This window comes from Nicotiana tabacum, chromosome 12 (assembly GCF_000715075.1).
Source record: "Nicotiana tabacum cultivar K326 chromosome 12, ASM71507v2, whole genome shotgun sequence".
Taxonomy (NCBI): Eukaryota; Viridiplantae; Streptophyta; class Magnoliopsida; order Solanales; family Solanaceae; genus Nicotiana; species Nicotiana tabacum.
The window spans coordinates 14,319,009-14,391,097 of NC_134091.1; the positions used below are offsets into that span (position 1 = coordinate 14,319,009).

A 72,089-nucleotide genomic window follows, 5' to 3' on the forward strand; every position below is an offset into this window, starting at 1 on the left:
ACGGTCCCGTCGGTAAAATATTTCGTGTCGTGACAAAACTGTACATAAAAGAATAAATTTGGTCATTAGACATGTCTTGTTACTTGCTTAGAGTTAATTGATGAACTTAGAGAATAAAAAAAATAAAATTTTAGATTTTTATATTTATATTATAATTAATAATATGTGTATTGTGTAATATAATATATATTTCGGTATGGAATCGGTATTTCAGTATTTCATTTTAAAATACCAAATATCATACCTAATACCAATTTTTTTTAAAACTTAAACCAAATACCATACTGAATACCAAAATATCGAATACCAAAATTTTCAATTTTCAGTTTCGGTACGGTAATTCGGTATTTACCAAAAGGGATTTAAAAAAAATACTATACCGAATACCAAAATAAAGAATACCAAATATTAAATTTTTTTATTTCGGTACGATAATTCGGTATTTACCAAATTATGCATAGCCCTACTTATAACAACAACAACATCATCATCATCAACAACAACAACAACAACAACATTAACAACAAACAACAATAAGCCTAGTGTAATCCTACAAGCGGGGTCCGGGGAGGGTAATATGTACGCAGACCTTATCCCTATCTTGTGAGGTAGAAATGCTATGTTCGATAGACTCTCGACTCAGTAAAAGCTTTTCATAGTCTTCTAGAAAGAAAAGAAGAAGAAGATAGTTTTATCCTTTTGGTGTTTTATCCATGTGTGGCTTATACGTGGATTATGATTAGATAATACCCCAACTGGTGTGTAAAATAATACATAGTTTAGTTATCTTACATTTGAATTAGTTATCTTACATTTGAAATTACAACCAAGCAATACATTAACTCAATACAAACTCTTATACCATGATTAATTGCTTATACAACATACCAAACGATCCCTATATGTGACACCATAAATGTCACATTTTGATAGTAACTCCATCTATCAAATCGCTTCTAGGCCCAACAAAAAGAAGCCCCTCGATTCTACATCTATCAGTTGGGCCCAACATATTTTTGCCTAATCCAAATCAAATTTAAGAGAAGAGAGGATAGAAGCTCGGCCCACGCATAAAGATGGAATGCTAATTAAACGGGGGAATCTTACAAAAATGTTTCAAATAAGTTATAACTTATCAACGTCTAGCCATTAATCATAAACTTACCAAAATTAGCCAAGCACATAAAAATGGGAGTTTTATGGCGCTACCCACAAAAACCAAATTAATTACTCTTGACTATCCTTTAACTTTTCTAACCATTAAACTAATTACCCTTCCTATTTATTGCAGCTTTTGTGTATACTTACCTCCTTTATTAGGGTTGTAGATTAGGAGGTAGTTGGGTCTTTGCTTATTTCGTACCATTATTAGACCAGTATGTTAGAATTTTTGTCTAAGATAGCTAGTGGCAATGTGGTATCTTACTATTTCACTTTTCAGTGCAGGACCTATTTACTAGCTATCGCTTTTGCTTTGCATCTCTTCTTTTGGGTGATACTAATATTGTCTTCTTTTGTCTTTTTGTTTTCTTGACCGAGGGTCTTTCGGAAACAGCCTCTCTACACCTTCGGGGTAGGGGTAAGGTCTGCGTACATACTACCCTCCCCATACCCCATTAGTGGGATTTTACTGGGTTGTTGTTGTTGTTACCTCCTTTTCTCGTTTATTCTCTATGTTTTACTTTTTTTTTTCTCCTTTTCCTTTTATTTATTTTTATTCAAATATATTATATTTTTTATTTCATAATCTGATTTCATACTCAATTTTGGCTCTTTTTTTTCTTTTTCTTTTTCTTTTTTCTTTCCCTTTGTTCACTTTCTTTATTTTTAATTTCTTTTCTAATTTCACTTAACTTCTTTATTCTTTTATTTTTTTCTACATAATCAAATTTTATCCACTCACTTTTGATCCTTTTCTTTATTCTTATTTTTTATACGATAATAAAAGATAATTGATATAGTAAATACTCGTTCACCTTTTTTAATATAACAGATATAATTTTTATCTTTTTTCTCACTTTTTCTTCTCTAAATTTGTTATTAGAACAACTTATACATTATATCTGTTTTCTCCTTTTTTCATTATTTTCTAATTTTCTAGTTTAATTTTATTATTATTATTATTATTATTTTCAAATCGTTTTTTCTTTATTTCCTATTTTTTTTTTCATAATCTAATTTTGCACACCTTTTTTGCTTCTTTATTTATTTTTAAATATTTTTCTCTCTTTCTTTTTTCATTATATTAAAAAATAAGTGATATAGTATAATATTTTATTTATTTATATTTTTCATATATTAATTATTAGAAAATAACTTATTATAGCATATAATATATCAAAAAGGAAATATTAGTAGCTGTTGAAGTATATTGTTGTAGTATACTATGATATCCATATGGTATATATTATATACTGACATGGTACATAGAGGATTGGTTCAATTCTTTAACAAAAAAAATAAAACTCATTAGTCTTCTATGATACCTTTATAGTATATATTATATGCTAATACAGTATCATAGAGGTGTGGTTCATTCCTTATAGAAACACACTCAATCCTCTATGGTACTCACATGGTATAATATCATATACTAACTGGGAATCATAGAGGTCTGGTTCATCTCTTTTAGAAAAATACTCAATCCTCTATGATACCAACGTGGTATATATCATATACTGATAAAGTATTATAGATAACTGATTTACATATTAGTGTCTAATATTATTGTAAAATATATTGCACAATAGTATATAAATATAACAAATAGGCATATTACTACCTTATGTATATTTCTACATCTACTTCTAATAAAATGAATAACATCTCCATGGAATTCCATCAAATACCTCTTTTAAGAAAATATTTTTTAAAAAACATGAAAACTTGTTAAAATATTTAAAAAGGATCGAGTTAAAAATTTAAAAATGACCAAATTATAACATTATATTGTATACTATAATAATATATTATTGCAGTAAAATATATACTATTGAATTATATATAATATACCAAAATAGCATACAATATATCAAAATTATATCTTATATTATTTATTTAACATTACACTATTACATTAAAATAGTATATTATTATGGTATATTGTATAGTATTTCAGCAAAACAACAACAACAGCAACAACAAAAGTAAGCACATTGAAATCTCACAAGTGAGGTTTGGGGAGGGTAAAATGTACGCAAACCTTACCTCTACCTAATGAAGGCAGAGAGGTTATTTCAGCATACTGTTGTAATATATTCCATATTATTATAATATACCGTTACAATATATTGTATACTATAACAGTATATTGTTGCAGTATAGCTATATACTCCTATAGTATATTGTATACCATAACAGTATACTGTTAGGTAACTGTGTTCTTCTTCGATTACTACAATATACCGTTGTAGTATATTATATACTATAACAGTTTGCAGTATATACTCCTACAGTATATTGTATACCATAGCAGTATACTATAAGGTAATTGTGTTTTTCGATTTTCAACTGAAAAATTCGATCTCAGTCACCTCAAATCAACTCCAAATACGATCAAATTTCAGTATGAACTTCCAGAAGGTACTATAAGTAATATTTAATAACACCCACTCTGAATCAAACAAGAAATATTCAAAATAAAATTTTTAAATTTAAGAGCTTCAAGCCAAATAATGGTGGATTTTTAAATACACATAAAAATTTAGATCCGAGAAGTTTACTCAAAGGTACGATATGTAATATTTTATAGTACCCACATCGAATCAAACAATAAATCTTCAAAATAAAATTTTAAATTAGGAGCTTCAAGCCTAATAATTGTGGGTCTTCATACACACACAAAAATTATAAAGAGAGGAGGTAGAGCAATAGCTTGGGTTGACCCTATTAATGAAGATCGATCTGGCAAAGGAGAAGTAGATCCGTTCAAGTCCACTACTAAGTAACCTAGCAAAAATGAAGCTGGATGTTTTAACATTATGTATTTCAAATGCGAAGGCAAATAACTAATGGGTGGGCCAGGTAAATAGTCTGAGCCGCATAAGTAGGAAAAGTAAATAGTTTAGGCTAGGGTATTAAAAAGTAAATAGTTTAGGCTCAATGGATATAAAGTGAGATTTCCCCTATAAAAATTAAAAACTCAAATAAATAAGATTTTTTCTCTCCAAAAATCACACGCAGTAAATCTCTCTCTCTCTCTCTCTTTATATATATATATATATATATATATATATATATATATATATATATATATATATAAGATTCTAAAAATTTAAGCAAAAAAGGACCTTTTTCTATGGGTATGGTTGAAATTCATTGAAAACATATAGATGACTCGATATATAAATTTTGAGGAAGATTGGATGTGATTGTTTGGTATTAAAATTTGTAGTTAAAATCGAGTTCAAAAAATTCTTCTGCGATACATGTATTAAATATGTATCACGCATGTATCACACACATATGTATACATGGATATACATGTGATACACATTTGATACAAATATGATACATATATGATACACAATGTGATAAACATCTATTTTTTTCATGTTTTATTTTCTACTTCGAATTTTCAATTCAAACCACCTTAAAAACACTACCAAATCATCCCAAAACTGAGATTTAAACTTCTTAAGATGTACCCAATATATTCTAATAATACCTACTCAAAAGAAAGTAAAAATTTGACCTTTTTCCCCTACAAATAGCTAGTTGGCTAATATTACTAATATTTTATGAATTGATCAATTTTTATAATAAGCTACCTATAAATGGACATAGCTGGTAGTTCTCATTAAATAGATACAAATGTTGGTATCGGCCCATCACCCATGTATCTACTATATTTGGCCCGGGTGAAAAGAAGAGAGGTTATTCCGAGAAGAAAAGAAGAGGAGGGGTACAGGAAAGAAGATAGAAGTAAAATGATCGAAGTAAAAGTAGGAAAAATAGATCAATTTCCATGTTGGTAAGGAAATAAAATAAGAGATGAAGCAAAAGTGATGTAGGTGCAAAAACTGAATCTTTTTCCCTAAATCATTCTCTTTAAGAGATGAAAGGTTAAAATACTTTTTTGCTTGCTTAACTCAAATGGAGAAAGGTAAAAAAAATTACCTTATACTTTTATGAATATGTGATTTGTTATGTATACTTATTTTCAAATTTTAACTTCACCACGATACTTCAAATTTTAAATCAGGCAAATTTTAACTTCACCATGATACTTATTTGTTTAAGTAAGCCACTTGATATATGTTTGTTAACTAATTTAAATCAGGCAAGCGAAACAAGCTTACATAAAGTAAATATTGATTGGAAACGACACAAAATAAAATAAGAGAAAAGTTGGCTGTTACTCTAGCTTGGAACTTGTATTAGGATAAATTTTCAGAAATCATTATTGTTTAGTGGTTATTAATTTTCTATAAATATCATATACATAATTACTTCATATAATTATTATTTAGTTGTTACGATAGTGTATTCACATGTATTCGCAGCAAAAAGTACCTAAAATCAGAGCAGTCCAGTTGTACGCGTATGTATTCACATGTATTCGCGCCATGTATTCATGAATACAGTAACAACAATCCCTTAAAAATAGGTATGTCCAGTTATCTAAGAGAGACGAAAAATATAAAAAGCGTATTTCATGCCTCAATGGTAGTATATGTACCAAAAATACTTATTTTACTATAAAATATAAAAAATATTTATAAAAAATAATATTTTAAAATAATTTTTAATTTATAATAAATATGGTATATACATTTGTTACCGAAGTTAAAATTTACGTGTATTAATCCCAACATGTTAGCAGGAAACACAGCAAAGAAACGAAATAAATGGGCCCTCTCTGATTAATTGATAGGTACATTGCATTTGCCCACCAAATGAAATTAAGGTGGATGACCCAAGAAGACAAAGGAAAGTCAAAAGTAAAGTTTGACTCTTAAGAATTTTTTGGTTTATTCAAATGAGTCCCAAATGTTTTCGTTATAAAATGTTGAAAACTATTGATTTATGACGTTTTTATGTTGGATTATCTACAGTAACTTACTGGTTGATGTGTGTGCTTCCGTCACTCGTTCCTTCATTATTAAGCACTCTGTACTTCTCATAACAAAAGTAATACTCCACTCTGCATTTTTTAGCCCCCCTCCCCCGAAATTTTTTTGGATTAGTTCATTATTTCGTAATCCGACAATAGAGTTGTCTTCGTGTGACCTATAAGTTGCCTTCAGAGCAGTATACTTGAATATTAATTTAACCATCCGACAGTGAATATTTGGGGATTAGTTCATTATTTCATCCATCCGACAGTGAATCTTCGGTAGTTCATTATTTCCATAATCGCTTCGTCTAAAAGTTACTTCCTTGAAGCAACAATACAGTTGTGTTCGTGTGACTTATAACTTACGGGTTCAAGCACTGAAAATAACTATTATACTTATATTAGGGTAGATTGACTATATCAGACTCCTCGACCCTTCTTCGGACCTTGCATAAACACAAAATATCTTATACACGAGACTGTTTTATATTTAGGGAAATCAATAACATTATTTGTGTTAAATTCTCTAAGATGAAGAAGCTGGTACCACGTGCGTGGAGTCGATTAAGAGTTGACTATATATGGTTGGTAAGGTAGAGATATTCAATTTTTCGAAATCTGTTTGAATATGTCAAAACATATTGTAGCTCCTTGAATATTAATTTACGTCTGTTTGCCTTAATCTTCGAATTGAAAGTATTTAAAATTTTTATTCCATTTAACAAGTGAACCTCACATACCAAACCTAGAATAGACTATATCAAAGCAACAACATCATCATTAAGGCTTGTAGCAAATGGCACCAATAAAGCTTGTAGTACAATCATAAATACTTATTTATTATTATTATTAATTAAAAATATCGAGTTCGAGTCTTGGTATAACATTACAATTATCATTAATTTTTTAATAGTAGAAGCTACTCAAAATAAGTGTATTATTCAATCAAAGGAATTCAGATTTAATCAGCTCCTAATTGGCTAATTTTGTCTTTTAATTCTGAAAGTTCCAAAAGTTGTGGCATAAATATAGAGGCGAACATTATTACATTTTAGCAAAAAAAGGCACATGAGCTGCAAACCACACATCCCCCCCAATCCCCCCCCCCCCCAAACCCCCACCAACCTAACTGCAGAATGATGGTTACTCAAAGTCAAAAAGATTACAATTAAGAAATTACCCCATTCTTCAACGTATTTGCCGATCTGCCATTATTGATTTATCTGTATTTTAAGCTTCCTAGCCGCTTTGAGGTAGTAAGTGCAAATCATTTGAAATGGCTTGAATAATATTACCAATTCTCTTTTGTTCGATTATTACTTCATATACTAAGCTCACAATTCTCTTTCGCACCATTTCCTATTCAATCATTCTATTTACCCTTAAAATTGGATAACAATTAAACTTATAATGAGGTTCTAAGGATATATGATTTTACTTAATACAAATAGATAAATATGAAGATTAATGACATAAATGAAAAAAGCGAACCAGTGTTGAAACGGAATTCGACCCTCGAGCTAGGAGGCCCTCGAATTGATTGATACCAAAACAGTTTAAAAAAAACAAGTTGATGGACAAGAGAGTATAAGCTAAAGAGAGAGAGTTATATTGGCTTTTTTGTACGAGAACAATGTGTCTTACAAATGGTTAATACTCTCTTTTATATAGTAGTGGAGTTCTACTTATGGTATAATTCTAATTACAAAAGTAAACCTCATGATTAGCTAATTAACCATTTCTGATTTGATATGTTTCGAGATTTACGCCATGATCCTCGACCAGTCACGAATATCTCGCCTTTATGTTATTGTGCTATCTTCGATCTTGCTCGATGTTTGTCTCGTTTGGCTTCGATCGCTACTAGCCTCGATCTCAACAGGTACCTCGGTTCTGAACTTGGTACCTAGTCCTCGTGATTTAGTCTGTTCTGTTACGAGGTCGTTCTTCGATGCAATCTCTCAGTCTCAGTCAAATAGTAAAATCGAGCGGACCCGATTTTAACCGTATACAGATAGTCCCCTAATTGTTTTTGAGTGTAATGATAAGAAACGAATTGAACCTTCGATTTTTTTACCTCGACCTGTCACGACATCATTCTCGTAATGTAAGCAACGGAAGCGACTGAAACGTCCCATCTGTACAGTTACCAAGGCATTAAATGTGAGTCAGTCGATCGTCGGCCACCGCCAATTTTGAACCGTTGTTGTGAAATCTATAAATAGCTCCTTTATTCACCATTTCAAACTTTTACTTTCAAATTTCCAATCTCCAATGGCTTTTTACATCTTTTAAATTCTTCATCTGCAAATCTACGATTTTTACTGCTAACCTCTTCTTAGAATACCAAATCTTATCATCTCCATCTATTTTTAACTTCAAATTCAAATGGCCAAAACGTCAAAAACTGTTCCTCAAAAAGAAAAAGCTTCTTCATCGCGGCCGGCCGGTGACAAAACACTGGTGGAGTCGTTCCCTGAAGAGTGAGGCGAGGGGGGAGGGGGGGTGCGTTCTCACTTCCGACTTTAAAACTGATAAAGCCTCATCGATTCCTGGTCGATGCGAGCCAATATCAAGGTATATATGCTCGATAACCGAGGGATACATTAAGCTGGTAAAGAAAGACTGCAACTAGGAGGGCAAAGAAGTGGTGATCTCGACCCCCGAAGAGGACATCACCACCCATGTGGAAGGGTTTCTAAGTGTTTACACTTACCCTTTCACGCTGGGCCCCCTCGACCCCGTTGTTGTTGATTTTTGCCGTCAATACCAAATAACCCTAGGCTAAGTTCATCCTTCCTTTTGGCGAATTATTATTCTGCTCCGATTCGTCATGAGCAAAGTCGAGGGGATGCCTTTCACGCTCGACCACCTCATCAGGTTGTACAGCCCCCGCCTCTATCGAGGCGGGTTAATAAAACTCCAGCACTGGGCTACCAAAGTGTTGTTCTCGAGTATAAACGAGGACAAGGACCGAGGTTAGATAGGTCGGTTTGTTTGAGTGAGGACTTCTGACTCCCGACCAAGAAGATGTCATTTCCCGAGAAATGAAATATGAAGCGTAAGTACAATCCCACTGTTAGCCCCTACTTATTGTTTTGCTCTTTTGCTTCTTCTCATCAACATCCTTTTCCGCGATGTAGCGGTCGCTTGGATGCCTGGTGCAATTCCTAACCTCAAGAACTGGGTTCGGGACCTGGCCTCGACCTCTACGTATGCCGAGAGCTCATGGCACGATTTATCAAAGGGCCGATGGGAGGCCCAATCTCATGGTAAGTCCCTTTTCCACGTATTTGATGATTTTGTTCTTACTTAAATTTCTTTTCATACAAGCCTTGGCAAAGATGTTGTCATGAGGCCCTTATCTGGTGAGGAAGAGACTTCATTCCGGCACCGAAACCGGTGAAGGACAAAAAGAGGAAAGAGATCTCAACCTCTAAGGATCCAGAACCTAAGAAGAAGGCGACTCATAAACCAAGGAAAAACATCATCCTCCTAACCGAAGACTATGTTCAGCGTCTAAGGGATAAAGACGAAGAAGAGGAAGAAGACGATTCTGGGATGGTGGCCCGAGTGGGAATGAGCACCGAGGCCCCAAAATCCACTAAATCGGTGAAGACTGCAGAGACTGCATCTCGAGATGAGGGGGTCTCAGTAAGAGACTTGGGCGAAGTCCCCGAGTCATTGAGGATTGAAGATGCCTCCCACCATAATGAGCCAATGGTAGGTACGACTGTAGGGGATGGTTTCGAGGCCCCTCAAGATGGAGAGAACGCCCCAAGTGATCTACTTGGGGCAATAGAAATTGGAGGCTCCACGATGTTCCCCTCGTTTTTCGAGGAGATGATTCAAGAGGCTCAGGCCTTGAAGACCCTCTCCATCGAAGGAGACCACGGAAGGGAGGATTCCTTTCGTGATTATTTTACTAGGGTCAAAGATGCTATTGGCCTGAGCGACTTGGAGGTCTCGAGGAATGACTCGGGCGAGGCATCAAGCCTTTTTAACGAAGCACAACAAGATCTGAATCGGGTAAGCCTTAACTCCCCTTGTTGGTATTACCCTTGTGTTTGTTTTTCTCTTCTTGTCTAACTTCTTTTCTTCATTCTGCGTAGGCCTTGGCGCTTCATCGAGAAGTATTTTCTCGGTCTCGAGCTGAGATGAGACGGTATGAGGATGACCTCTGAGGGCTCACGGAGGAGAAAAATTCCCTTAAACTTCTCTGTGGGAAAAAAGAAGAGGAGACCAAGGACCTCCGAGTCGAGTTGGCTAAGGCTCACCAAGATCAGACTGACCTGATCGAGCAGGTAATGAAAATCTTAAAAGCTCATGGGCTCGATTCGGGAACTGTGGCTAATATTTCAATCTCACAGCTGCAGTAGAAGGTCGAGAGGATCGAGCAGCTCAGCGAGAAGGTCAATATGATGAAGGTGGAGACCTTGGGGTGGAAAGAAGGCATGGACCGCTTCGCTGCAGAAAATAGACTGCTTTATCCCAATTATCATCAGCCGAAAGTCAGCTTCGAGGCATGAGGCAAAAAAACTCACTTCAGGAAAATAAAATAGAGGAGCTCAAGGATCGGTTGGCTTTCAAACTTGCAAAAGCCAAGTCGGAAGCCGAAAAAGCAAAGGTCGAGGCAGAGGCGATCGTGGCCGTCTATTGGGCCGATGTTAAAGCCGCTCAAGTCCAAGCGAGAGAGGCAGTCGAGACCGCTCAAACTCGAACATATTGGATTACTGAACTCACCAAATGCCAAACTCATAGGGAAACCCTCGAGGAGATCCACACTCGAGGTTTCGATTGTACCGATGAGATAATAAAGGCTAGAGAGCATGAAGCCGACGCTGGAGCGCTGGCCTCCTCCTATGATGATGATGACACCGAGAGCAAGAGTGGGTCCGAGAGCGGGGGGGGGACCTCGATGGAGAAGAAGCTGCCCCCGTAGAAATTTAGGAATCTTAGGATTTGTTACTTTTAATTTTTTGTGTAGGATCTTGATCGGACCTTGTAAATATTCTCATATATATAAAGATCTCTTTCCGACTTGTCTTTATTTTATTTTCTGCCTTGTGAAAATTTTGATTCATTCATGCCTTATGAAAGTTTTGTTCATAAGTTCGAGGCTTAGGCAATTTGATCGAAGCCGGACTAATGTAGTTTTTATAGTCGAGTGAGTACTTGCTCAAACTCGGAGTAGGGTGACCCTTATGTTTTAACCGAGTGAGGATGATTTCTCGAACTCAAAAATAAAATTGCCCTTTAGGCTCTTGAATTAGGCCGATACAACCATAGTAAAAGGAATGGCTTTCTCCCCCTTTTCGGCTTGAAAATTTTATAGTTTGATCATATAAAATCTGTTGTGCCTTAGCATGAAATAAAGAATTTGTTCGAGATTTCGAATGATTTTGTACCCATTAGGGTTTTCGAGGGTTGATATTATCGAGACCCTTAGTAATTCAGCTGAGGGTAGCATTTTTAACCATTTTATGAATATATTCAAAGGCCTCTATTATAACGGAAATCGGACATCTCCGAACCGTGTTAATTTGGTCGTAGCCTTAATCTTGGGGTTCGCCTTTAGGGCTTGTTCCCGTGTTATACTTCAAACTTGTTCGAAATATTAGTCCCCGAGTGAGGTGGTCGTGGCCGTGGCCTATAAGATCGAGGTTTTTTAAGGTCTTATGATCTCTAGGTTTTAGTAATTCGATCATGTCGATTTTTTGGATGGAAGTCCCCGAGTGCGGGGTCAATTGTTTGAAGTTTAGTTGTGACCGACCCTTAAGTCAATTTCCATATCACATCACAAGTATGACATTGTAAAGTAAAAATTTCTTTAAGGCATGAAATATCTGGAAAGGAAAAATACTTTTTTCAATATATTAACATGCGTACATATTTTCCATTAGGGCTCGAGTAATCTACATGGGCATGGTTCGTTCAACCATTTGGCCCTTACAAAATTTGCCTATCGAGACCATGTCAGCACGAAGTATTTTCCTATCCGAGTGTTATGCCCCCCAGTATTCGAGGTTGATTGTAAATGAGCCTCAGATACTGTTGAATTACTCTAAGTTAGCACGAACAATGGTTGCCTCGTTAAAAACCTCGCCGGAAAAACTCATTTGGGACAAAAAAGGGTCTAAGGAAAAAAGAGTGCAACACGTGCTTTCAGATCTAAGAATTTTGTGTTTGAAGAAATCCTTCGATGTCTTCGATTAAATACCTGCAAATGGTTAGTATGAAATATAAATGAAAATGGAGAAGGTCATACCTTAGAAGTAATATCGTTTGAGGAGTGATATATTCCAATTGTTTGGTAACTATTCGTCGTTCATCGTGTCAAGTTTGTAGGATCCCTTTCCGATGATATCGAGGACCTGATACGGTCCCTCCCAGTTCGGGCCCAGTTTTCCTTCGTTTGGGTCTCGAGTATTGAGGGTGACCTTCCTCATAATCAAGTCCCAGATTTTAAAGTGTCGAAGATTGGCTCTTCGATTGTAGTACCTTTCGATCCGTTGTTTCTGTGCGACCATCCAAACGAAGGCGGCTTCCCGTCTTTCATCTAGTAATTCGAGGCTTGTATTCATAGCCTCATGGTTTGACTCTTCTGTTGCATATCGAAACCTGACGCTATGTTCCTTGACTTCAACGGGATCAGAGCTTCGACGCCATATACTAAAGAGAACGGTGTTGCCCCCATACTGGATTTTGACGTTGTTCGATACGTCCAAAGGACTTCAGGCAATATTTCTCTCCATTTTCCCTTAGCGTTGTTCAATCTTTTCTTTAGATTTTAAGTGATGGTCTTGTTTATCGATTCGGCATGTCCGTTCCCACTAGGATGATATGGCATTGACATGATCCTTTTATTTTGTGATCTTCGAGAAACTTTTTCACTTTGGTGCCGATGATTTACTTTCCATTGTCGCATACGATCTCGGCAGGCATCCCGAATCGACATATAATATGGTCCCAGATGAAATCTATGACTTCTTTCTCTCTAATTTTCTCGAGAGCTTGTGTTTCAACTCACTTAGAGAAATAGTTAGTCATAATCAAAATAAATTTAGCTTTACCTGGGTCCGTTGGTAGAGGGCCGACGATATCCATTCCCCGTTTCATGAATGTCCATTGGGATAAGACTGAGTGTAGTTTCTCTCCGGGTTGGTGAATCATCGGCGCATACCTTTGACATTTGTCGCACTTTCGAATAAACTCTTTTGTATCATTTTCCATATCGACCCAATAGTATCCTGCTCCGATAACTTTGTGAACCAATGATTCGGCACCTGAATGATTTCCACAGGTGCCATCGTGGATTTCTTGTAGGACGTAGTCGGTATCTCCTGGTCCTAAACATATTTCCAATGGTCCACCGAACATCCTTATATGCAGTGTTCCGTCTTCGACCAATGTGAATCGTGTGGCCTTCGTATGTAGAGTCCTCGATTCACTAGGATCCGATGGAAGCTTCCCATTCTTTAGGTATTCAATATATTTGTTCCTCCAATCACAAGTCAGACTTGTGGAGTTGATTTCGATGTGGCCTTCTTCGATTACTGACCTTGAGAGTTGTACGACAGTCCCCGAGCTAATCTCGCCATCTTTGACTGATGACCCCAAATTTGTGAGGGCATCGGCCTCACTGTTTTGTTCTCGAGGCACATGTTGTAGAGTCCATTCTTTAAACCGATGTAGAGTCACCTGTAGTTTGTCCAAGTATCTTTGCATTCGATCTTCTCGAACCTCGAAGGTTCTGTTGACTTGATTTACCACAAGCAAGGAGTCACATTTGACCTTGATGACTTCTGCTCCCAAACCTTTAGCTAGCTCGAGACCTGCAATCATGGCCTCGTACTCGGTTTCATTATTAGTTAACTCGGCAGTTTTGATAGCTTGTCTAATTGTATTACCCGTGGGTGGCTTCAAAACGATGCCTAACCCGAACCCCTTCACGTTCGAAGCACCGTTTATGAAGAGGATCCACACCCCCAATGATGTACCCGGCTTTATTAATAGTTTCTTTTCGACCTCGGGTACGAGGGCTGGCGTAAAGTCGGCCACGATGTCCAGTAAGATTTGAGATGATGGTCGTTCGGGGTCGATACTCGATATCGTACCCACTGATCTCGACGGCCCATTTGGCCAATCGGCCCGAAAGTTCGGGCTTATGCAAAATATTGGGAAGAGGATAAGTAGTCACCACGTAGATCAGATGACACTAAAAATATGGTTTTAATTTCCTAGAGGTGCTTATTAGGGAAAGCGCTAATTTTTTAAGTGTGGGTACCAAGTCTCGGTCTCACCTAAAGTTCGACTAACATAGTAAACAGGAAATTGTGTTCATTTCTCTTCTCGAACTAGGACCCCACTTATCGCGATTTCTACGACTGCTAAGTATAAGTAGAGTTGCTCGTCCGCTTTCGGGGTATGAAGCAGTGGCGAGTTCGAGAGGTACCACTTTAATTCTTCCAATGCTTGTTGGCATTCCGGGGTCCATGCAAAACTGTTCTTCTTTTTGAGCAGTGAGAAGAACCTGTGACTTCTATCTGAAGACCTCGAGATGAATCGGCCTAGGGCGGCTATGCGCCCTGTTAATCTTTGTACGGACTTAACATTGTCCACGACCGTGATGTCTTCGACTGCTTTGATCTTATCGGGGTTGATTTCGATTCCCAGATTTGATACCATAAAAAATGAGAAACTTCCCCGAGCCAACCCCGAATGCACATTTCTCCGGGTTGAGCTTCATGTTGTATTTCCTTAGTATATCGAAGGTCTCCTAAAATGTGTCAAATGGTCCTCTGCTCGCAGGGACTTAACTAGCATATCGTCAATATAAACCTATATTGATTTACCTATTTGTTCTTCGAACATTCGATTTACTAAGCGTTGATAAGTGGCACCAACATTTTTTAGTCCAAACGGCATTACATTATAACAATAGGTATTGTACTTTGTGATGAACGAAGTCTTTTCCTGATCCTCCGGGTTCATTTGTATTTGATTGTACCCAAAGTAGGCATCGAAAAAACTAAGGATCTCGTGGCCGGCCGTGGCATCGATCATGCGATCGATAATCGGTAGAGGAAAAGCGTTTTTAGGACATATTTTGTTTAAATCTTTATAGTCTATGCATATTCTAAGTTTATTTCCCTTTTTAGGGACTACAACTACGTTTGCTAACCATTCAGGATATTTTACCTCCCGAATAGATCCTATTTTGAGAAGTTTGGTTACCTCATCCTTGGTGAATGCATGTTTTACCTCGGACTGAGGCCTTCTATTTTGTTTTACCGGACGTAACTTCGGGTCCAAGCTCAGTCGATGTGTAGTGATCTCCGACCGGATCCCTGTCATATCTAGGTAGGACCAAGCAAAACAATCCATATTATCGATAAGAAATCTAATGAATTTTTTCCTGAACTTGGGGGTTAGCCCCATACCCAGGTATACCTTTCGATCGGGTAGATGCTCGATCAGTATGACTTGCTCCAGTTCCTCGACAATCAATTTGGTGGTGTCGGAATCCTCGGGGATTATAAAGGATCGAGGGATCTAGTAGTCATCGTCCTCGTCCGTTCCCTGTTTCTCTAACTGAGTCGAGGCTGGTGGCTGTGGTTGCTATTTAGCTTCCTGTTTTTCTTTGGACGTTGATCCCTTTGTTGACGAAAGCGCCGATACTGATATTTCTTCGTCGATCGCGAATATCTCTTTTGCAGCATGTTGTTCCCCATACACCGTTTTTACTCCATCCGGTGTTAGGAACTTCAGTATTTGGTGAAGGGTTGAGGGGACCACCCTCATGTTATTAATCCAGGGTCTTCCGAGCAGTGCGTTGTATCTCATATCGCCCTCGATCACATGGAACTTTGTTTCTTGAATAGTTTCGGCTACATTTACTGGTATTTAGATTTCACCTTTAGTTGTTTCACTTGCCATGTTGAAGCCATTAAGAATCCGAGTTGCGGGTGCGATCTGATCTTGTAGGTCGAGCTGCTCCACGACCCTCGATCGAATAATATTGGCCGAGCTTCCTGGATCAATTAAAATACGTTTAACCTGAATTTTATTCATAAGGATAGAGATTACCAAAACATTATTGTGGGGGTGTGAGATCCCTTATGCTTCCTCATCATTTAATGATAAAGTGCCTTCTGGCACATAGTCTCGGGTTCATTTTTCCGTGGTGATTGATACTTTAGTGCGTTTGTACATGGGCCCTTGTGGAATATCGACCCCGCCAACGTTCATGTGAATCACGTGTTGTGGTTCTTCCTGCTCGTTTTTCCTATTTGAATCTTTGTCTCTGAAATGGTTCTTAGCTCGGTCACTCAAGAATTCTGAAGGTAACCCTCATTGAATAAACGTGCCACCTCCTCCCTTAGTTGTCTGCAGTCTTCGGTTCTATGACCATGTGTATCATGGTATTTGCATATGTGATTGGGGTTTCTTTGTGATGGATATGTTTGTAGGGATATGGGCCATCTAGTATCTTTGATTCTCCCAATGGCTGACACAATACCTGATGCGTCGATACTGAAGTTGTATTCTAATAATCATGGTGGTTTTGTGGGATCAGCATGTTTCTCGAAGACACTTTTGCTCATGAGCCCCCGAGAGCTCTGTCCTCGATCATTCTTTCGATCATTTTGGATGGAATTGCGTCTTGGGCCGCTGTTTCTACGATCTGCGTTGTTTGGTTGATACAGATCTCTGTTCGACCGGGGTTCTCTGTCGATATCTCTTTGAGTTCTGCCGATGGGCATGTTTAGATAAACGGAACCAGAATGGGTCCCCAATTGATCATCCTCGACCCTGATCTTTGAGTGGTACTGATTATATATATCGGCCTAGGTTACCGCTGGATATTCAATTAAAATATGTTTTAGCTATCGTGATACCACCGAACTGCGTTCGTTCAAACCCTGAGTAGCGGCTTGAACAACCCAATCATCTGTGACCGATGGTAGTTCCATGCATTCCATCTGGAACCGAGATACGAATTTCCTCAACATTTCGTTGTCCTTTTATTTCACCTTAAAGAGGTTCGACTTCGTAGTTGCAACCTTTATTGCTCCGGTATGTGCTTTTACGAAGGAGTCTGCAAGCATGGCGAATGAATCGATGGAATTAGGCGGCAAATTGTGGTACCATATCATTGCTCCTTTCGACAAGGTTTCTCCAAATTTCTTCAGTAAAACATATTCAATCTCATCGTGTTCCAAGTCATTCCCTTTTATTGCGCATGTATAAGAATTGACATGCTCATTAGGGTCGGTGGTCCTGTTGTACTTAGGAATTTCTGTCATTCAGCATTTTTTTGGAATGGGTTTTGGTGCCGCACTTGGAGGGAAAGGCTTATGTACAAATTTCTTTGAATCCATACCCTTTAGAATCGGCGGAGCCCCCGGTATTTGGTCAACCCGGGAGTTGTATGTCTCTTCTTTCTTGTTATTTGCCTCAATTTTCTTTTCTCCCGATTCAATCCGTTTAGTGAGCTCCTCGAATATTTTCATAATGGCGGGGTCAGTCCCCGATTCGTTGGCATTCGACCTTTCCGATACATGCTCGGTCCTTTTAACGACTTATGGTTCGATCCTACTCGTTGTTCGGTGTTGATTTTGTAGTTGTGCTATAGCGGCCTGTTGAGCCTATAACATTTTGAATATCAATTGGAGGCTAACTCCACCATCTTCTCCGCCCTGCATACTTCGACCACCTGATCGAACTTCCCTGCATATACTACCTTCGGGCTCAACGCCCAAATTTTCTTTTAGGGCAACATGTGAACTGACATCGACGTGATTTGCAATTGGTGCTCCCTCGAGGTCGGCCTGAGGCACCTCGATTCTTGGGGCGGCAATGTTGTCATTTTCCCTGTGAAATCCGAGGTTGTCATCACCGTGTGTAGGCGCTGCTTGTGAGTTTGACATGTTTATCCTGAAAATAAAGTTTCTTACGAGAACAAGTGTAAAGCAGTGTGTGTTATTAGAATGAGTATTAAGCAATTACTATTATCCTAGGCCTCACGGTGGGCGCCAAATTGTTACCCTTAAATTTGGATAACAATTAAACTTATAATGAGGTTCTAAGGATATGCGATTTCACTTAATACTAATAGATAAATATGAAGATTAATGACAAACATGAATTATAAAGTAAAACGAACCAGTGTTGAAACGGATTTCGACCCTTGAGCTACTTGAATTGATTGATACTAAAACAGTTAAAAATAAAGCAAGGTAATGGACAAGAGAGTATAAGCTAAACAAAGAGAGTTATATTGCCTTTTTTTAATATGAGAACAATGTGTCTTACAAATAGTTAATACTCCCCTTTATATAGTAGAGGAGTTCTACTTATGGTATAATTCTAATTACAGAAGGAAATCCATGATTAGCTAATTAACCGTTTCTGATTTGATCCGTTCCGAGATTTACGCCATGATCCTCTACCAGTCATCGAGGTTTGCGCCGTGATCCTCGTCCAGTCACGTATATCTCGCCTTTCTGTTATTGTGCTATCTTCGATCTTGCTCGATGTCTGTCTTGTTTAGCTTCGATCGCTACTAGCCTCGATCTCGACAGGTATCTCGGTTCTGAACTTGATACCTAGTCCTCGCGATTTAGTCTGTTCCGTTACGAGGCCGTCATTCGATGCAATCTCCCGGCCTCAGTCAAATAGTAAAATCGGACGGGCCCGATTTTAACCGTATACACATTCAAAAAGAATAATTTAAAATAGGTACACATTCGCTAAACGAGGAGGTCCGTTAAGTTGTTAAGCTATCTTTCATATAGAGGATTGCCTTTTTAAAACTAGTCCGAATATGATCGATTTATGATATGTTTATTCGAATATTTTTGTGGCTTGAATAATATTATAGGTAGAGGCGGATCCAGTATTTGAAGTTTATGAGTTCCTACCATAAATCTCAAATTAATATGTTATAATAACGATATTCATAGTTAAATATTTACAATTATTTAGTTGATTTCTTATATATAAATACATGGTCTATGCAAAATTACTGAATATTATGAAAACCTATATACAATACTCTAGATCCGCCACTGGAATAAGAGTAGATGAACATTTTAAATAGCTTATATTGGGTTGAAATAAGTACTGGGTAGAACTTAGGAGAATAAAAGTAAATCAAAAGAGAAAAATGATTAAAAGGTAAGCAACATTGAATCAAAAGAGAAGAAGTTATTATTATTTTTTTCACGTAACTTTTTTTCTCACCCTCTCAAACTCGTTAGAAAGAAAGTTGATTTGAAAGTCCACTCTCTCTATTATGATAGTAGTCTACGGAATAATGTGAGGAGAATAATATGAGAAATATTAGAGCAAATATATAACTTTAATATAAAGATCGATGAATTTACAACTAATCTCTATCCAAGATAAACATACCTATTTTTTTGTCAAGCGTCAACTATAATAGTATTTATTTTAATTCTTACGAAATCCAAATAGTTATATGCCTTATAAACCAAACAGGATGGGGTTACATAACAGGGCTAAAAAGGAAGTCAAAGGATAAGTGAGCCCAGCGAGTGAGGAGTGGTACTTTCGTAATATTAGTACAACCAAGGGGTAAAAATCCACACTACAACAAGCCGCCCACTATTAGACCCAAAACCCTTCACACAAAGTCCTCGTCATCTCACTTTCCTGGCGTTTCACAATTCTCCTCTTTTTCTCCGGCGATCCCTCGCCGGCCGTCGTCGTCGAGAGCTAAATCCCTTCTCTTTTCCGTTAACCCCCTTTTTGAAAAACAACCCTTATTTCGACACAGTTCTTCCAAATAGCCATTCAATTTTTCCCTAATACCGTTGACCCAACTTTTCAATTCACCAATTTCTTCACCGATCCACTGATTTCTTCAATCCCGATGGCATTTCTTCGCTTCTGTTAGGTTTTTTACAACTCTCCCCGTTAATTACCGAACCTACAATTCTCTACATCTTTCTCGGTTTATTACAATTTATACTTATGGCGATTCGATTCACCGTCACTTACTCCGGCTACTTAGCCCAAAACCTAGCTTCCTCGGCTTCTTCAAAAGTTGTGGGTTGCCGGTTCTTTCACGAATGTAGTACTACTGTCCGATCTCGAATTTTTCATCCACCATCTAAAAAACCCGAATCAAATTACTCCGATTTTCGCCGGCCTAAAACGAAACCCCGGCCGTTGAGTAACACGTACTCGGCCCGGTCATTTTCGTCCGGTTCAGTTTGTTCATCGCTTGCTGCCGAATTCCTCAGTGAGAGTTGTTCAAAATCACCTTTGGTTGTTGGATTAATTTCGCTGATGAAGTCTTCTTGTGGTTCCTCTGCTACGATGAGTGTTTTGGGGATTTCGCCTTTGAAAGCATCTTCGATACTACCATTTTTTCAGGGCTCGAAATGGCTTCCTTGTAATGTGCCCAGTACTATTGGGTCCTCGGCTGCTCGAGCCGAGGTGGATAAGGGTGGAACTGAAAAAACTGAATGTAGTAATAAAAAGTTTGTTTGTTCGGAGCCTTTGGTTTCGAATGAATTGAAGGCTGTTTCGAATTCGAAGAGCTGTTGGTTGTCAAAGGTGTTGAACGTTTGTTCTGATGATGCAAAAGCTGCATTTACAGCATTGAGTGTGAGCATAATGTTTAAGTCATCTTTGGCTGAGCCAAGATCAATTCCGTCTGCTTCCATGTCACCTACTCTCGATGCGGGTGACCGTATAATGGCTGAAAAGGTATATTTGTTGTTCTTTCATTTAGGTCATCTTTTTGGATGTTTTTGAATTGTATTATCTGTGGTTAAAATCATTTTTTTGCACCTGGGTTACTATGATGAATTTGAAGTTTGTTACTGTTTGATTTCTTTTTCATTTGTAAATAGCTGGACTAAATATGTGATGGGTGGTTATCATGATCATTTGTGCCTGGAAAATGAAGTCATTTTTTGGGTGTTGTATTCTCGGGTTGTTTGGTTCGATCGTGGGATAGACCGATTGACAAGCCCATGTGCTGGCTTATCCCATGGGATTAGCTATCCCACCTTCTATATTGGATAGCTAATACAACCATTTTGGTATAAAATATATATTGGTATTAGCTAATACCCATAACCACACAACAACAACAACAACAACCCAGTAAAATCCCACAAGTGGGTTCTGGGGAGGGTAGAGCGTAGGCATACCTTACCTCTACCCGAGGGAGTAGATTTGCTGTTTTCGGAAGACCCTCGACTCGAGAAGACGACAACAGAATATATAAATACTATCAACAAAAAACAATAAAAATAATGACAACATAAGAACCAAAGAATAGATACAAAGCACTAACATTCATCCGTAGATAAGTTCCGGCACAAAGAAAAGCTATAGAATAGTGCGAACACAACATGAACCACTAACAATCTAAGACAAAACCCAATCACTGTATCACACTAGCCTCACACCTCTACAAAGTAGATCAATGCTCAACCACCTCTTAACCCACAACTCTAATGCTCGACCTCCACACCATCTTATCAAGGGTCATGTCCTCGGAAATCTGAAGCCACGCCACGTCTTGTCTGATCACCTCTCCCCAATACTTCTTAGGCCGCCCTCTACCTCTTCTTGTACCCGCCAAAACCAACTGCTCACACCTCCTTACCGGGGCATCTTGGCTTCTCCTCTGAACGCGCATGAACCATTTGAGCCTCGTTTCCCACATCTTGTCATCCATAGGAGCTGCGCCCACCTTCTCCCGAATATCTGCATTCCTAATCTTATCCATCCTAGTATGCCCGCACATCCACCTTAACATCCTCATTTCTGCTACTTTCATCTTCTGGGTATGTGAGTGTTTAACTGGCCAACATTCAGCCCAATACAACATGGCCGGTCTAACAACCGTTCTATGAGTGACATAGGCACCTTCTTGTCACACAGTACTCCAGATGCTAGCCTTCATTTCATCCACCCCACCCCTATACGGTTTGTTACATCCTCATCTATCTCCCCATCCCCTGAATAATCGACCCAGGGTACTTAAAACTGCCTCGCTTGGGGATGACCTGTGATTCAAGCCTCGCTTTCGTGCCCGCTTCCCTCGGCTCCGTGCCGAACTTGCACTCCAGGTATTCCGTCTTAGTCTTGTTCAACTTGAAACTCTCAGATTCAAGGGTCTGTCTCCAAACCTCCAAACTGTCGTTAACGCCGCCTCGCGTCTCATTGATCTGAACTATGTCATCAGCGAATAACATACACCATGACACCTTCCCTTGAATGTGGCGTGTCAGTGCGTCCATAACCAAGGCAAATAAAAACGGGCTGCGCGCAGATCCTTGATGTAACCCCATAACAAACGGAAAATGCTTTGAGTCGCCTCCCACTGTCCTAACACGAGTTTTAGCTCCATCATACATGTCCTTAATCGCCCTAAATGTATGCAATCGACACACCTTTAGCCTCCAAGCATCTCCAAAGAACCTCTCTAGGGACCTTGTCATATGCTTTCTCCAGGTCAATAAACACCATATGCAAATCCTTCTTCCTATCCCTGTACTGCTCCACCAACCTCCTAATAAGGAAATAGCCTCCGTAGTCGATCGACCCGGCATGAACCCGAACTAGTTGTCGGATATAGACACCGTCCACCCTCAATTCTACCACCCTCTTCCAGGCTTTCATGGTATGACTTAGTAACTTGATACCCCTATAGTAGTTACAACGCTAACGCTGGATATCACCTTTGTTCTTGTACAACGGAACCACCGTGCCCCACCTCCACTCATCTGGCATCCTCTTCATCCTGAAAATAACATACTAATACCCATAACCAAACATGGGATAAATACAATCCCAGTTTTTTCCTAGGATTAGTATCATTATCCTGGTTACCAAACGATCCCTCAGAGTCTTACTAGTATTATTTTATCTTTACCGATAGAAAAAACTAGTATTATTTGTACTGATAGTACTTTCCAACTGGCATGCCAGGCGTTGTCTATTGATTGATTGATTGGATATATTGGCAGAAAAATGTTGAGCCTTACCACCTGCTAGGTTATGTTGGTCATTCAAGGTTTTGGAAAAGATCTGTTTTAGTTTCCTTACACCGTGGTAATTTTGTTAATCGAGTGATGATAACGTTTTCCTTTTTAGTTATCAATGATTTTGTTTAGACCTCAAAGATGGTGAGTGAATGCCATTATGTTCGAATTCAACACTTTTGTGAGCTGATTTCTTTAACAAAAAGTCTCTCGTGGATCTAACTTTTGTGTGAGGGTTGTCCTAGTAGTGCCAAATAACCAATCCTCATTCAGGAACATGCTCGTTACGTACATGAAAGATCAAATGCTCATTATGTTTATGATTAGTTTGGTCTTTATAACTGGTGCCTTTCATGCAACAGACGTGTGTCTCCTACTATCACTATCTATGTCTGAGCAAATCTGACATGCTGGGGTTCTGAACAAAACATGTATATTCTGTCCTGATTGTTTACCAACCTTGTAAACGCTTAGCATGTGTAATGCTAGCTCTTCACTAATCATTATGCTATATGCCGCATTTCGTTTCAGGTTTCATATATTTTCCGGAAGCCTGAAGTTTCAGATATAGTGATATTTAGAGCCCCACCTATCCTTCAGGTATGTTAGAATTGTCTGGACTGTTTGTAGTGTGAGATTTTTATTGTGCACATGCATTCAGCAAGTTGCAATTTTCTGTATCTTGCAGCATATTGGATATAGTGCTGGAGACGTCTTTATTAAAAGAATTGTTGCAACGGCTGGGGACTATGTTGAAGTATGTTCTTCTCTACCACGTTTTATGGAGTAACTCTGTCAAGTCTGATGTCTTATTCAAGGATAATGTTTTATGCAGGTGCGCGAGGGTAAACTGTTTGTGAATGGTGTTGCTCAAGATGAAGAATTCATTTTAGAGCCCCTTGCATATGAAATGGAACCAGTGGTAATGCATTTATTCTGTTTATCTTTGATGATGTCTACAATTTAATTTCATCAAAGACCTAATTTTTTACTTGGTCATTTTATAGCTTGTTCCTGATGGCTATGTGTTCGTGATGGGGGACAATCGCAATAACAGCTTTGATTCTCATAACTGGTGAGCATAGAACGATTTAATTTATTCAAAAGAAAAGCAACAGTGCACTGCTAAAGAAGAGCTGCATTAGTATTCAACCTTGTCTTCTGGCTCTGCCTCCCTCCCGCCGCCCCCTTAAAACCAAACCTTCCATTTTTCTTTAATTAGGTATATAAAAAGAGCCCCTTGTTGTGAATGTGATAATTCCATAGGAATCACTTGTGCATTTTGGGTAGGGATGGCGGTGCGGTGCGGGTTTTGTCTTAACCGTCAAAATTTCAACCCGCCCCGCCCCACATAGTATTTCCACCCGCATCTACCCGCCCCGCCCCGCCCCGCCTAGATTCCTTTTTTTGGCTGGAATTTTTTATGTCTAACCTAGGTGGTCTTACTTAATATTTCCAGCTGTTTATGGGCTGAAAAAGATTGCTTAATCCATAGTGAGCCACTGCCATCACACATTATAAACAAAATAATTTTTTTATTTCACGGGTAGTGTCGAAGTCAAAAGAAAATGTTTATTACAAATTTAATGCTTTGTATTATAATTAAAATAAAATACAAGAAGAATGATAGTTGTTGAATTTTCATGGTAGACATTTTTGTTTGTCTAATATACTTTAATTATTTTGAGAACGAGAAAAGCAATTCGAAAGGATAAAGAAGGAAAAAGCTTATAATATACGGGTAGTTGTTTACTTTTGCCATCTCATATTATGAAGAAGCAATTACTCCATATCTTTATGTCAATTGTAGTGATCATGTGTCCGAGAGAATACATTACAGCTATTATTAAATCAATGTTTGAGAGTGAAGACCCCGCAACCGCCCCGCAACCCGCAAGAATATTTAAAAAAAAAAAAATCAAACCGCCCCGCCCAGCACCCGCATAAGCACAAACCCGCCCTGCCCTGCATAGGTTCAAACCTGCTCCGAACCCGCACCGCCACATTGCCATCCCTAATTTTGGGCTAGGAAAGCGAAACAATTAGAATCAAGCGGAAAGCACTGGTGTATTTTTTTCATTTATCTGTATGCAAAATTTGGATCTCATTTATCTGTATGCAAAATTTGGATCTCATTTATCTGTATGCAATTTGGATCTCATCTCATTTATACTGTCTAATTTTTTCAGGGGTCCACTTCCCATTGAAAACATTGTTGGTAGGTCAGTATTCAGATATTGGCCACCATCGAAAGTGTCGGACACTCTGCATGGATCAGTATTGGAGAAGAAAGTAGTTACAGTTTCTTAACCCTTGGCCCCTTTGTTCTAAGTGGGGAGTTCAACTGACTTCTTTCGTCTCTTTATTCTTTTACTGGTCATTTTCTGCCTTTTGGCTCATTGGATCAGCTGTATAATCTTTTCCTATTCCATCTAGTGTCGTTCGATACACAACTTGAACCACTTTGAGGATGGATTATCTTAATCCCTCGTGTTGGCTATTTTTTCTCAAGGGCCCTATCTTGGGCGGTATCTGCAATTTTATGTAGTGGGAAGTCTCAGAGATAAAGCGATCGGTTCACTGGAATTTTGCAACTCAGTTGTGATGATCTGAAGAACGGTTGATTGGTGGTGTTCTTGGAACTGAAACATTGTTCTTCTCTTAACTTTAGAGTGGAGAACCGGACCGGGGAGACGCCTTGGTGCCTACGTCGATCCAGCAAAGTTCCAGCAGCAAATTGTGACAATTTTTTTGAGGCTGAATGTGTTTAATATTTGCTTGTATTCGTGCTGAATGTAGTGAATTTTTGAAGTATGGTTTCCATGTAACAATTTTCTCTGCTGTGTTTTAGGGCGGCTCCACCCCTAGGCCAATAAACCTCTTGCTTTATACCCTGTTTGGCAAAGTTATCCAATCTCAAAAGTACCTTTTTTTTTTTTTTTGAAAAAAGTGCTTTTTCCCAAAGTTTAAGTGTTTGGTCAAATTTTAAAAAAGAAAAAAAAGTATTTTTGAGTAGAAGTAGTTTTGGAGAAACAGAAAAAAATAGCTTCTTTCCAGAAGCATTTTTTGAGAAGTAGTTTTGGGAAAAATATATTTACAAGCACTTTTTAAAAGCTTGGCCAAATACTTATTGTTACTTAAAAATGCTTTTTAAAATAATTAGCCAAAAATAAATTGCTTCTCATCAAAAGTACTTTAAAAAAAAAGTATTTTTCAAAATAAGCTGATTTTTTTCAGCTCGGTCAAACGGGCTATCAGGCCCCAAAATTCCAAAGCCCCTAAAAAATTTTCTATTAGCTATAAAATATGTAATTCAAATAATACTATTACAGTTCTTATTAGTGATAAGTAAATCGTTTTAACCATTTGTTGTTAGCTAATAGCTTGTTATCAATAATTAATCGCATCATTTTTACTTTACACTATTTTTAGGGATTTGGTTGAGATCATTATAAATGGAAGTGGTAGATAATTTAAACTTTAGTCACTTTATGTTTCTTTCTTCGTATTCATTGAAGCTTAATGAATCAAATTTCTTTACAACTTTTGCTTTGTGAAGTTTCTTCTTTTAATGTCATAGCAGACTCGTTTCAAACTAATTGGTTTTCGGCGAAGGGTCAAATATATCCATTTACTTTCAAAAATGGTATAAGAATACCCTTCGTTATGCTATTGGGTTATCTATACCCCTGCAGTCATACTTTGGGTTTAAATATACCCCTCATTTAAACGGAGGGATAAGTGTCATCGTCCTGTTGGTCAATTCTAAATATCTCCTAATTAATTAAAAAGACCCATTACCCATACCCGAAAAGCAATTTTTTTTTGTAAAACTGAAAAAAACTGAAATTATTTTTACTAAAAACTGAAAAAACCGAAAATATTTTTTTTCCAGTTTTTACAAAAAAACTGCTTTAAAAAAACTGAAAAATATTATTTAAAACAATATTTTTGTAAAAACTGAAAAAGAAAAAGCTGAAAAGCAATTTTTTTTGTAAAAGCTGGAAAATACTAGAATTTGTTTTACTAAAAACTGGAAAAAAAAAACGAAAATATTTTTTTTTTCAAGTTTTTACAAAACAACTGCTTTAAAAAAAGCTTAAAAATATTTTCTAAAATAATATTTTTGTAAAAACTAAAAAAAAAACTGTAAAGCAATTTTCTAAAGCAATATTTTTGTAAAAACTGAAAAAATATATATATATATTTTTTTTCAGTTTTTAGTTAAAAATATTTCAGTTTTTTCCAGTTTTTAACTGCTTTAGAAAATTATTTTTCAGTTTTTACAAAAATATTGTTTTAGAAAATATTTTTCAGTTTTTTTAAAGCAGTTTTTTTTGTAAAAACTGGAAAAAAAATATTTTCGTTTTTTTCAGTTTTTTAGTAAATTTGTTTTTTAGTTTTTTTCAGTTTTTATAAAAAAAAAATATTTAAAAAATAAATTATTTTTTGGGTATGAGTAATGAGTCTTTTTAATTAATTAGGAGATATTTAGAATTGACCAACAGGACGATGACACATGTCCCTCCGTTTAAATGAGGGGTATATTTGAACCCAAAGTATGACTGCAGGGGTATAAATAACCCAATAGTATAACGAAAGATATTTTTAGACCATTTTCGAAAGTAGAGGGGTATATTTGGCTCTGCCGATTGTTTTTTTGACACCCCACTCCAAAAATTGAGAAAGTAACCTTTTTAAAGTGCTTTTGGAATTTTTGCAAAATACAAATTGATACTTTAATATTGGCAAAGACACCTTTTGAATTAATTAGCCAATATAAAGAATTACTCTCCTAAAATACTTTTTCGAAAAATACTTGTAATAAAAATCTTATAATAAGATTTTGAAAGATTGGCATAAACTTTATTCACGTCGAACTTCACATAGAAGCATCATCAAGAGTAACCATCCGGTAGAAGTACCTCATTTGATTATCTGTCTAACTATTCGCGAAGTTTAGATAACTAGTTTGATTTGTATATTATATAAATATTAATTGAATTTTTATAAAAGTAAATAGCTAATATGTTATTTGGAAAAGAAAGTTTTACTTCATCATAGATGAAGAGTAATGTGTTAAAATGATAGCTATTAAATTTAGGCAGATTAGCCTAGCAGACACTTGTACTAGTATGAGTTTGTCATCCCGATCCCTCTACTCTATAAAGTTTCAACCGGACATTTGAACTCATGCAAAATATAACTTTTAAGTACCTATGACCATTGTCCGAGCACATGTGGCAATAAAACATTGAGCTGGACAAAATGTGTGTAATTCGCGGGGCAGTGAGCGTGAATATGAATATTTTGAACAATAAATTATTAAAATAAGAAGAAAAAACAAATAAAAAAATAAAGTAAAAATAAATAAAAATGAGCAAAAGCAAAACAGGAGACTTATCGTTCTTCCCAGCACTCCACCCCATCTTGTTGCCTTTTCTTTCTCCCTGTTCGTTTCTTCTCCCCAAGAGAAAAAAAAAAAATAAAGCAATTCTTTACTGAAAATGGTTGTTTCTGCCATAAAAACTTTTCCCCCTATGATTTGATTTAATTTTGAGTTTTTCTTTATTCAATTTCTGATGAGAAGGCTTGAATTTATGACTTTTTGGTCGGTTTGATTCGGTTTTCGGTTTGGTTCAATTTTTCATGTTTTTATGAACATCCCTAGGTGCTAATGCTAGTAAAAGAATCTCATAATTTTCATATGTTTTTCTTTATTTTTCTTTAAAATTTTCAATTATTTTATGAAATGTTTTAAATTTTGGTGGTTAAGCATTGTACTTTCTGTAGTATTATGCTAAATAGGCGGTAAGAGACTGCTTGGATTTTGAGAAGTGATAGTAAAAGTGAAAAGAAGAGGAGTGTAGTGATGATTTTGGAGAGATTCACCCGTAACAGTGATAGTGAGGATAACGAGGATGATTGAAAATTATAACCAAACGTGGGTTTGATTATGTATTTGCAGACAAGGAGGAAGGGGTGGTGATGTCGGGTGATGGTGAGTAGAAGATTGAGAAATGGAATAGTGGAAGAGAGTGGACTGTTTCGGGTTTCTCTTTTTTGAAAAAAAGGGATGGATTTGCAATTTTTATAAAAAAATAATATTTTATAATAAATAATGATGTGACATTAATTTAGGCGAGGTGAATATGATATGTTTGTCATGTCAAGCGAGTGAGCATTAGAGGTGTTTAAAATTTATGTTTTGATCGAGTTCAAGTATCTGATTGAAACTTTGTAGAGTAGAGGGACTAGTATGACAAAACCAAACTAGTACAAGTGTCTTTCGGACTATTCTATCTATGTAATACTTGTAAGACAAATAATGTTATATGTGAATGCCAAGCTATTAATGTTCAATATATCTCCCGAATGAGTATTGTAAAGATGCGAATGTTAAGGTGATTAAGAATGATTATATTATATATAATGTGTGATCTAATGAAAAGTAAGAAAGATATATAAGTGATATCAATAAGTTGAGATAAAAAATCCTGGGATTAAATTTTTGTCACGTAGTAAGTTCACATTATGTCCAATATTTATTAACAGTCTTTTAGTTGTGTCAAAAATTTATATATCGATAAAAAATACAGACAACTTCTCACTCTCTTTTTAATCTTTAGTTAATATAATATTGGTTGAAAGGAGTTTAAATAGAGCAAAATAAATATTATTCATATAAACGATTCAAACTTATTTGAATGGATTGATAAAGAATTATGTTGTACAATGTACAATCCTATAATGCGGTGTCCCAAATAGTCAATTTCCATGTCCCTCTACAGATCTGTGTTGTCTCTGCAGAAAGCATAGCAAAGCAAAGCCTTTTAATCCCATTGCTATTTCATAGCAAAATCAAAAGCCAACAATGATCTATACCCATTCTTCTACTTTTCTCCTAATCTTTGTCCTTCTCTCTCCAATTTCAATTGCCACTTTATCATCCCCTATACCCTTCAACATCTCTCACTTCATTTATCCCAGAATCAACTACTTCGAACATCCCCAATCTTCACCTCACCCTTTTCTTCAGGTTTGTTCAATTGCCCAACTGGGTTTTTCTTAATTACTGTTTATTTTTCTAATTCTGGGTTTTATGGTTCTCTTTTGTATATGTTTTCAGGAGGTGTTAAAAGGGATTGCTGAGAAAGAGAAATGGGATTTCGAGGACTTGAGAGTTTCCAAATTGGATGTGAAGAAATTAAAGTTTGGAACTTTAAGGAAGTATGAGTTTCGGGTTCGAATTGGGAAGATGGAATTTGTATTCTTGATGTCAGATGAAGTGTCTCAGTGGAAAGACTTTAACTTTCTTAACAAGAATGAATCTGACTTTGAGTCATTGGTTAAAGAGATTGGTTCTAAGGCTACTCTTGATGTCTTGAAAATTCATGGGCCATTTGAATTGTATGCTACTGGAGATGATGATTACCTCTCTTTGAACTTACCCGTATGTCTATCTTTCTTTATTGTTTTAACTTTATTTTTTGGGTTAAAATTTTATATGTATGGTTGAAAATTTTAAATTTATGCACGCACTAAGGCTGCACCTATTGTCACAAAGGAGTAGTCGATAGCACCCTGTTTAGCTCGAGCTCTATATATATAGTTTAATTTTTTTAACTTGTACCTACTGTTACAGAGGAGTAGTGAGTGTAGCACTTGCTGACTTGAACTTGTAGATCCACCTCAGATTGATTGCAAATTTAGATTGTGTTATAATTGAAGTGGAAGTATCTTAAAGATGTAGTATTTGGGTTTTGATTCAAATGTTGGAGTGCATAGTGAAGTAGTTTTCCATAGTCCTTGTGTCTCAAGTTATCACAGTGCAAAACTTTTGAAGTCCTTACATTCAGCATATTTATAAGTGCTAACCTCCTTGAAGTTTCAGTGGACTTATCATACGGAAGGGAAGCTGTGATTATATCAGCAAAGTTGTTATAGGCTTATCTAGGTTTCATTTAAAATAGAACTGCTACATTTATACATGTAGCTTCTTCAGATGCAAAATATTTTAGAACTTTTAATCTGTCACAGGGGGAGTGAACATCAAAATTGTGAATGGATGATATACTTTTGTTCAATGTATTTGACTGACTTGATGCTGTAATGGTGAGAGAATGTCAAACTAGCCTATGTGCACCATGATTGATTTTCTAGCTGTTAAGTTCGATTACATAATGCGATGATTATTATCTTATTATATCACGGAGAATTGTGCTCAGATGTGATGCAACATTGCCTGTTTGGATATTGATGTCTGACATATTCCTTTAATCATTCAGATTATTCTCTTGAAGGGGATGGATATAGATTTGTGCTTTGATCTCTTCTTGCTAGCCTTGCAACTACTGTTGCTACGATGTGATTTGTGATCACTTGATGCCTTCATTATGTGTTCTATTCGAACAGTGAGAGTAAGATTTATTACAATCATTACGTTTTCATGTTGGGCTAATAACGTTTTGTTGTTTATCTTTTTAACAGCTGAACTCTTCCTATACGGGGTTGAAAAAGATCCTTGTTGGTGAGGGCATCACTGTAGAAGTTAAAGGTGCGGATAAAATATCAATTTTCAACATTTCTGCGTTGCTTAAATTGGTAAATGGAAGCATTTTGACCAAGTCGGGAGGTTGTGAATTTGGATGTGTTTGGCAATCATCCTGCATACCGTTACTTCCAGTACATGCTAGTGGATCTGCATCAGTACTTGCGTATTGGACCAGAAACCCTGGTTTAAGAATTGACACTGCCTTTGTATCGAGAAGAATCATCAAGTTGCTAGCTGAAAAATGTTACGCAAGGCATATTTACAGAAAGCGGAGCTTGTATAGTGATTTTCTGACTCAGAAGATAACATTACTAGGAAAGGTTCTAAGAAGTTTTCTAGGTGGCAGGACCAGTCAGATTGCAAGATTAGATCTTTTAAAAGTGAAAGTTGAAGACTTGACCCTTTTTCGCTTCCAGTTGGAGTTGGAAAGAGGTATTCCGAGCAACGACACATACTGGACTACTTTGGGGCAGTGGAGAACAAAGCCAGCTGTTGAACGTTCGTGGTTTGAAGTAACAGCAAGGTTTGAGGAAGAGGTCTTGAAGCCGCGCTTCATTCAGAAGGTCAGACCTTTTATTGAAGTAGATTCATCGTCATGGAGTAATTTGATGTCGAATATGTCCTTTACCAAAATTTCATCTTTTCTTGTCCCGCCAGAGCCTTTAACATTGGATGTTAGATGGTAGGGGAATTACATGTTTTATTTACTTATTAACCAGTCTCAGCGTGCTGTAATGTAGATTCTCAATCTTCCTCACTGTGGTGATTGAAAATTGTTGCCGTATTTGTACATCATATCACTTGTAAATTCAAAGTGAATGGAAAGGAATGAGTAACTCTATTTTGTAAATCTGAAGTGACAATTAATCGAGATTGAAAAAGTCCTTGTATGACGTAAGTTTTTGATAATAACTGAACACTTGCTCTCGAGATTGCTCTAAATGAAAGCTTGTTTTAAGAGGTTTATGTGAATTGCTCTAATTACGTAAACTTGCTAAAGGAATCTCGAAGATGGTCCGTCTCGTATTAGCCTATGCCCAAGTTCACATCAAATGATGCTTGCTTTCCTAGCCCTTCTAGTTTGTTGCCTCTTAACCTATCTTTTGTGGAGTCATATTAGAGAGATATACGGTCTCTTTGGGTTGATCAGATGAGTTGTTAGGATTCTGCAATTGGCATGTGGGCCAGAAATAGGATCTGACATCATAGCCTCCTGTTTCCTCAGTTCATCCTGCGGTTACAAGAGGACGAATATGAGATGTTGCTCATGTAATATATGAGACCTTAAATTCTTTCAGTAGAAAACTGCAGATTTTAAACTACGTGGTTCCAGGATGTTAATTTTCTGGGTACCCTTGGGTTCTAACACGTTTGCTTTGTCTATGGGATTGTCGACTCAATCCATTTCGGCAGAATTCATGTATACTATCAATCAGTTAGTTGTTTTTTTTCTACTTTATCCAAGCTCTGGTATTGAAAGAAGAAAAAAAGAAGAAGAAATGCAGTGTAAGGCCAAGTGCTTTCATTGCCAATGGAAATGCATTTGCCTTTTTCCTAATAACTAGACATTCAACATTAAATTAAGCGAGGAATAGTTTAGCAATGAAGAACTTAGAGTGAAGGTGTAATGTATTGCATTATGTTGTCACGGTTTACTTGGATCTAACAACTCAAGTCTCAAATTTCATGCCCATGTTAATACCTTCTGTTATCACATTTTACTTCTCCTTCCTCCTCACCCTCTCCCTTACCAAAAAGTAAAGGGAAAGATTATTTTACATTGTGATTTATTGTTAAGTTCTTCTGCTCCAATAAATTGTGTTAAGCGTACTTCATATTTGGAAAGTGCCAGACTGTAGCTAAGTCTAAAACCACACTGTCAGGATTTTTCTCCTGATATACTTTGGGTGTGGTATATACTATGATCATTTGCATCTCTGAACACGTGATCAACTAAAAATACTGAGTGCAGGATTACATGGAGACTAGGGAAATAAGTACATTGTTATTATATTATATAATTTAGGTCAAACACGATAAGGAAGAATATTTCTTAAACGATACATGTTTCCATTTTCCCCTTGGCCTTCTTGTCAGAGGTAGCATCTTCTGGATTCAGTTCTAGCTTCTTATACTTATACCAAGATGCACACAGTAAATAAAACCCAAAGTTCAGCACACTGACTCCTGCTAGCAACCAATAGAAGTAGTCGAGCTTGTCTCTGTTCAAGTTGTTATTAGCTAACCAGCCACCACTCACCTTGTTAATTACACTCACCACCAATGAGCTTGTGAAGTACCCAAATGCCAGAGAAGACCAAGAAATGGCCATACTCAGTGATTTCATGCCTGATGTGCTCTCTGCATAAAAGAAATCAAGCAACCCCACCAATGTAAATATTTCAGCTGTTGCAAATATTACGTATTGGTATCCGAGCCAGAACACACTCATAGGTAATGGACTGGCTGAATCAACCATGTTTTGCTCAATGGCAACTGATTTCCTGTGACTTTCTACAACTGCAGCTACTGCCATAGAAACCGCTGTAAGTACTAGTCCAACACCTATACGTTGGAGTTGTCGAATCCCAGAAGGGATCCCTGTAAATTTTCTTGCTATTGGAATGAAAATTCGATCATAGACTGGGATCAGGAAGAGTTGGAACAATTGTGGAATTATAGGTATTGAAGGCCCTGGGATTTCAAAGTTTCGGATTTTTCTGTTCATTGTTAGACTTTGTTGAATAGTGAAGGTCTGGAGTTGAGCCATACAAGTGTTCATGAAGACAGTGCTCAATATTATTGGGAGCATTCGGACTACAATCTTTGTTTCTTCAACTTGTGAGATGGTACAGAGGCTCCATTGTCCATGTGCACTTGATGTAGATGCTTCTTGTTTGGTCCTCAGTATGGCTGCCCTGTCCAAAAATCTGTACATATTGTGGGAATTTGGTTAGCTGAAGTAATATGTCAACCAAAAGATCAGAAAAAGAGATGTTAAGTACTTGAATTGATCAGTCCTTTGAAGAATCTCAGTTTCATTTTCAGGTTCTCTACTCTTGATCTGATATAAATCTTCTTTGTTTTGTGGTAGTGGGAGATTTCTGTTTGTAAAAGCTGCAACAAAAACCTGCGCGATACGCATAAGAGGGCTTCCTTTAGGAATGTTGTTTCTATAAAATGGTTTTCCCATGGTTAAGAGCAGGATTGCTAAACCAACTGCTACACAGCAGACACCAAAAGACCAATCCCATCCTTGGCTATCACTTATCCAGACAAAAAATGTAACACCAAGCATTGCTCCAACGGTGATGCAGAACAGTAGCCAATTGAAGTAACTTGATAATTTTGCAACCCCTTTGGGATCCTTTTCATCAAATTGATCAGCACCCAAAGATGGCAAAGCTGCTTTAACTCCACTGTTTCCGAGTGCTATTAGATAAATGCCTCCATACAAGATTGCCAATTGGCCTGTATCTGCAGATTCACATTGATTGCTTAGGCTTAAGGGTACATTCTTGCAGGGAAATGGTCTCAGTTGGCTGAAATGTGCTTGAACAGCTAGAAGTGCATATCCCTAACAAATGAAAGAATGATCAAAAGTCAAATCTTGTTTCTGCATAGACATTTGAATAATCTGTTTTTGTTTTCTTGCTTAGTCAAGATGTTAGAAATGAAAGTACCAAGACTTGAATGCTGCCAAAGAGAACACAAGTCTTGAATCTGGAGAAGTAAGTATCTGAGAGAAAGGCTCCAAATAGTGAGAGCAAGAATGCAGTTCCCATGAAGTTTGTGACAGTAGTGGCAGATTTTGTTAAGCTGAAGTTCATATAACCATAGAAGTAAGTCACCAGGCTCACACCATTTGAAATAAAAGCCATGGTATCAATCCCTGCCACAGCTGCATGATATGAAGCCAAAATATCAAAACCCAGAAATTCGGATATAATTGTTTTGTAAAAGAAAGATGTGCGGCCATCCCCATGCACGCCCAAGACCGGACATCTGGAGCATGGACAATACTCTAATACCATATTAAGAAAATGGACTTTGGGTTTAATTCAACATAAGAAACTAGCTCATCAGGTGAGGTGAGAATTAGCCAAAACCATATTAGGAGACGGACACCTTATCTTAGATCCTGTGAAGGTATGACTTTGTTCTCCCTCCTACATGTATTTGCCTGCCACTATGAGGAGGGATTATACTTTTCCTTAAAAGAATACTGTTCATTGCTAAAGGTATCACAAATTTCCAAGACCTGTCACAATTAGATACTTGAAAGATATGCTTACCATACACAAAAAGAGTTGCTCTAGTTCCCCCCTTGCTTGGTAGTTGCTTTGGTTCAGTCTGGGTATCTCTGCAAATTCCCTGCAACATGCAACAAATAACAAATGAAACTATTTAGCCAAAGATGCAGTTCAAAAGGAGAAGCATTCTATTCGTAAGACACAATTGCAAAGGCAACTTGCCATTTCGATTGTTGCTTTTGTTTTGCAAGCCAAACGTAAGACTTGCAAGCTCAAATGATATTGCTCCTCTCTTATATAGGGAATGGACGTAAATTATCTTTTCTCACAAAGTAACAAATTATTTCCGTGAGAAGGAATCAGATAATCCTGAGAGTGTTTTTGTTATCTGTCTGTCATAAATAAAGTACTACTGATAATGTTAATATTACATCTTCTGACTTTGATAAGAGTGAGTTGCTCTAGTGGTGAGTACTCTCCACTTCCAACCAAGAGGTTGTGAGTTCAAGTCACCCCAAGAGCAAGGTGGGGAGTTCTTGGCAGGAGGGAGCCGAGGGTCTATCGGAAACAACCTCTCTAACCCAGGGTACTAGTAGTTGTGCGTACACACTATCCTCCCTAGATCCTAAGTTGTTGTTGTACATCTTGTGACTTTATAACTTGACAAGTTGGCCTAAACTCGTACGGAAAATCACATTAATTATTTGGTTGGTTTTATAATGCCATCACTCAAAGCGACGTTCGTAAGAAGTAGTACTAGATACTAATATTTTAAACAAACGTTGGAGTTTAGAGCTTGCCTAAGATAGTCAAGTTCTGAAAATTAGGTAACCTTAACTTTTATTCGTTTATGATCTCAAGATGTAACTTAATTTTTTCATACAAATCATTGTAATGTAACTTATTTTTTTAATAACTATGGTATCAAAGATCTGTTGCGCGCGCATTTCGATTAATTTCATAGGATACCTACTATCTCCGGAAATAAAGGTTGTGTTCTGCAGACTGCAGTAGGAGTATTCATAAAATTTATTGTTTGTAAGAGCAATGATTTTATAAATAATAGTATTGTGGGCAATTAGTGGACAATAATGTGACTAATCTTTTCGGATCATCTTTTTCTTGGGGCCCAAAGCGTGCTTCCAATGTAATTTTTCTATGATAAGCGACATTGACAAAAAGAGAAATCAATAAGAAGGATTTTTATATTATTGTAAGGAGGATTTTGATATTATTGTCCTTGGTTATGGGGTAGGCAGATGATATCATAAGCTTTTGGAGTTTCCACTAATTCCTGGTACATCTGTAGTTCTGTGGTTTTCTAGCAATTTCATGTTCAGAAACTAATACAATATTAGATTGCTTATTGTGGAGTATCCATAAGCCATTTATGACTTCTCAATTGATTCTGGTTAACAATACCTGTCATTTCTTTGTTTTCTTTTCCCATTTGAGTCTTTTGTATTCAAAGGAGAGTATGATCCAACGACCAGCCTTGCTCAGAAACGGATTCAGAATTTAAATATTTTTACTGTTGAACTGATTGCACTTTTGAAATTATAGATTCAAAATTTAATATTTATTAACAATTTAGTAATTTTCACATATGCTTTAATCTCTGTCGCAAATAACAGGTGGCGAAACTAGAAAATATTTCAAGGGTGTTCAAACTTGTACAAGAAAAATAAAAATTATGGAGAGTGAAGCTCTAACCCGCGCCCATGAGGCCCTCTTGACCACCCTTTGCCACTGAGCTATGAATCTTCATTGTTGCAAGGGTGTTCAATATGTATTACATGCATGTAAATAAATTTTTTTACCTATATACACAGTGTTAATTTTCCGATATTTTCCGACGACCCTTGCTATACTGTAGCTTCGCCCCTGCATATGGAACCTTTGATAAGTAACATAATATAGTACATTATTTTGTAGTAATTCCTAAACTATGCTCATCTCAATCTTCCCCGTGGCCTCCTTACTAAGGACAACATCTTCTGGATTCACATCTACCTTCTTGTATTTATACCAGGAAGCACAAAGTAAATAAAACCCGAAATTGAGCACACTCAATCCTGCTAACAACCAGTAAAAGTAATCAAGCTTGTCTTTGTTCAAGTTGTTATTATCCAACCAGCCACCACTTACTTTGTTCACTATACTTACCACCACTGAACTTGTGTAGTATCCAATTGCCAGTGAAGACCAAGAAATTGCAGTACTTAGCGCTTTCATGCTTGATGCGCTCTCTGAATAGAAGAAATCCATCAATCCCACAAATGTAAACATATCAGCCAAACCAAAGATTGCATATTGATAGCCTAGCCAAAAGACACTCATTGGCAATGGAGTGGTGGTTTCAACCATGCTGTGCTTAATAGCAACTGTTTTCCGGTGTTTTTCTACAATTGCAGCTACTACCATTGACACAGCTGAAAGTACTAGGCCAGCACCTATACGTTGCAGCTGTCGTATCCCTGTTGGAATCCCTGTGAATTTTCTTGCTATTGGAATGAAAACGCGTTCATATATAGGAATCAAGATAATCATAAATAGTAGTGGAATTGCTGGAATTGAAGCCCCTGGAACTTCAAATTTGTGGATTTTTCTGTTCATTGTTGTGCTTTGTTGGATAGTGAAAGTTTGGAGCTGAGCCAAACAAGTGTTCATGAAAACAGTACTCAATATAATTGGGAGCATTCTGACTACAATTTTGGTCTCTTCAACTTGTGTTACTGCACAAAGTTTCCACGGTCCATGTGCACTTGATGTGGATGTGTTCTGGTCAGTCCTCATTATCGTTGCTCGGTCCAAAAACCTGCAAATATTTCAGGGCTTATCATTTATGCTATATATCATATATCAACTATGAACATAATATGAAAGACTATTGTAAAATGTCTTAACATACTTGAATTGGTCAGTTTTTCGAAGAATCTCTGCATCGTTTCTAGCTTCTTTATCATGAATCTCATGTAACTCATGTTCATTCTCTGGCAAAGGGAGATTTCTGTTTCTAAGTGCTACAAAAAACACCTGCATAATACGCGTAAGGGGGCTTCCATTTGAGACATTGTTTCTGTACAATGATTTCCCCATGGTTAGGAACAGAATTGCCAATCCTACTACAATACTGCAGACAGCAAACGACCAATCCCATCCCTGATTCTCACCAATCCAAACTATAAATGTGACACCAAACAGCGCGCCAGTGGTGAGGAAGAACATAAGCCAATTGAAGTAGCTTGATAGTTTAGCAGCCTCTTTAGGGTCCTTCTCATCATATTGATCAGCTCCCAAAGGCGGTGCAGCTGCTTTAACTCCACCGGTCCCAATTGCAACTAGATAAAGTCCCACGTATAAGATTGCCAATTGGCCTTTATTTGCAGACTGACATTGATTCAGTTGGATCAAGAGTACATCTTTACAAGGAAAGGGTCTTAGTTGCCTGAAATGTGCTTGCACTGCTAGAAGTGCATACCCCTGAGAGTTGAAAGCATGCACTTTAGCATTCGTTTGACTTAGCTCATTAAAAGTAGCTGATAAGCAGCAAGTGCGGAAAAACACTTTTAGGTGCTGAAGTTGCTTGTATATATAAGCAGTTACGTATATGAATAGAAGTGTTGAAGCTGAAAATAAGTTGTTAATACGTTTTTCTTAAACCAAACATGGAGAAATTATCTTACAACAACTTCAAAACAGCCAAATAGAACACAAGTCTTGAATCTGGACAAGTAAGTGTCTGAAAGGAAGGCTCCAAATAATGCAAGCATGAATGCTGTTCCCATGAAGTTTGTAACAGCAGTGGCTGATTTTGTTATGCTGAAGTTCATAAATCCATAAAAGTAAGTCACCAAGCTCACACCAGTTGCGAAGAAAGCCATGACATCGATCCCCGCCATAGCTGCATGGTTAAAAGAACACAATATTATTAAGAAGAATTAACCAATAACCGCCCACCTAATCTCATAAACTAAAAATAGCCGCAAGATGTATAATATATATATAATTCACGTATAATATATGTATAACTGTGTATAATCTATGTATACTGGCTAAAAAAAGTAAACAATAAATTTGGCCGGCTATTTGTGTAACAATCCCAGAGTAACAAAATATTTACCATATACAAATAAAGTTGCACTATTTCCCCCTAGCCTTGGTGGTTGTTTGGGTTCAATGTTGACATCTCTGCACATTCTCTGCATATAATTAACACAAAAAAAACTAATTAGCCATAAATGCCATACATGATTTTGAGTCATTGAAACATTTTTCTTTTAGACATATTCTTAGTGGACCTTACCATTTTGATACTGGAGTTGTCCTTCAACAGCCAAAATGTGAAATGTATATTTTTAGCTTGAAAGGTTCTATGATGTGCTTGAGTATATTGGAATCATAACCCTGCCTTTATATAATGAGTGAATAGACATAACCTTTCACATAGGGACAAGAAAAGATAAAAGGAATCAAATTGCATCTGCACATTTGAATTACATAATCAGAGGATCTTTTTGTTCCATATGATTAAACCCTTCCTATTATGATAAATAAACTAAAAAAAGTAAGTGTTATACTCTGACTTTATTCGTTGACATAAGCATGTGCAGATGACTTGATGCCTAATATTTTGAAAAACTTCGACTGCTGAAAATGAGATTCAATTATTTGGTCTCCAGTTTCTGTATGTCAAGAACCACTCAAAACAAACACCTTAATCACAAAGAGTAATACTCATAATTAGTGAAAACAAGGCAGTACATTCCAATTACTTACAACAACAAAATTTCTTCTTCATCTGCAACATGGAGTTAATTAAGCAGATGGTTGTAATATTTTAGCTCCAAAACAGTGATGTTTTTTGGACATCTCCATTTTATTGTTCTCATTTGGTCAAATGGTATCTTAACCTGAGCAAAGAGACAATAAGTATCAGACTAGTATTTGGTCCAATTTGCTCCAAATTTGTTATTTCTGCCGCTTTCTTGAAGCTGATCAAAATAAACTTGTTAAAACCTTAAGTATGCTTTATCTCCACATTGTTAATCCCTTATAATAATTGATTTGAAATGGAATTCAAGTCAGTGTAAGCAAATTATTAGAATGTCAACTGAGTTCTGATGCTGAATTGCAACTTAGCATAGTACTAGAATAACTCTTGTACTAATCTCTCAAAAAACTTTCATGGGGGAATTCTGTTAACTTTATAAGAAATGAGCCAAAGAATGTCAAAAATGAAAAAATAAAAAAAGAAATTTGGTGATAGTTAGCAGTATATTGCCGGCTTTGGCTTCTTTTAAAGGCATAAACTCTTGAGGGTCCACTGGAATATCCAAGAAGCTCAACTTGATTACATTTTTATAGTAAACATCAAAAGTTGACCAGCAGCTTATATATATATACCGCTTCCGTTCACTTTTACTTGACACGTTTTGACTTTTCACGCCCCTTAAAAAATAATAAATGAAGTGCATAATTTATCATGATACTCATATTAATTGATGCATATTTTATTGGATTTGAGAAAATGATTTGAAATGAGTAATAAATACTGTGGGTATATGCGTAAAGTGACAAGTAAAAGTGAAAATCTATTTTTAGTATACATATGCCAAGTAAAAGTGAACGGAGGGAGTACATATTAAGCTAAAGTGTTAGACAGAAACGTCTAAACTAAAAACAGAAGTATCAAATAGTTTGGTAAAACAGATGAATCAAAGTCGTCAGTTATTTTCTGTTTTCCTGATAATGAATGCCGTTTTGGCTCATTATAGTTGTTCCCAATCGCTATTATATTGTTGTCAACTTCGATAAAGAATTATTTATAACTTAATTATGAAGTACTTTTAAGTTTTAACATCAAGTAAAAAACCAGATGAACATCGATCGGGTCGACCACCTCTAAACAAGTTTGGATAGATGAAAACGAACATCAAAGACTCTCGATGAGTTGGCTCAGAACATAATAATATCGAAATGAGAATTGATCAATATGAACTTCGTGGTAGGTCTACCTTGCACTTATTGAAAGCTGGATTAGATTTGAGTAATTGTAGACCGACTTACAAAGTGAGCACACTTCTTATTGGTCATGACGACCAACAAAAAAGCTCAATATGCACGGTTTTAATTTATATGAAGGAAAATAGTTTTGCTGCATGGGATACGTACATGCACCTATATATTATCTCAGACGGAGGTGCTCAATTTACCGCGAATTAACGACTTAACTAGCAAGAGGATTAAGCAAGTTCCCTAGGAACAATAATAATTGAAGCTGTATCTTCCCTCGTATGCAGCGGCGGACCTAGAATTTTGTGCAAGCGGGTTCAATATTAGAAGTATATAAATTTAGTCGTAAAATAGTAGTTGTCAAGTGGGTTCAAATAAAATATTTATGCAAAATTTAAACAGCTTTAATCCTAATTTATATATATACACAGTATTATTTTTTTGTGAAAGGTTCAGTTGAACCCGCTAGCCACCACTTGGGTCCGCCACTGCTTGTAAGGAGTAACATGAATTGCTGATCAGCAACAAAGGCTATCTCGTATATATGCTAGTTGCTACGGTCATTGTTACATTTTTTCCTTTGCTTCATTGTCCTCGAGTATATTTGAATTATCTAATTCAACAACATTCTACACTATCAATAGCAAAGACGACTAATTTTACTCAACACGTCAGAGTCCATTTCTCATAAGGTTACTAAACTAATGAAAATTATTTGTGAAAGTCACTTTACTTTGTTTTGTAATTGGAAAGTCGTTATATTTTGTACGTTGTAACTCAAAAGTTACTAAGCATTTTTAGAACATACTAGTTTTAGAGTACGCGCGTTGCGCGTGCATCTCATATTAATAAATATAAATTTTATAAAAATTATATATATATATTATTCACAAAAGTGTCTGAATTATTAAATAAAAATTATAAAAAAATCCAAACTGCTGAAGAAAAAGAAAAAAATGAATGTTAATCACATTTATATAACTCAATAGAAGAAGATTGATGGTAGGCTATAATCTCATGTTTTAGTCGATTATTACATTCCAATTTCCTGCACTTTAGTTGAGTTTGAGCTTTAATCGCTAGTGTTTTGCACTAATTGTGTCTTTTATGCCTTGTAGAAGTGATTCCGAGATATTTAGATGTTATGGAGTGAATTAAAGTGATTTGGAGCTTTGAAATCTGAGTAAAAGCTCAAGAAATTAAGCCGGGATCGTATTCGGGGATCAACGGATGATAGTGGAAGGAAACAAAGAATCGAGCAGGTATATTGCGTAGTGTCTAGTAAAATGCACATAACTTTCGCTCAGGACTCCATTTGGGCTCCACAATATATTATTGAAAAGTTAATTCAAAGGGCTACAATTTTTATGTTTTATGTTTTTTCAAATTCCCAACAAAAAAGGGTGAAAAGTGCGCGACAAGTGCACATCCGCATATTTACCGCACATATGGGGCAGAACAGTGTGAAAAGTGCGCGTCCAAGTGCGCGGACACACTTCCAGGTGCGCGGCTGCGCACGTCCAACTCCAAAAAAGTATCTTTTTTTGCGTAGGAGAAGGTGTACTTGTTTGGACCCGACCCTACTTGGTATATATACATAGAAAAATAGTATTTTGAGAACTTTTGACATAATTTAGACCTAAGGAAGCTAAGGAGAAGAGGGAGAAGCAAGAGCACCAGGATTTCACCATTCATCCCCACTCAAGACAAGTGTTTGGATGTTTTATGTTTTTCTTTGACTTAAACTTAATTGTGATAAATTTCTCCATATCCATGGAGTAATTCTTCCTTAGGGATTAATGGATTTGGTGTTTTGAGAATTGTTTGTGGATATTAACTCTAGTTTTATGTATTAAATCGTTTTGGGTGTTTTTATTGTTGCATATATATTCACTTATTTATGTAATCGAAAGAGGCATAATTTGTGATGTTCTGCATTATCTTACTGGTTGAATTCATTGATTCTTGTTAGTAATCGAAAGAGGCTAGTTGAATTAATATTTAGATCTAGTTAGGAGGATAAGCGAAAGAGGTTCTCCTAAGGATCAATCCACTACGAATTCTTGCATATATTCACCAAGCTTAACTTAGTCCATATCGTAAGGTTGAGACTTAATCGAGAGAGGAGTTTCTACTGAATGCTTGAGCATAATAGAGTGAATTCGAGAGACTCACTTGAACCATAGAAGTGAAGTAACTAGAGTTAATTCCCAAACAAGTATCTTACACCTATCCAATCAACCCCTATTTTCTCCCCTTGATATCTTCTTGCTTACTCTTGTTGTAATTGTCATTAGCCAATAGTTAGACTTTTAGTTAATGTTAGTTTTAATTCACACAAATCTAAATTGTTGATCATCTTGAATAGCAATAAAGCTGTAAACTACGAAAATACTGTTTAACTCCAATCCCTGTGGATATGATATTTTCTATACTATATTCGACTAGCGAACATGATTTTGTGTTATGTTTTTAGCTCGTCAAAGATCTTTGCTTTACAAATATCTTATTATTTGGACTTTCGTTAGGGATAGATTTAGGTTCTCACGCCATCTTTTCTACGTAGATTCGATCATTATCATGATAAAGGGATTATATATGCTAATAAATGGTGTTACTTCCTTTAGCACAATAATGATGGATAATATCAGTAGCCACATATCGACACTATGAGAAACTACGAAACTCTATGACAATACTTTTTAAATTTTTTTAATTAATATTTTCTTAAAAAAGAATAGTTTGAAATAGCTAACATCTCTAACATTATCAACTTTAAATCTTTAAAATTTTAGTAATCTGAAAATAATCTTGAGCTCCTGAGTATGATTTTTGTACAATTTGCTCTAAGTTTTCGTCTCTTGGTATCTTAAAGTGGAACACTTCTAATGTCACCTCGAATATTATTTTTCGGGGTGAAATAACAATTCCTAAAATTATGAATTCTTGTGAAAAATTGACTTACTCGACTTATATAAGTAATCTTACTGGGATGACATTCCTAAATATTAGGAGTTCCTATATAGTTCAAATAAGTAAAAAATTTAATAGTCAAAACTTTTGTTAATTTCAACGTCCTAACTATTAAAAATATCAAGTAAACAATAATTTTATCCAACGAAAAATTTATTTTTAAATGATAAAAAAGTCGATCAATTTCGCGTTAAAGTTTCGAGTTTTTATAATAATCTAGATTGAATAAAGTAGACAAAATTAAAAGAAAAAAGTGAACATTATTTTCCCATATATTTAGTAGTTTTCAATTTTAGTCTCACACTATTTACCGCATAATTAAAATAAATTAATGTAATTTATTGCAAATACTAAATGAAGTAAATTCTTTTTCAAAAAACTACTTATTGATGTTAAAAAATTATTTTGTTGACCATGAATACAATTTGAGTACCATTAGGATGTTCACTTTTTAATTGCTGTATATAACCTACTTCAGACGAGCATCTATAAATTTTGTAATAATGTTCCAAATTGACTTTTTTAAATATTTATTTGAGGTAAAAATTTAATCGATTTTAAAGTCCTAAACTTTAGGTACCTAGTTTAAATAAAGAAAGATATAATAACCAAATTTCAATGAATTTCTAGGTCATAAATATTAGGAAAAGAATTAAATGACTATTTTATCTAGTATGAACTCTATTTTTTAAAGGGTAAAAAAGGCAAACGATATTTTACTAAGGGATTTCGTACTTTTAATATAGTATTAGCCTTAGCGTACGCGCGATGCGCGTGTCTCTTATATTAATGAGAATAAACATTTAAAAATAACATAAATTATATTAAAAGACGTGCTTGTATTATAAAATAAAAATTAACAAAAATTACAGGTTCCAAAATGATAAATATTGATCATGTTTAGGGGTTTGATCCGGTCTAGTTAATTTTTCTTCAATTTGATTGATAGGTAAAAGCATCATGCAATTTTACATGAGCACTTGGATACATGCATTTTATGTATACCCTATTTTATATTAGTTATTTCAAAACTTGTATAAACCAACAATCGGTGGCGGATCTACAAGGAGCTTTATGGGGCTTAAGCACAATGACCTTTGACCAGACTTAATAGATTTACATATGTAATTATCAAAATATTAAGATAAATAATAAGTGAGCATCCGTTACTAAAATTTATTTTTTCTCTTCTTTCTAAATATTTATCGACGAGCATTCATTACTTTAAAATCTTGTATTCGCTCACTTTACGAGAGTACTAAAACGTGTACCATTATTCCATTCATAAGGCATCCAAACTCGACAATGGTTAACTGTCCTTATAAATTTTTAGCTCGATCATTATCTTATTCTACCTATGATTTATTTCTAAATAATTTTATTTAAACACAACCAAAACATAAATACGTTATTTTGTATTCTTTTTTTTGTACAAAATGTTGATCAACCTTTTCTCTTGTAAGTTGGATTTCACATTAAAAAATTATTTTAATTATTTCCAAATATCTAAGACTTGAATATTAATAATTCGATTAGACAATAACAGTAGAAAAAATATTTTCAGTGTACTTCTAATTCGAAGTCTTCTATTGTTCAACGAAAAAAGAACATCCTAATTGTTGTTTGAAGTTATTCATGCCCACCTCTTACCTCTGTGTTGTTTTTAATGCTTCCATATATAACTTTCATCAAAACATGATCTATTAGTTACTTTAATTTTGTTAAAACACACACACGTTACTTTATTATTATTTTTTCCATAGAATATATATCCACGAAAAACGAAAAAAATTATAATTATGTTACATATAGAGTTCAAATAAGGAAAAGATTTATGTATGGTATAATATCAATTGATTTTAAATTCCTAAAATCTAGGATTTTCTACCTATCTCACATAAGGAAAGATTTAATAACTAAAATTTTGGTCAATTTTAAAGTTTAAAATACTAAAAAATTTAATGTCACGACCCAATTTCCCTTATAAGCCGTGATGGCGCCCAACGTCGCCGCTAGGCAAGCCAACGGTGAATTAGCCATGTATTTATACTTTTTAATAATTTCAAAGTAGTTGATTTTTATTTATTAAATGAGAGAGAAGTGAAAAATTTAATAAAGTAAAACGAAAACTAATGAAGGAGCAAATGCAGTGAAATAAATGCTCAAAAGCCAAAAAGTCTACTAGTATATTTTCAAGACCTGGTGTTACAAGTGTATGAGCAACTAGTAGAATATACAAAACACTAAGCTACTGTCTGAAATAGAGTAGACAGAAATAGAGCTGCGGGTGCTGCAGAACGGCCTCAGAGAGCAGCTCACCACTAAGCCTCGGGGTAACGTGGGTGCGCGCCTGGATGACTGCCAGATGTACCTGCCTCAGATCCTGCACGATTAGTGTAGAAGTGTTGCGTGAGTACGTAAACAACATGTACCAAGTAAGTATCCAGTCTAACCTCGAAGAAGTAGTGACGAGGGGTCGACTTTGACACTTACTATGGGCCAATAATGATATATCAAATTTTATACTAAGGCATGAGATATGCGAATAATAATAATAACACATTAGCAAGCAATGAATGAATGATTCTTTAACTGATAGTAAATCCCAAAAATCTTCAACTAACACATACTAATTCCAGATAAAATTCGGGCCAATAAATGAGTTATAACTCCTCAATTAATAAAAATAATATCAAGTGTATTCGGGCTCCAAGCATTTAACACGCACGATTTATGCCGAGGTCGTACAGCCCGATCCAAAATAATGTATACATTGCCAAGGGTCGAGCGACACGAACCATAGATGCATCTATTATACTGCTGAGGCGTTTGGGCCACTCCACAAGAAGAGAGAATACTTTATGAACATCCGATTTAAAAGCTGTTACAAGCCTAATTCACAAGGAAACACAATTTCTATTAACGGTCAAGTAATCCGTCAAAACTTAAAGTAAGTGAAATTCGGTCTTTACGAATCCTTTACTAAGTTTCAATATAATTTAGGCACTTAAATTAACAAGTAGAGTGCAAACAATACAAGTATTTCATGATTTGAGTCCTAAAACTACCCGGACTTAAGCATGATTAGTAGCTACGCACGGACTCTCGTCACCTCGTGTGTGCGTATCCCCTCACAATTAGAAGCAAATAGTAATTTAAAATACCTATGGGGTAATTCCCTATTACAAGGTTAGGCAGGAGACTTACCTCGTCTCAAAACTCACTTTCCGGCCCACAAATTCACTCTAAGGCCTCAACTTGGTACCGAACAATCTGAAGCTACCCAAATATTATATAAATTAATCAATATACATTCAAAAGTTAATAATTTAGCTATTAGAGTAATTACCCAACCCAAATTGGAAGATTCCTAAAATTTACCCCCAGGCTCACGTGCCCGAATTTCGGAAATTTTTGAAGATAATAGCTACCCATAACCTCACGAACTCAAATATATAATTTTTATCCAATTCCATAATCATTTTCGTGGTTAAATCTCATTTTTATCCAAAACCTAGATTTTTTTAACTAAACCCATAATTTTCACAATTTTACATGTTAAAATCTACAAACACCCTATGTATTTAACTTACATTGGGTAGAAATTACTTACCTTCAATAGCTAGGTAAAAACCCTTCTTAAAAGAGCTCAAACATCGCCCAAGAGATGAAAGAAATGAGCCAAAATAGCCTAAGCTCCCCCTTAAATGCACCTCACTGCCTCCCAGCGGTTTTCGCACCTGCGATGCCGCACCTGCGGAAAATCCATCGCAGGTGAGGTACTCTCCTAGCTTGGCCAAGTCCATTTCTGCGGAGAAGCATGCACTCCTGTGCTTTTGCTCCTGCAGAGCTGGCCTGCATCTGCGCACGCGCGCCTGCGGAAGATCGTCGCTCATGCGAACCCAGGCCTTCTTGGCCTAGCCCGCACCTGCAACCATCTCTCACGCACCTGTGAGCTCGCCGATGCAGGAAGCCCTCTACTTCTGCGACCACTGGGCAACTTGCTCTAGGCTGCTTCTACGGTCGATGGTCCGCTTTCGCGAGGTTGCACCTACAACCAATACCTCGCAGGTGCGAACGCACCAGAACTGGGGCACCAGCAGCTCCCCCAAGTCAAATTCCGAGTTCGATTCCAATCCGTTTCGTATCCGGGATGCCTTTGCCTCCGCCAAATTGCTACTGCCCCTTCCCATGTTATATGATCAAATTGCCTTCAGAGTCTCTAATAATACCTCCAACCCCCATAACCCCTTCCCCATTCCGACTTTCATTAGTATTTATTTTCACCCAATTGGAGAGGTTTCGTCCACTTAACAATAAAGTATTCAATATTATGGGAGAGTGAAGGAACTTGATCACAAATGCCAAACAAGTGCCCACACCACTCCTTGCTACAATGATGTTGTAACAACCTAGCCGGTCGTTCTGAGTATTACAATCCCGTTCCCTCATTTACTACTCAATTTGTACTTTACAACTATTATGTGACTTGCCGGGGTAATTAGTTTGGGTCAGGTGAGGTTTTGGAATGAATGGGAACACTTAGTTCCAAAGTTTAAAACATAAGTTGAAAATATTGGCTGGATGTCGACCTATGTGTAAACGACCCCGGAATAAAGTTTTGATGATTACAATAGTCCCGTATGGTAATTTTGGACTTAGGAATGTATCCGGAAAATTATTTGGAAGTCCGTAGTTAAATTAGGCTTGAAATGGCTAAAATAAAAATTTAAGTTTGGAAGTTTGACCGGGGAGTTGACTTTTTGATATCGGAGTCGGAATCCAGTTTTGAAAATTTTCATAGCTCCGTTACGTCATTTATGACTTGTGTGAAAAGTTTGAGATCAATCGGAATTGAATTGATAAGTTTCGGCATCGAATGTAGAAGTTGGAATTCATTAGTTTTCGTTAAGCTTGAATTGGGGTGTGATTTGTGATTTTAGCATTGTCTGAGGTGATTTGAGGTTTTGACTAAGTTCGTATGATGTTTTAGGACTTGTTTGTATATTTGGTTGAGGTCCCGGGGGCTTCGGGTGAGTTCAGATGGTTAACGGATCGAAATTTGGACTTAAACAGCTGTTGGAATTTTCTGATGCCTCTATGTGGTTTCCTTCATCGCGTTCGCGAAGAGGAACTGAGGGACTGGCAATATTTGCTCTTCGCGTACACGAAGAGGAAGACGCGTTCGCGAAGAAGGTTTGGTGGCAGTGGAACATTAAAGCTTCGTGTTCGCGAAGGGTAGCACGCATTCGCGATGGCCAAGCTTGGTAAAGCATCGCGTTCATGAGGCTGCCTTCGCGTTCGCGAAGAAGAAATTTGGGCAGCACAAAAATGTGCTTCGCGAACGCGAGGGAGCTGTCGCGTTCGCGAAGAAGAAACGCCTAGACAGAAACTTTAAGTTCTGAAAATTGGACTTCGTTCCAATTTCTATTTTTGACAAATTAGAGCTCGGGAAGAGGCAATTTTCAAGAAAAACAATAGGGTAAGTGTTCTTAACTCAATATTGGTTAAATTACCGAATCCATGATTGTTTTTAACATTTAATGGGTGAATTAAGTTGGAAAATTTAGAAAACTATCTTGGTTTAATTTGAAGATTTGAGGGTCGAGTTGATGTCGAAATTTGGTAAAATTTGTATGGTTGGACTCGTGGTTGAATGGGAGTTCATATTTTGTAACTTTTGTCGGGTTCCAAGACGTGGGCGGCCCACGGGCGATTTTTGAGTTAAAATTTGGATTTTGTTGGAAAATTAGTATTTTCATATGAAATTAATTCCAATAATTGGTATTGACTGAATCAAATTAATTGTGATCAGATTCGAGGCGTTCGGAGGCCGATTCGCGAGGTAAGGGTATAGCGGAGTAAAGATTTACACGGTTGAGGTAAGTAACACTTCTAAACTTGGTTCTGAGGGTATGAATCCCCGAATTTGGTATTATATAAAGTGTTTGGAGGTGACGCACATGATAGGCGACGAGCGTGTGGACGTGCACCATAGAAATTGTGACTTGAATAAATTCTGTGAAGTTGTAAAAATTAAAGAACCATGTTATTATCCAAATATTCTCCACGTGTTAGGAAATTATGCTGAGACTCATATTAAAGATCATGATTAGGCTACGTGCCAATGTTTTGGGACCCACAAGGTCGTATTGCTATTGAATATAATTGTTTTTAAAATGCATATTTCTTGCTAAGTCATATTCATCCATTGTAAGGATATTTATGGGACCGGGGCTGCCCACCTGCAGCAGGCCATATTGACTTTATGTATATTATTATTATTATTATATGGAACGGGACTGCCCGCATGCAGTAGGCCTTATAGGCTTTATTATTATACGGATCGGGACTGCCCGCCTGCAGTAGGCCATATCGGCTTTATATCACGCTTGGGCTGAAGGAGCCCTTCCGGAGTCTGTACACACCCCCATTGAGCATAGATGACTATATATTCGGGACGGACTTCCTAGGACATGGACTTGCCTTGTCTCTCTTTCCTTCAATTATTGTACCATTCTATAATTTCAGACAGTATTTTATCAGTCAGACTTTGTATTCATATTAGATGCTCATGTACTCAGTGACACCGGATTTTGGGAGTGTTTATATCTGTATTTGTCAGATTTCTTCCGCTGAATTTAAATATTATGTTTTCAAATTTAGAAGATATGATGGTTTATTAAGATTGTCGTCTTGCCTAGTATTGAGATAGGCGCCATCACGACAGGTGAGATTTTGGGTCGTGACAAGTTGGTATCAGAGCCTAGGTTACATAGGTCTCACGAGTCGTGAGCAAGTGTCTAGTACTGTCTTGCGGATCGGTATGATGACGTCCATACTTATCTTCGAGAGTCTACAGGGCATTTTAGGATAAACTTCCCATCTTTCTATCCTTATCATGCGGAATTGATTCACCTTGAAATATAACTCTTTGAATTCCTTCCACGCATTTGTGTGCGCATGTGAGCGCTCGGTATCAGCTGTGCACTGCTGACTTATGAATCATGAACGAGGTTCGAGATGAGTATTCTATGTTTTGGTGATGGGCCAGTTTGGAGGACTTGAGGCCAGGGTTAGACCGCAGCTTAAGCTCAGTAGCTTCAGTTGTAACTTGTATATTTGGACTCATATGTCCGGTAATATCCCTACGAGTAGAATTTGTGGCTCGATGATCGGTGGAATGGCTTTGTGATGAGTATGATATTGACTGCGGGATGTGTTAAGATGATTTAAATGTGACGAGAAGTGTTTCCTTGAAATGTAAAAAGGGCCATTGGGTGCTTGATTTTCATTTTGATGTGACGTACAGTCTCGAGTATGAATATTTTGAAGGACCTTTCATGTTGTTAAATTTTGGGACAAATTAAATTCTCATGTCTTGTTAATGATTTTGGACGCAGAAAGATTAAGTGATTGCATAGTAATTGTGACTACGAAAGGGTATAACAAGATGCCAATTTGAGGCTAAGCAGGTGGGTTATCCCCTGCGGAGTAATCTACGTAGGTGTGTTCCTTATAATGTTGACTGGAGAGTTTCTTTTCTTCCAGCGGGGAGTATGTGTTTAGATTTGAATTTGAATCTGGTTGAGAAAGTTGACTTGAGTGTCAAGAGAATGAATGCGAGCTTAGTGGATGATTGATGTATTTTTATGGTTGGCGTTGCATGAGCTTGAGAAGAATTTTTGTTAAACTGACTGCGGTATTATGGCAGTAATAGAGTATGGGTATTGTGAGTTATCGAGTATTTTAATCTATGGCTTTGAGCCAAGTGGGGGAGTCTGCTATTGACAATTCAATTTATTGTTATATGTTAAATTTTAGTTTTGGTCTGAGGCATACTTGTGGATTAGTTATGACTTGCAGAGGTTGAGATCGAGGATGACTCGAGTAATGAAATTCCTAAATACGGGTTATATTGCGCTTTATGAGTATATGAAAATCACGGGATGAGTGAGTTGTTATTTGTGAATGATGTAGTGCGCACGGAGTATGAATTTGATCTGTGGTGTTAAGGCAGTGTTACCTCTTTGAGTGTTGTTGTGCTAATGGGGGCACGTGTCTTTCAACCCATTTGGGTGGTGCAATTTAGATTTGAGCAAAGTGGGTGACTCCCGAGAAGGTTCTAATGGGTTCGAGATTTATATATAGTAATCGAGAATTTTTCCGGATTTGTGTATGGATAGAATCTGAGATTTACATTTAATGGTGTCGGACTTGAGGTAATTCTGTATGACTATGGATTATACATTTTAGTATAAGAAAGGTAAGAAGAACAATTTTAAATTCACATAAGGTATTTTGAGAGTGAGTGTTACGGTTGTGGTATTTATGGAGGTTCTTAAGAAGAATACAATGGCTTATGGGCCTTAAGGCGGTGTGGTTTTATGTTAGGATATCTTGTAGTGAGCTTTGGGTAAGGATCGTGGAATTATGACCGGGAGAAGTGTCAACTTGAGGGTAATTCAGAAGAAAATCAGAGAAAATAGGACGACTAGGAAGTAGGGTGGACCAGTATGGTATGATCAGTTCTCTGGGTACCTATGAAGTGGTGAGGCTCTACGGATATTTTAGTGGAAATATTCTTAGGTTGGTGACCTGCGTGGCTTGGTCGAGTTAGAGGAATTCAGTTCTGATAGCTTAGTTATGTGCAAATGGATTTCAAAGTGTCCTTGATGGTTTCTACCATGGTTCGAACCAGATATTTTCTACCAGTGTGGGGGGCATGTTGTGTATTGTGATTTCCTCGTGGATGAGAGCAAATAGAAGGTTTCTAACTAACCAGGTATGTAATTTGCTGGTGACTCAGAGTTTATAATGAGATTCTCGTGCTTTTCACATGATTACATGATAGATGCGGTGCGTTGTGCAGGATTAAAATTTACATGTACAAGGTGGCAATTCGATATTGAAGGGAAGGTCCCGAATTTTGGACAACATGGTCAGTTTCAGATATTTAGCTGAATGTTATATATGCTCGGTAATTCCTGAGAAGGGTGCGCATTTCAGAAGGCGCATTGTGTTTTGACTTACGGATGTTCATTGGTATTGCAGTACTCACCTAGTTGATAGGTTGCTGATATTCAAATTATTATTATGTGGCACGGAAGAATTATGGAAGTATTCCTAGTGGGATGATCGTACATGAAAGATGTGATAGTCATTCGAGTGCTGGAGCTATGATCAGTTACGGTGGTTCATGTGTTCTATGAATTTGGGGGACTGGGAGTTCTCAGAAGCAAATTATTTCAGAGTTGCGGCATGTTTGAGGTGAGTATTTTATTTAAACTCAGTGGAGGCACTAATTGCGTTAATTATTTGTGATAGCTGCGCGCTACGAGTGCGTACATATGTGAGGTTTGAGCCATGTGCAGGTATCAGGGCAAGTATTCATACTTGGAAGAATGCTTAGGCAAAGATATGCCTAGAGTTGACTGTTAAGCGTAAAGTTATAACATTTCTCGTATTCGTACCTTTGTCGAGAACTATCTGGGCTACACTTGAGGTTACAAAGAGGCTAATTCCTCAAATAAATTGGGTAGTTACTATTTCTGCGTTAACTTGCTGATTTGAGTTGTGATAGCACACTTTGAACATGCCTATTCTATGGCGTGTTATTTATACCAGTCCAGGAGCATGTGAATTTTATTTCATTTATCATATACATGTGTACTTATTTAATTGCTCCTGCATTATATGCTTGGACTGTATGCCTGTGACCATGCCGGGCGATTGATATTATTAGCACGTGAGTTATCCGTGCGGGTTCAGACATTTATGTTATTGGCACGTGAGTTGTCTGTGCGGGTCCAGATATTGATACTATAGCACGTGAGTTGTCCGTACGGTTGATGTTAATATGAGCTCTAGAAGAGCTAGTTACCGTTGTTAGAGTCGTGTATCTTGGTTCTACTATATATGATGAGCTTACAGCATTGCAGTTATGGTGGTACTTGTTGAACTTGCAATACGGTTCTCTTCTTTGAGACATTTTCCATTTTTGGGTACACGGATTGCGCAGTTGTGGCTTGAGTTATATTGGTGTGGCATGTCTGTGTGATAGTTGTGTTTAATAATATATGGTCATTGGACCTATAATGGGTACTATCAGATTTGATTACGGTATATTTGGGAGGATGACACTGAAAGTCGGCTTAGAAAGTGATTATGGTTCTGGTTGGGGCGAGAGAGCTCCATGACTTGTTGATCTGATAAGGGGTTATGAGATTCCATGTGTTTCTTTTATTATCAGCAATGTACGAAGGTTTGGAACAAGGTTTGGCTTGATATGGGGTTTAATACTAGTACCGAGTTAGTTTGGAGTAGTTACTGTGATCGGGAATGGTGTTGCGAGCATGCGAGTTGTGTAGTATATTATGTGATTATATCTGGGGTTATGGTTATGGCTTGATAAAGCTTGTTCAAACTCATATAGTAAATAGATGTGAGATTCGTGTCTTGAAAAGAAATTCTGAATGTTGGAAATTGAATTCCAAGGTTTATAGGCTAAGGTTAAATTATTGACTTTGAATTATGTTGTGTTGTCAGGCCTATACAAAATAGGGTAACGTGGGATCACCCCCGGATATGTGAATGGTAGGGTGGAACAATGATTAAAGGCTTAGGAACAACTCTTGGCACGTTCGAGAATGAACGTATGTTTAAGTGGGGGAGAATGTAATAACCTGGTCGGTCGTTTTGAGTATTACAACCCCATTCCCCCATTTATTGCTCAATTTGTGCTTTACAACTGTTATATGACTTGCAGGGGTAATTGGTTCGGGTCCGGTGAGGTCTTGGAATGAATGGGAACACTTAGTTCCAAAGTTTAAAACTTAAGTTAAATAGGTTGGCTGGATGCTGACCTATGTATAAACAATCCCGGAATAAAGTTTTGATGATTCTAATAGCTCCGTATGGTGATTTTGGACTTAGGAGCGTATCCGGAAAATTATTTGGAAGTCCGTAGTTAAATTAGGCTTGAAATGACTAAAATAGAAATTTAAGTTTGAAAATTTGACTGGGGAGTTGACTTTTTGATATCGGAGTCGGAATTCAGTTCTGAAATTTTTTATAGCTCCGTTATGTCATTTATGACTTGTGTGCAAAATTTGAGGTCAATCAGAATTGTATTGATAGGTTTCGGCATCGAATGTAGAAGTTGGAATTCGTTATTTTTCGTTAAGCTTGAATTGGGGTGTGCTTTGTGATTTTAGTGTTGTTTGATGTGATTTGAGATTTTGACTAAGTTCGTATGATGTTTTAGGACTTATTGTGTATTTGGTTGAGGTCCCGGGGGCCTCGGGTGAGTTTCGGATGGTTAACGGATCAAAATTTGGACTTAAACAGCTGCTGGAATTTTCTGATGCCTGTATCTGGTTTCCTTCATCGCGTTCGCGAGAGGCGTCTCGCGTTTGCGAAGAGGAACTGACGGGCTGGCAATATTTGCTCTTCGCGTTCGCGAAGAGGAAGACGCGTTCGGGAAGGGCTGTCAGGATGTGCATCGCGAACGCGAGAAGCAGTGGAACATTAAAGCTTCGCGTTCGCGAAGAGTATCTCGCGTTCGCGATAGCCAAGCTTGGTAAAGCATCGCGTTCACGAGGCTGCCTTTGTATTCGCGAAGAAGAAATTCGGGCAGCACAAAAATGTGTTTCGCGAACGCGAGGGAGCTGTCGCGTTCGCGAAGAAGAAACGCCTGGACAAAAACTTTAAGTTCTGAAAATGAGACTTTGTTTCATTTTCCATTTTTGACAAATTGGAGCTCGGGAAGAGGCGGTTTTCAAGGAAAATAATGGGGTAAGTGTTCCTAAATCAATATTGGTTAAATTACTCGAATCCATGGTTATTTTTAACATTTAATTAGTGAATTAAGTTGGAAAGTTTTGAAACCCTCTTAGTTTAATTTGAAGATTTGAGGGTCGAGTTGATGTCGGAATTTGATAAAATTTGTATGGTTGGACTCGTGGTTGAATGGGCATTCATATTTTATAAATTTTGTCGGGTTCCGAGACATGGGCTCCACGGAAGATTTTGAGTTAAAATTCAGATTTTGTTGGAAAATTAGTATTTTCATATGGAATTAATTTCAATAATTGGTATTGACGGAATCAAATTAATTGTGACTAGATTCGAGGCGTTCGGAGGCCGATTCGTAAGGCAAGGGTATAGCAGAGTAAAGAATAACATGGTTGAGGTAAGTAACACTTCTTAACTTGGTTCTGAGGGTATGAATCCCCGAATTTGGTGTTATATAAATTGTTTGGAGGTGACGCACACGATAAGCGACGAGAGTGTGGACGTGCACCATAGAAATTGTGACTTGAATAAATTCTGTGAAGTTGTAAAAATTAAAGAACCATGTTATTATCCTAATATTCTCCACGTGTTAGGAAATTGAGTTGAGAATCGTATTAAAGATCATGATTAGGCTACTTGCCCATATTTTGGGACCCACAAGGTCGTATTGATGTTGAATATAATTGTTTTTAAAATGCATATTTCTTGCTAAGTTATGTTCATCCATTGTAAGGATATTTATGGGATCGCGGCTGCCCGTCTGCAGCAGGCCATATTGGCTTTATGTATATTATTATTATATGGAACGGGACTGCCCGCCTGCAGTAGGCCTTATAGGCTTTATTATTAGACGGGTCGGTACTGCCCGCCTACAGTAGGCCATATCGGCTTTATATCATGCTTGGGCTGAAGGAGCCCCTCCGGAGTATGTACACACCCCTAGTGAGTGTAGATGACTATATATTCGGGACGGACTTCCCAGGGCATGGATGACTATATATTCGGGACGGACTTCCCAGGGCATGGACTTGCCTTACTTATTTATATTGTGATGAATTTCTCTGGACATGGATCTTATCCGTATCATTTATATTTGGGGATAAATTACCCTAGGATTGGATTGGCCTTATACGGTACTGAGTAACTGACTGTCAATCGATGTGTGTGTATATATATATACGGGGGATGGAATATCCTTGGGCTGTATTGGCTATAAACAGTACCGAGTGACCGAATGATTAGTGACCAGTAGTACATGAGGTCTTTCCACTGAGATGTCATATTCTTCATATCATGCAGTATTGATCTATTTTGCTTGTACTGAGTTTAATTTTGCTTGTATAGAGTTTAACTGTTGAACTTGAAAGCAAGTGTACATTTCTGTACCGTTATTTATATATACTGGACTGTACTTACAGAGCTCATCACTACTTTCAGCCCAGATGTTAGTCTTGTTACTTATTGAGTTGGTTGTACTTATACTACACTCTGCACCTCGTGTGCAGATATAGGTGCTTTCGAATACGACGACTGTTAGATCTCAGAGTGCTATCAGTTGGAGACTATTAAGGTAGCTGCCTGGCGTCCGCTGACCTTGACTCTTTTTCCTTCAGTTTTTATACTGTTCTATACTTTCAGACAGTGTTTTATCAGTCAGACTTTGTATTAATATTAGATGCTCATGTACTCAGTGACATCGAGTTTTGGCACTGTTTATATCTGTATTTGTGAGATTTCTTCAGCTGAATTTAAATATTATATTTTTAAATTTAGAAGATATGATGGTTTGTTGAGATTGTTGGCTTGCTTAGTATTGAGATAGGTGCCATCACGACAGGTGAGATTTTGGGTTGTGACAGATGTTCAGATATGGACCATCTTAAATGGTTCAAAATTTGATACTTTACTCTAGCCCTTGAAATTCTAGTATCTCCATACCTTGATGCACATATTGCCTTCAATATTTTCCAACAAATTACAATAGGAGTTATTCTCAGCAATTCTTGATGTAAAATATTTTTGGGCTTAATTGACTACCGTAAACATACCTTTGATAGAGATAGCTTTCCACATGATATTCAAAGGAGTTCCAAATGTATTCCACAAGTCCCTTGTAAGTCCACCAGCCATAAATGTATGTTGAATTGTTTCACCTTATGAAACTCTACAACAACAACAATTAGAAACATAGTTCAGTCTAAATTTGATCAAAACATCATCAAAAGACAATGTCTTCTTCAACGATTCCCAGGAAAAAAAGAACATCTTAAAGGGAAGATGTTTGTGCCATACTCTGTGCAATAAAGCTATTGCATCTTGTATCTGTTTGACTAGGCCCCAGGTTAAAGCTGTAAAGAAAGTTCCATTGGGAGATGGCATCCAAATAGGTGAATCAGAAAAATTTGAATCACCAATACGAATACTTAAAATATGCTTTGTTAGAATGCAATTGGTCAAACTGTTATTTGCCATCAACAATAATATCTCTTACAGGTTGTCCTCTTGGTGTGTTCTCATAGGAGATAATCTGAACTATCACCCCCATACCTGTTCAATTATCCTACCAAAAGCTTGAGTTGCGAGCATTAATCTTCCAAAGTAAGTTCTCCTCAACTTTTTCCTTTATTTGAAGCATTTTTTGCCAACAATGTGATTTTCCAGTCTTCCAAACCTTCTCGACTTCATGTGCTAACCTACAATATTTAGTGTAGAGGAAATTGGACCATAGGTTGTCGCAAGTCCTAAATCTCCACCATTTTTTCATAGCTAGAGCATCACCGAAATCCTTCAAATATATGAACCCAATGCCTCCTTCTTCAGTTGGAAAATACATCTTAGACCAAGAGCTCTAATGAAAATTCTGTTTGCCCTCTGAAGTACCCCAAAAGAGTTAAATTTAAAAGTGAAAAAGAATATTAGCAGCGTTGAAGTGAAAGAAAATGAAAAGGAGGGAGTAGAGCAGCTGATCCTGAGTTGGTCCCTTAGAGCTAACATCAATCAGGCCAAGAACAATTTAAATTGAATGAGGAGAAAACACCAGGTCATATCCTTTTGGAGAAAACATGCTTAGCGAGCATGAAACAAACTTCCGTTTGGGTGGTGATCGATTCCCCCATAGGCCATATCCATATTTTGATCATTGGAAGACTCAGATGAGTGAGTCCCATGTTGGGTTTATGACATCACACATGATCTCAAAATCGAAATCTTTGAAAAAATTTATATAGAAATTACTGATACTTAACATGTGGGGGTTTTGAATTTGAATTGATTCCTATAAAACCCGTACGGAGAAAATGATGAATAAAAGGCGTAATATATTGACATCCCCTTAAAGTTGTCCACACTTTTCACTTACACACTTTATCTTACGTCTGTTCTATTTAAACACTTTATAGGCCTTTACTGTGTCATTTAGACATAATGTGCTTACATGGCAAAGCAAGTGTTTCTCACATTTTTCAAGTGTGTGAAACCATCCCAAAAAACAAACTCTACATATTTCTTGCCAGCAAACAAATAGCTTCTGCCGGAAAATTTTCAGGTGAACTTCTCATTTAAGTTTTCAGTATCGTTCACGCGATTATTACCGTATACTTCTTCAGATCTGGGTATACTACTACCACCACCTTTAAATCTGGCCACCACCATAAGCTTCTCATTTTTCTTCTCATTTTTAGATCTGATTGCTGCAATTCTGGCCAGAAGTTTCAACACCGGCAGGTGCTTCTCAGCGGCTACCTTTTTTAGGTTGAGAAAAACAGAAAAATAACTTTTTATTGGTAAAGAAAGAGAGAGCGGCTATAATTTATTAGTCAGGAAGCTTAGAAGCTTCTAAATCTGCAACTTGTTTGATCAAATTCCAGTCACTGTCATCAAGAGCCATTTGAATCGGCGACGACCAAGTCATCAACGATGGCCAGCATAGTTTTCTCATTCCCAAACTCCTGTCGGTCAACGGGGTCATTGTGGTCACAATCGAATTTCTCGAAGATGGAATCATAGAGGCGGATGAGTTCCTCCGGCGAGGCTGCGTCGACGCAAAAGTGAGCCTCTATGAGGCGGAGAGACTCAAACGCTTCGCGAAGTTCGGATCGGGATAAAACGCTGTCCTTGTTGAGGTTCAAATCGGTGAATCCTTTATCGATTGCCTTTGCAAAAGCTGCTTCATCGTTCAGGAAGTCTCAAACTGTTGATCCGTCTATGATCACCACTCCCATTTTGCGTGTGTTCAGCTTCACATTTTTCTTTTCCTTTTTTCAAAAGTTTTTCTTAATTCCACTTGTTCCTATTTTGTTCGTCGATCTGGCGTGTGAATTACACGCAACTGCTGGGTTTGGCTGCTTTTGGCTGCATGTTAATTTTGTGTCTAAATGACATAGTAAAGACCTACTTAAAGTGTTTAAATGAAATACACTTAAAATAGATTGTGTAAGCGTGTGAACAAATTTGAAGGCCTCTATGTATTACGCCTAAAGAAAATGCATGATCTTTAAGCTTTATTCTAGAAGATTGCGTTCATATAGGATAAGGAGCCGAGGAAGTGAACACGTAACACACACTTTCAACAAGTAGAATCAAGATATTATTGTTTATTTATCGGATAATTGATTGAAACCAGAGCACTAGGATGGAAGCACGTAGCTTGTAAAATTAAGTCATCTTCTTTGTATGCAAATATGGAGAAAGGATAGCATGTCCCAGCTGAGGTGTGCATCAGAGTCCTCAACTTTTAGCCTATAATTAGTGAATCAATGCATTCTTTCGCAAACAGATACTCCTTGGTTTCGAGAAGCAGATATTTATAGCAAAACCAGCAGCGACTAACAGTTTGTGTTATAGCTTTCAAGTATCTACATACCAAGCACAAAGAAATGGCGAAACAAAAAGAAAACAGGATGGATTTTTGCGCGCAGGTTGCTGGTCGTATTCTTCTTAAAGAGGTTCAAGAAAGTGTCAATTCTTCTAATAACATATTGTTGTCTCCGCTATCTTTTCACGCCGTACTGAGCATGACAGCTGCCGGAGCAACGGGAGATACATTAAATCAGATGCTTCAATTTCTTGGTGTTAGCGATATTGATGATTTAAATTCCAATTTCTTAGATATGGCTTCTGTCTTTGAGAGCAGAGGGAATAATGGTGGCCCAGATTTGAGCTTCCTTAGCGGAATATGGGTGGCTGATACACATGAATTGAGAGACTCTTTCAAAGAATTAGTCAACTCTGTCTATAGAACTGAGGCAAAAATTGTTGATTTTACATGCAAGGTGGATACCCTGTTTAGTCTTTTGAAGACTTTTATTTTCTTTAATATCTTGTCTTTCCTTCATCTTTTGAAGATCAGTTCACTTTCTTACTTCTGCTGGAGTTTGAACCACTTACTTTCCCATAGTTTTCAGACCAATTTTATGGATCCTAGACCATACTCTTAGGTTCCCATCTCAACCTTTTTACCTTATCTATAAGCTATTCCGTGTACAACACTGAAAACCATAAACTATAGAAAAAATACAGTTCGATGCGCTAAGCTCCCGCTAGATCATGTGCGGAGTCTAAGGAAGGGCCAGACTTTAAGTGTTTATTATACGCAGTCTTATCCTGCATTTCTGCAAGTGGCTATTTTCACGGCTCGAACCCGTGACCTCCTGGTGATCACATGGCAATAACTTTACCAGTTATTGATGAGTTTAGTATGATTTATGCATGAATTTGTGCATAGGAAATGAACACGATGACTTCAAAAGAGCTCTTCCTGCAACATAATGAAAAAAGCGTTGAGGTGTTTGGCCAAGCTATGCAAAAGTTAAGGTGTTTGGCCAAGCTTTTAGAAGGAAAAAAGTGCTTTTGAGGAGAAGCAGAAGTAGATTTTGAGAAGCAGAAAAATGTAACTTCTTTCCAAAAGCACTTTTCTGAGAAGCACTTTTGAGAAAAATACACTTAGAAGTAGTTTCAAAAGCTTGGCCAAACACTAATTACTGCTCAAAAGTGCTTTTCAAATTAATTAGCCAAATACAAACCGATTCTCCCCAAAAGTACTTTTTTGAAAAGCACTTTTGAAAAAAATACTTCTCAAAATAAGCAGATTTTAGAAGCTTGGCCAAACAGGCTATAAGTACGAAAGAGGCATGAGATTTTTTTTTTCTTTTTGTGTGTGTGATTGGCTATTTGTATAATAACTTTGAGGGTCTCCTATCGATAAAGCCTTGTTATCGAGGGACGTCCTTCGATAATCCGCGTCGGTAAAAGTGGGATTTTAGTAGTGATATTAGTGTTAATTATCTCTAAAACACAATCTTTCTATCATATTTATCCTCCAACTTGTATTGTTAATATGTTGTTGGCATGAGTAAATTTGTTTTGATGATTGACAAAGAAACAAACGCATGAACCAGATTTATATACAGTGTATACAGACACATACAGATTCGAGCAAAAGACATGTACGCGAGGGAGATAAACATAAATGGTTATACTGAATGTCTCCTAAACGAAAATATTGTATATTTGATAAGGAGCAGGACTCCTTACTCGAAGAGAACTCTATCCTAGATAAAGGAGGAGTTAGAAGTTGAAGATAACTAGAACTCTTCTACCAAGGAAGAGTATATTATTAGAACTCTAGTTAATTCTATTCTACTAACTCAATAAATATTAGTTTGTTCTCTTCTACAGGTAACACACAAATGCAGAAGTTAAGCAAGAGTTGAGAGCAAAATAGTAAGGTATTTTACAAGCAATTCCTGTGGGATTCAAGTGTGCGAACCTGAAGCTACATGAACTAGATAGAAGAACCAGTTCCATATGTCTGCCTTTTATTCTAGTTTCATTGTAGTAGGGCTTTTGAGTTGTACCTTTCAGCTTTATCTAGAAGCATTTGCACTAGGTACTCTGAGTGTTGTATTCAAGTTAGAGTTAACTTGAAGTTGTTGCAACAGCTTGAGGCTGGTTGCCACAAAGGGTTAGAGTTAGGTTTACAAGTGTTTTGTAAACGCTGTTTTGGCTCAGTGATTTAGTGAAGTGTTAGAAAAAATTCTACTGGGTAGTAGGTCGTGGTTTTTTACCTTTTGAACCGGGTATTTTCACGTAAAAATACTTATGTTCTTTACTTTCTGTATTTATTATTCCACAATAGTAGTATAAGGAACACATAGAAGAACCAGGTCCTTCTATAATTTGTGCACGTGAAAAATTGGACACCACACAAATCACCTCCCTCTTGTGTGGTATTAAAGTATATAACAACAATTGGTATTAGATCAGGTTATCCTTGAAGAGTCTAACATCTTAGGAATATATCAAAATAAGTGCACTACCTGAAAACTATAAAGAGCAATCTACCACTAGGCCACCACTATCCAATGGCCACTATCACTTGGAGATGATTGATGGATGTTTCAAATGTGGTAAATCGAACCACATGATCAAGAACTGTCCTATGTGGGAAGTCGAGTGGAAAGAGAAGAGATTTAAAAGAAGGAACCGGGAGAAGGAACAGGTTCATGATAAGAAGAATTACAACAAAAGGCCATCTAAAGCAATAGTTGCTACTTGGAAAGAGAGTTCAGATGAGGACAACGATGATAATAATGCAGAACGAGCTCTTATGGCAATTGAAGAATCTATAGATAAACCTGATGAAGAATCTTAGATAAGTTTTCTAGACCTTAAAAAAAAAATTCCTTTCTAAAGATAGACTATCATAATTGTTGCTAACTTTAATTGATGAATCTAAGAATATAAGTTTTGAAAAAGAACAATTATCAAAAGAGTGTAACATTTTAAAAGCAAAATGCATAAACCTGGAAATTAGGGCTTGTGAAACTGAAAAAGAAAATACTGTTTTGAAGAACCAGGTTCATGCACTTGACACAGTTGTCTTAGAACTTAGATCTAATAATCTGAAATTGAAGTTAGGAACAGGTAAATAAATATCTAGTGTCACACAACTCATACTAGAAAAAGATTTAGGAAAGGAAAAAGATGCGCAACACAAAAGGGATGAACTGATAGGATTTTTGAACGAGGACTCGACAAAGGTTAAACATGAGCTTGATAGAACATGTAAATGGAACAGGTCATTCGATACACTTTCATAGCTACAAAAATACCATAGTAGTAATAGAAAGGGACTTGGCTTTGAAAACTCTGCACCTAAGTGGGATCCTAAAAGCAAGTACCTCATACTCTCTAAGAACAAGATCTGCACACACTGCAGTAACACTGGTCACTATAAGAGTGAATGCGCTGCAAAAGAGAAGGCAAGTCAAAAGAACAAAAATTTCGTTCAAGGGAAAAATAGGCTGCCAAGTTGGGATAAAAAGAATTTGATTCATCCTTTTTCCTATAGAAAGGGACCCTAACTAGTTTGGGTTCCTAAGACTAACCCATGATTTCTTTTTGCAGGTCCAAGTGAGGGGGAGCAGCCAAATATGGTACATGGATAGTGGTTGCTCAAAGCATATGACATGAAGCAAGAACCGATTCATTTCACTTGAGGAGTTTAAAGGAAGTAATGTGATGTGATTCTTCGAGTTAACAATGAACCAACCGACCAGGATCAAGATCTTGAAACAAAAACGTGGTTTGTGGGTCGATTTCAAGAAACAACTTATCTCAAGTTTTAGGACTCGAAATCTGATGATTCAAAAATGCGGTGAAACATGACGATCTGAACTATAAGAAAGATTATTTACTCATTCAAAACAAGTAAATATTGATGCTGCACCAGTTCAATAAAAGTTATGATTTTATGATATCAAAAGAATGAATTTAGATCAAGAAACATGTTCTTGAAATATTAAGAACTAAAAAAGTTCCTAAAGTCACCACTTGGAATCAATTAACGTGATAAAGAAACACCACACGCAATTGAAAACAAGATAAAAACTATCACCACCTTGCTTGGAACCAAAAACAAGGATAAAGAAGACAAAATAGAGAAAAACTCTCTATTGTAAAACTAGGGCAAGCCTAGAAAACGTGAATTCTACTCTATAAAGGCATGAGAACCTTTTATATAGGCCTATGATCTCTTCTTTGATAACTACAATTTCTATTCTAATTAAGAAATAAAATATCTAAAGACAAAAATAATAAAATCCTTATTCTACAAGGAAAAGAAACTAGAATCCTACTAAAAGAAAAATTCTTATTCTAAGAGGAATAGAATAAATCCTATTTTAAGAAGGAAAGAATCTTGGATTCTTGTAATCAATCTTGAGCTTCTTGGACTTCTTGTGCTTCTTGAAAATAAGTCCATGTTTGGACTTGAGCTCTAAAATATGATCTTGGCCAAAATTAATAAAATTTAACATAGATTCTTCTTTTACATCATAATGTCTCCTTCGAAAATGGAAAGAAAGGTGAGATCATTGGGGTTGGAAAGGTAGGTAAGAATAATGAGAATGTCTACCTGATAGATAGACTGAAGTACAGTATAATAAGTGTATCACAATTGTGTGATATAGGTAACATGGTAGCATTCACCTCTACAAAATACTTTGTGATTAATCTTACCACTAACAAGATAGTTTTGCAGGGAAAAAAGTGAACAACATATATGTAGTGGATATGTCCACACTTTCAGATAATGAACTCACTTGCTTAAGTGTGTTGGACAATGATCCTCTCCTTTGGCACAAGAGACTTGGACATACAAGTTTGAGCCAACTCAACAAACTAGTCTCGAAGGACTTAGTGGTAGGGTTGCCTAACATTAAGTTAAAGGAAGATAAAGTTTGCGAGGCTTGTGCAAGGGGGAAGCAGGTAAGATCCTCTTTTAAAAGCAAGAAAATGGTAAGCACTGCCAGAATGATGGAACTGGTCCATATGGATCTCTGGGGACCAATGAGAACATTGAGCGGAGGTGGTAAGAGATATATTATGGTGATTGCTGATGATCACTCTAGGTTTACTTGGACACTATTTTTAAAATCTAAAGATGAAGCATTTGACATGTTCACTTCATTTGTTAGAAAAACTTAGAAACAACTAGGTAATCAACTTACATCAATTAGGTCTAATCATGGTACTGAATTTGAGAATGCTAAATTTGCTGAATTTTGTGATGAGCATGGCATAGATCATAACTTTTTTGCTCCTAGGACTCCACAACAAAATGGAGTAGTTGAAAGAAAGAATAGGACATTGGAGGAAATGGCTAGGACTATGTTACTTGCTAGTAAATTACCTCATAGCTTCTGGGCAGAAGATGTGAACACTGCATGCTACATCATAAATAGGTGCATGACTAGACCTCTTATTGAGAAGACTCCCTATGAGTTACTTAAAGGGAGAAAGCCAAATATATCTCACCTTAGGGCATTTGGATGCAAGTGCTTTGTGCACAATAATAGAAAAGACTCACTAGGTAAGTTTGATCCCATATGTGATGAGGGAGTATTCTTGGAATATTCTTTACATAGTAAAGCTTTTAAGATTTATAACAAAGAACTATGTGTGTAGAAAAAAGTGTACATGTAGTTTTTGATAAAATTAACATTCTTTCTGAGAGGGAGGAACATGATTATAAAGCAATTGGGCTGGTAAGAAACTCAAATAAAATCACAAGCACAGACTAAAGCTGCACCAGAAGAAGAAACTGGTGATGGAACAGCTCCTTCCACCCAGGGCAACCTCACAGGGGGAACTGAACTAAGAGGAACCGATTCTCAAACCTCAAGGGAACCTGTCCATGATCCTGTTCCTCAGCAACAAAACATTAAAGGAACATTTATGGAAAACCAGTTGGTTGTGAAACCTTACAAGTATCAAAGTTCTCATACCATTGAGAACATAATCACTGATCCAACCTCTGGAATCAAAACCAGATCTTTTTTGAAGAATCTTTGTGCTTTTGATGCTTTTTTATCTCTTATTGAACCTAAAAATGTTGTTGAGGCTTTGCAGGATGCATATTGGGTGAATGAAATGCAAGATGAACTCAACCAATTTGAGAGAAGTCAAGTTTGACATTTGGTACAAAGACCCAAGAACAGATCGGTAATTGGCACAAAATGGGTCTTCAGAAATAAATTTGATGAAGATGGAACAATTACAAGGAACAAGGCAAGATTGGTGGTTCAAGGTTATAGTCAAGAGGAGGGCATAGATTATGATGAGACTTTTGCTCCAATTGCAAGATTGGAAGCAATTAGACTCCTTATAGCCTTTGCTGCTTACAGGGAATTCACTCTCTATCAGATGGAAGTGAAGAGTGCCTTACTCAATGACTATCTAAAAGAAGAAGTGTTATTGATCATGTATACATGCTCGATAAGGCACTTTATGGGATCAAGCAGACTCCAAGAGCATGGTATAAAATATTATATAAATTCTTGCTTGAGCATGGCTACAAGAGAGGTAAAATTGACAATACTTTATTCTTGAAAGAAAAAGATAAAGATCTCTTGGTAGTTCAGATATATGCTGATGATATAATCTTTGGAGCAACTACAAATAAGCTAAGTAAAAAATTTGCTAAGCTAATGGGGAATAAATTTGAAATGAGTATGATGGGTGAGCTTAATTTCTTCTTATGCTTACAAATTAAAAAAAAATCAAATGGAACTATGATTCATCAACAAAAGTATGTGAAAGAGCTGCTTAAAAGGTTTAAAATGGAAGACTCCAAAAAAATTGACACTCCTATAGCAACAGCCACAAAGTTAGATATAAATGAACCTGGTTCATCTGTTGATCAGAAGATGTATAGGGAAATGATTGACTCTTTGTTATATCTCACTGCTAGTAGACCTGACATTGTTTTCAGTGTAGACCTTTGTGCTAAATTTCAGGCAAATCCAAAGGAGTCTCACTTGACTGCTCTCAAGAGGATCTTGAGATACCTAAAAGGCACCACTGACCTCTGTCTATGTTATCCAAAAGGTAGTAATTTTAACTTAGTGGGATATGCTGATGCTGATTTAACAAGTTTTCTTGTAGATAGAAAGAGCACTTCAGGTATAGCACATTTTCTTGGCTCGTGTCTCGTGCCTTGGGCCACCAAAAAGCAAAATTCTGTGGCTTTGTCTAATGCTGAAGCTGAGAATATGGCTGCTGCCTCATGTTGTGCTCAGTTGTTGTGGATCAAACAATAATTAATGGACTTTTGAATTGATGTAGGTTGTATCCCCATATTTTGTGATAACACCAGTGCAATTAGTATGACCAAGAATCCGGTACATCACAAAAGAACTAAGCACATAGATGTTAGGCATCAGTTTTTGAGGGACAACTATGAAAAGGGTTTGATCACTGGGGAATGTTTTGCTACTGACAAGCAAATAGCTGACATCTTCACAAAAGCTCTAAGTAGAGATCACTTTGAAATAAATAAGTTAGAATTAGGGATGATTAAGATCACCTAAAAGGAAGCCATTCTAACTCAATAATTGGTTAGATAATTTTTGAATTTTTTAAATAATTAGATTAGATTTTGCTCAGTCTCATACTTTCACTAGTATAATATTCTGCCATGTGCTAAAATGTCTCATTAATCTCTAATGATATTATCTTTATTTTCTTAGAAAATTCACACTTACATAAGAGAATTCTCAGTGAAGAACCTGGTTCATCAAGATTATATGGTATGTACTCTCCACTCCGCATATTTTGAAATAATTGTATTTAGATCATGATAAAAAAGAGAGTCCCATTTAATCCTAACCTCCCTCAAGCTTATCCATTACAAACGAACCGGTTTCAAACAAAGAGAGTCCCCAGCGCCATAATTGCCTAGATTTAGGGAAGTCTCCAACATCTTTTCAAACTGACTTTTCCAGTTTGATTAGCCTTTTGAGCTTCTAAAAAGCTTCCGTTACCCAATTAAACTCCCCCTCTTTAAATTGATTTGGCCTTACCCATATTATCACTTCTAAACACTCCTGCCGTCAAACAATTGTCACGACCCAAAACTGGAATGACTAGTACCCGGGCCATACTTGTCGAGCACCGACGTATATTTTATCTAACCTTTCTTATTATCTATAAGTGCCAACGAGGTCAACATAAATGGTAGACATGAATCATAAACAACCAACAATAATGGGTAACGACATGAACATATATAAGATAGGCCGACAAGGCTGTCGTAAAGCTATATATAATAAAAACCAGCCGACAAGGCTATCTAAAACTATAAATTATACAACACCTGTATTTGAGCCTCTAAAGAAACATAAGTGCTGGAATATTTTCGAAATAGGGTCCCAACATACCCATAATGTCTATAACAAAAATGCATACCAAGACCACAGCAAGTTCGGAGAAGGGGTCTCGCCAATAATGCTGAGCTGAGCAGCCTACTGTGGTGGGGGAGCTTCGTCTACTTGTCTATCAGGACCTGCAGCATGACATGCAGCGTCCACAAATAAAAGAGACATCAGTACGAATAAAGTACTGAGTATGTAAGGTAGGATAACATAATTAAGAACAATAATGTAAAGAGAGGTAGATAAGATACCACCTGTAACATTTGAGTACCTCTAAGGGCGACTGACATGAAACACATGATATAATATATATATATATATATATATATATATAAGATGTGTATACCTTTAAAACAAACACCTATGTGGGTATCATCGTCATCATATCGTACACGACCGTAATAGGCTCGGTAAAAACGTACCCGGCTATCATAAGGCTCGGTAAAACCTAACTAATCAGTGGTTTCACAATAGGTGCCATATCCGACCGACTATAGCGCGGCTCGGTAGATTAAAATAGATATATATATATATATATATATATATATATATATATATAAAATACATGTTGGACTCGTGGGATCATGTTCTAAATCTTTCGGAGTGACATAAGGTCGGTAACCTCTGTATACATTATTAGAGCTAAGTCATCATGAATCTTATAGGAATTAGGAAATACCAACAACATTTGACACTTAAGAATAAGAGGAGCAACATCAACATCAATCTTTCCATATGAAGGGAAACAATGTGAGTACTGCTAACTTCTAAGAGTGGAGTATCTTTGGAAGCTCATTTGTTATTATGTATAATCAGAGTCGTGCAAAAGAAAGAAAGAGATAGCCTCACATACCTTGCATATACTACCCAACCTCAAGCTGTGCAAAGGTCACGACTCCTCAGTTTACAATAAGAGAAACGATACTATCGTTATTGATTAAGCGTCGTAACTATTATATGTCGACCACAACCTATTTTATAATAAAATGGGCAGCACCTCCCTTACTTATATGACTTCCCACAAGTTATAACAGTCAACAAGACTCAATATACGCTCTTATATGGTAGCTTTATACACTTTCTTCTTTCAAATTTACGAAGTATAATAATAACAACACAACAACAACATGAACTAAATACTATAGCTATACCGACAATATCGTCAAGCAATGGTGTACTCCACACCGACCTTCTTTTAATAACAACCAAGCTCTACACGAGCTACCACACCACCACCAATCTCCATACCATAAGAAAAGAGCCCATAACCTATTTATACAATTACTATGACTTGAACTCACGGCTTCCGACCACCGTCCCGTGAGTTCTCAACAATTACATACCTTAAAATAAAATTTACCTTAACTAGATGTATGAAAATATGGAGAAGTTGTATATAGAAGGAAACTTTGTGCACTTCACAAAAAAAGAACGAGCAAGATGGAGTTTCTCCCCACGTAGTTGCTGGAGTGTAAATATATGTATCTAACGATTCCCTCCTTTCCCAAATGATAAGGTGTCTTAAACACTATGCATACAGAGGATATGTTCGGCTGAAATACATCCCATTACCAAACTATTACAAAAGTCTATTTCTTAGTATAGAAGAAGTCAAAGTATTTAGAATATATTAAAAATGATTTGTCCTTTACCAAGACTACACTAACTTTCTAATTGAGTAAAATATCATCACATGCAGCATAGTACTAGGAAATCTCTTAAAGCAGATTATCATATCTATTCAAACTTATCCCATAAAAGTTACTCCCTCCGTTTCAATTTATGTGAACCTATTTCCTTTTTAATCCATGCCAAAAAGAATGACTTCTTTCCTTATTTAGAAATAATTTACCGTTATATATGTGCCTCATTTTACACCACAAGTTCAAAAGTCTTCTCTTTTTTCTTAAATCATGTGCCCAGTTAAATGGGTTCACATAAATTAAAACGGATGGAGTAATACTTATCTAATAAAAATATGTGGCTAATGTTATTTACAAAGTTATCTATTAATTGGTAATTATTATACATGGTAACAAAATAAATATGTTAATATTTTATAAAGGTTAGGACATTGATTAAAAAAATAATTATATCCTATCAAATTCTATTTTTTCCCAACATAATATCAAAATACAAATTTTTCTACTATAAGTTCTTAAGACGGTAAAAAGATAAATTTCTCGCTTTATG

The 72,089-nt window shown here is 36.7% G+C and overlaps 4 protein-coding genes across 4 annotated transcripts; 2 read left to right on the plus strand and 2 right to left on the minus strand.

Moving 5' to 3' along the window:
* The first annotated feature begins 19,693 nt into the window (after positions 1-19,693).
* LOC107822399 (thylakoidal processing peptidase 1, chloroplastic) lies at positions 19,694-25,685 on the plus strand. The gene is made up of 6 exons (XM_075226180.1): positions 19,694-20,800; positions 23,623-23,691; positions 23,780-23,848; positions 23,927-24,013; positions 24,099-24,166; positions 25,281-25,685. The coding sequence occupies exons 1-6, from the start codon at positions 20,060-20,062 to the stop codon at positions 25,399-25,401; spliced, it is 1,155 nt and encodes a 384-aa protein (XP_075082281.1). The 5' UTR covers positions 19,694-20,059; the 3' UTR covers positions 25,402-25,685.
* A 4,136-nt stretch (positions 25,686-29,821) lies between these two features.
* LOC107822400 (protein TUNICAMYCIN INDUCED 1) lies at positions 29,822-32,495 on the plus strand. The gene is made up of 3 exons (XM_016648937.2): positions 29,822-30,130; positions 30,221-30,544; positions 31,582-32,495. Exons 1-3 carry the CDS (start codon positions 29,966-29,968, stop codon positions 32,329-32,331), a joined length of 1,239 nt encoding a protein of 412 aa, XP_016504423.1. The 5' UTR covers positions 29,822-29,965; the 3' UTR covers positions 32,332-32,495.
* A 1,136-nt stretch (positions 32,496-33,631) lies between these two features.
* LOC107822401 (protein NRT1/ PTR FAMILY 4.5-like) lies at positions 33,632-36,301 on the minus strand. Its single transcript, XM_016648938.2, has 5 exons — positions 36,121-36,301; positions 35,941-36,019; positions 35,329-35,546; positions 34,651-35,222; positions 33,632-34,575 (listed from the first exon to the last, which is right to left on the minus strand). Exons 1-5 carry the CDS (start codon positions 36,121-36,123, stop codon positions 33,699-33,701), a joined length of 1,749 nt encoding a protein of 582 aa, XP_016504424.2. The 5' UTR covers positions 36,124-36,301; the 3' UTR covers positions 33,632-33,698.
* A 1,170-nt stretch (positions 36,302-37,471) lies between these two features.
* On the minus strand, positions 37,472-40,747 carry LOC107822408 (protein NRT1/ PTR FAMILY 4.5-like). The gene is made up of 5 exons (XM_075226181.1): positions 40,205-40,747; positions 40,022-40,100; positions 39,585-39,802; positions 38,810-39,381; positions 37,472-38,716 (listed from the first exon to the last, which is right to left on the minus strand). Exons 1-5 carry the CDS (start codon positions 40,205-40,207, stop codon positions 37,840-37,842), a joined length of 1,749 nt encoding a protein of 582 aa, XP_075082282.1. The 5' UTR covers positions 40,208-40,747; the 3' UTR covers positions 37,472-37,839.
* Between the last annotated feature and the right edge of the window lie 31,342 nt (positions 40,748-72,089).

Bases quoted from the DNA above. Each gene is read 5' to 3' on its own strand.
- LOC107822399 (XM_075226180.1), top strand. From the start codon at position 20,060: ATGGCGATTCGATTCACCGTCACTTACTCCGGCTACTTAGCCCAAAAC. The intron at 20,801-23,622 runs GTATATTTGTTG...ATTTCGTTTCAG, and splicing joins ACCGTATAATGGCTGAAAAG to GTTTCATATATTTTCCGGAA. The intron at 24,167-25,280 runs GTGAGCATAGAA...TAATTTTTTCAG, and splicing joins AGCTTTGATTCTCATAACTG to GGGTCCACTTCCCATTGAAA.
- LOC107822400 (XM_016648937.2), top strand. From the start codon at position 29,966: ATGATCTATACCCATTCTTCTACTTTTCTCCTAATCTTTGTCCTTCTC. The intron at 30,131-30,220 runs GTTTGTTCAATT...ATATGTTTTCAG, and splicing joins CACCTCACCCTTTTCTTCAG to GAGGTGTTAAAAGGGATTGC. The intron at 30,545-31,581 runs GTATGTCTATCT...TCTTTTTAACAG, and splicing joins ACCTCTCTTTGAACTTACCC to CTGAACTCTTCCTATACGGG.
- LOC107822401 (XM_016648938.2), bottom strand. The intron at 35,547-35,940 runs GTAAGCATATCT...CATATCATGCAG, and splicing joins AGCAACTCTTTTTGTGTATG to CTGTGGCAGGGATTGATACC. The intron at 35,223-35,328 runs GTACTTTCATTT...TTCATTTGTTAG, and splicing joins TTGGCAGCATTCAAGTCTTG to GGATATGCACTTCTAGCTGT.
- LOC107822408 (XM_075226181.1), bottom strand. The intron at 39,382-39,584 runs GTAAGATAATTT...TTCAACTCTCAG, and splicing joins TTGGCTGTTTTGAAGTTGTT to GGGTATGCACTTCTAGCAGT. The intron at 38,717-38,809 runs GTATGTTAAGAC...AAATATTTGCAG, and splicing joins CGAAAAACTGACCAATTCAA to GTTTTTGGACCGAGCAACGA.